Below are 72,089 nucleotides of genomic sequence, written 5' to 3'. Positions count from 1 at the left end.
TGCATCTCATGGGGCTCAAATCTAGAAGTCAGCAGGTCTGTGTTCCCACCTGGAGATTCTATGGGAGAATCCACTTCTTGCCTTTTCTAGCTTCGAGAGGCCGTTCATAATCTCTTGGCTCATGGTGCCTTTCCTCCACCTTCAAAGCCATCAGTGGCGGGTTCAGTCCTCCTCACATCTGACTTTGCTTCTGGTCATCACCATCTCTCTCTCTGACCCTGACTTTTCTGCCTCCCTTTCCACTTATAAAGACCCTTAAGAGTACAGGATTTCAAACTTCAGAAATAGCAAGTGTTGACTGCCTTGCTGTGGAGCAAGCACAGTACTGAAAATGGTACAATTGAAAAATGGGTTCTGCAATACAACTGGATGCATATAATTATATATGCATATGAAGTGTCTGATCACAGGAAGTTTTTCTGCCATTTAATTCTGAAAAATACAGGGGACTCTTTCTACTCCAGGTACTTTTAAATAAGACTTTCTACTAAGTGTCAAGTAATAGAAATGTCCACATTTACTTGACACACAAGTGTCAAGTAAAATAAATGTCCACAGCAATGGCAAACAATGGCAGTTTTTCAAGATTGCTTTTGGGCATAGTAGACAGAATTGCAGCTTTGTCATAATGAGGCTAGAGAGTGTGATAATATCTAAAATTAAGTGCTTTGCAGCCATCCTCATTTATTTATTGCCTGGCTCTGACTTCAAAAATGTTAAATGTCAACTTCTCACTGCAGAGCAAAATACATCTTAAATTTAGAGTTCTCAGATATAGCTGAACAAAGAGCCAAAGGACACATAAAATTGTTGAAATACTTGATTGTACATTCTTTATAGGCAAGTTAGTTAAATATATCCTAGGCGTTTTCAAAATAACGTTGTCTTTAAATATCTAAAATTTCAAGTAAAAGGTAACAAAGAAATGTTAACAAGAAAGATGACAAATAGCACATGTTTCATTCCAGATAATATGTGTAATTCAAAAGGAAGGGAATTTTGTTTTGCTTTTAAAAAAGACAAATTTTAAAATTATATTTCAAAGAATCTCACTTGGAAAAAAATTTATTTTATTTTGCTCTCTCAAAGCATTTTATTTTATTTATTTTTTTAATGGAGAATTTTTTTTTTCTTCTTTATTTTCTTTTAAATGTTACATTTAAAAAAATGTGAGGTCCCCATATACACCCTACTCCACCCATCTCAAAGCATTTTAGAACACCTATTTTGGAATTTTCTTTTGTTCCAGAATCATATTCTTTGGAATTGTTTTGGTGACTTAGTGATAGAAAGTATTTGTATTTGTGGATTTATTTGAGTTTAGGGTACAAAATGCATTAAATAAATGTACTTCCAAATTCCTCATTAGTTTTAATGAATCACAAGTCCCCACCGAAGGGCTCTTGTGTCCTTCATTAACTCATTTCACAGGTGACTTGTCCAAACTTAACAATTCCTTGAGTGCCTATAGCAGTTAGGGTTCTTTGGTTACAAGATACAGAAATTGACTCTAAGCAAAACCAAAATGATCGCAATGATATTGGGTAGCTCATTTCATCAAAGGATTAGTTGAATAATCAGGTCTCAATAATTTAAGCAGCAGAGACAGCAGTTTCACTAAAGTCCTGTCATCAAAGCAATTCAGTCCCAAACATTTTATGTCCTGAAACTTAACTCAAGCTTCATAGTCTCAGCAAAGAGTTCAAGAGGCCAAGCTTAGATTACATGTGTGCTCTTGGATGGGAGAGAGTTAGTTGCATGGCCAATCTATTTACAAAATTTCAACAGTAGGATTGACTAGATGGAAGGTCCTGGTACAGATACCATCTGGGTAAGTCAGACAAAGTTTACTTTAAAAAAATGAAGTTAGCATAGTGAGAATACTCAGCAAAGGGATCAACAATATTTTCCAAAGACAAGTTTAAACTTCTGGACCCAAATTCTCAACAGATAGTGTCTTGAGTTAGTGAGGGTCACATCAGACCTTCTGAAAGCTTCTGAAAGGGATGCATCCCTCAGACCCACCCTTACACAGCAGAGACAAAAAATGTGAGATACAGACTTGTCTAGTTATATGTTGGAAGCCACTACACCTTGGCCAGCTGTACCCCATCTTAGTAATACTCTACACACTTCCATTGCTGAGTTTAACATATACTACTGTATGCCTGGACAAGCTTTTCGTCTGTTGATTAGCTCCCAAGCTAATATGGCTTCAGCCAAGAACAAAGCCGTGGGACCAGAACAAAGGGCAATTCCTTATCTGTCTCTGGGAGTTGGGCCAAAGGACCCTTGGCTCAGCTAAAGGCCCATCCTTCAGCTGGCCACTTGGATTGGCATCCCCACTGAGGTGGCCCGGTGTGGGAGGGGTGTGGGCAGTGTATCGTAGGGGATAGTTTGCCATGGGGAAAGAGGGATGTTTTAACCAAAAGAAGGACGGGCCAAGGTAATGGCCTGAACTACGACCAGTGAATAGCTAGCTCTGGGACCTCCAACAAGTACTTCCCGCTGTCTCAAGCATGAGAGGATGGCTATTGAAGCCACCCAGCCGCCCCACGTCCTAGAGCACGCTCTCCCTAGGGTCCTCAACAAGTGCCCCCCGCAATTACGCCCCGGCAGGAAAACTGGGCAAGAAACTTGCCTCAGAAGCTTCCAAATAACTGATCAAAACAGCATTGCTGGTGCTTTCCCATGATTTCCAAGGCCTTCCCTCAGCCCGGTTGCTGTGGTTTATTTTCTCCTGGATCTCAGACTGCTATCTCCAGCTGAAGCAGCTCTGCTATCAACACTGCCCCCACCGACAGACACCTTTCCCACCAGGCATCTACAGATAAAAACCACCAGGAAGTGGCTGCTAAAGAACGTCAACAATCTTATTGAATAGACTTACTGTGTCTCCTTTAGTTCCTTACCCTAATTTTTTGGTCACCACTGCCTTCCTTACATTTGTACTATTAACCTCAATTCTCATCCACCTCTGGGTTTACTATATTATTCAGTCCCTAGATTATTCTCTAGCTTTCTTTCAATTGACATTTACATCCTAGACTAGTCTTTTCCACCACAATCTCATTTCTAAACCAGCCTCATTAGTTCTATTCATTACAGTGTTACCATCAACTCTCTCCATTTCCACACTTTTACAGTCATTAGTTAAAACTTGTACATACATTAAGCTTTAGTACACCTTCTCAGCCCTCCTCTTATCTCCAAATAACCTTTATTCTAGGTTTTAACTGCATGTGTTTATTCTTCGTATTTAGTTCATATTAGTGAGACCATGCAGTATTTGTCCTTTTATGTCTGACTTATTTCACTTAACATAACGTCTTCAAGGTTCATCCACGTTATCATATGTGTCCCAATTTCATAAAATTGATTTTTTAAAGGTGAAAAAAAATGAGGATTTAAAAAATTTGATGACTCAGCTGAAAAGGCACACAAAATCCCAGACAGAATGAGTACAATTATATCCCAGACACACATCATGGTGAAACTAGCAGAACAAGTAAAAGATCCCAAAGAAACAGAAAAGATAATAAAACATTATAAAAGGTAATAATTGAACAATAGACTCTCAGTAGAATTTTCAGTCATTTCAGTAGAAGTAAAAAGTCAGTGATAAAATAATGGCAAAATATCATTTAAAAGAAACATTTGAATTTTATACTAACATAACTAAATCATCAAGTAATAATGAAGGTAAACTAAAGACTGTTTCAGACAAAAAAATTCAAATGGCAGAAAAAGAAGCTTAAAACAGGCTAAATGAAATTTGTAAAAGGAACTAATGCATTGATTTAAAAATGTATCAATAACCACAATAAATGCCAGCCTGATGTTTTCAAAAGACTTGCATAAACTTGAGAGCACCGTTTGTAAGCAGTAGAATGGGCAATTATATTTTATGAAAATACTAAAGGCAATTTAGCTATACTAATATCAGAAAAAAACACTTTAAAATAAATATATGTACACATATTGCCCACTTTAAATGTACTTAGGTTCCTGTTATGAAAATTTGAAAATAAATTTTTGAAAAATGAAATTGCTATACAGCAATGCAAAAGTAATATTGTTTTAAATTTATAAATTGGAAAAGAATTCACAAAGAAGAGCTATTGATAGGTATGACCCAATGGCAGCATGGAATGTTTATAGAGCTTTTGAACATAAAGAGTCAGATGGATTTGGCTCTTACTTGACTGTATATAATTTGGGAACAAGTATGATTTTATTATAATACAGGACAATTCCTGAGTTTGAAGTTGATTATGTCAAGTTGGCACATCCCTCTCGTCTCCATGGAAATTATCCAAAAGCATCAAAGTAATGAGAAACAAAATATAAAAACTATTATTTTTTTGGTGAAATTAGGAGACCAATAAAATGCCAGGTCATGAAATAGTAGAGGGGCTATGAAAAGCAGTGCGGATTAGTCCTGGGATGAGCGTAGAAGACGTGGAAAGAAAACCACAACTATAATCTCATAAAGCCAGCAAATTACACTTCTCAAAGTGAGGGACGCACCATGAAGTACAAAACTGAAATTCCTTGTTTGCAATAGTGGGAAGAGTGTGCATGCACCAATAGTATAAACCCTCACGGAAGAAGCAGTCTGTCTTTGTAGCAATGGGAGGGAATAGAGATTTGGCATTGCGAGAAAAAACCCACAGCCACTTTTTCCTACTGGCTCATGGGAATTTAAGTTAGAAAACCTACAAACAAAACTCTGGGGCATAAGAAAAATTCCATCCAGGCAGGAACATGGATTTGGTTCTCTCCCCCAACATAGCCATCTGTTTCAAAGATGAGTAAACAAAAGAAACCATAGAGGGAGAAGGGGGGTCAAGAAGAAGAAACACAGCAACTGGCATTCAGCACTCACAAAATAAAAATGTTTCCACAGAATGGGTTAAAAACAATAGCAGCAACAACTCAAAAAGTAATCAGTTCTATAAAGAAAAAACTTAAAGCAGAGATGAAGTAACTCAAGGAAAAAGATGGAGCAACAGGATCTCATAAAACATAAGCTGGAAGAACTCAGAAAACAAGTGACAGAAAAAGTCAAAACCATATGGAAATGAAAACAAAATTGGAAGAAACACATGGGAGAATAGATACTGTTGATGAAATACTTAGGGGCAAAGAGAGTATAAAGAATAATAGTAAGCAAAAGGTAAACAAAAATGAGCAAAATAAATAAAATGTTAAAAAAAGATTAAAGAGAACGATAGGGAAAATAAGCAATGGAATTTCAACACAAGGATAATTTGGAGTCTTCAAAACAATAAACTACCCCTAAAATACTAGGAGTTAGAACTTATTATCAGACAAAGTTGAATTCAGGTTAAAAAGTAATAAACAGGGAGCCAACGTGGCTCAGTGGTTGAGTGCCAGCTTCACAAAGGATGGCAGTTTATGAAGATAAGGGGCATAATTCCAACATAGATCTAATTGTTATGAATAGCTACGTACCAAGGAGTAGAGCATTAACATTCAACATTATAGGAGATACAAAGAAATCAAGTAAGTGGATTGACGAATTTTAGTTGCCTCTTTCAGTTCATGACAAAACAATTGGACAAAAAATAGGCTGCAGATTGGTAGCACTAGGCCCCATCCCTAGCCCCCATAACAGCCAGCACTTGCAGAAGCTGCAAGTTGATTATTACCCTGCCTCACAGTGGAAGGGTGACCAGCCATTTACTCAGAAGGTGTCACATGTCGTGACATAGAACAGACCCCATCCTGAGCCTACATGTCCACATGCAGTTCATTTACTTACAAGAATACAGAGAAGCCATGTGACCCCACCAGCCCCTCCTGCACCCCTAGAAGTCACTGCCCCTAGCCCACCACCCCCTAGCCATCCCTATAGGCCCTTGAGTCTCACCCAAGCCAAAACCCACTCACACTGACTAAGCATGTTCCCGCCTCTAGAAGTACTGTATAAATTCATGACTGCCTCTGCCAGGGGTGGACGGAAGTTTCTTTTCAGACCCCTGCCATGCTGGCAGGGAGGCTGAAGTTCATTCTTCAGACACCTTCTTTGGGGAGAGCTTCCCAATAAATCCTTGCCTGCAATCGCTGGTCTCTGTGTCCCAATTGTCTCACTCCAACATCTAACACAGATGAGATAAATAATGAATTAAATAGATAAAATTTACATATTTCAAATATATGTCAAATGATTCCTAGGGGGAGAAAAGGGCAATGGTCTTTTTTATTATTATTATTTGTTTGCTTATTGTTCTTTATTTTTTTATTTTTTCTTATTTCTCCCCCCTCCCTCCATTGTCTGCTCTCTATGTCCATTCGCTGTGTGTTCTTCTGTGTCTGCTTGTACTCTCATTAGGTGGCTCCGGGAACACACCCTGGGACCTTCTGGAGCAGGAGAGAGGTGATCATTCTCTTGTGTCACCTCAGCTCCCTGGTTCGCTGCATCTCATATTGTCTCTTCTGTGTCTCTTTTTGTTGCATCATCTTGCAGCGTCAGCTCTCTGTGTGGGCAGCACCACTCCTGCGCACTGTGCTCTCCTGCATGGGGCTGCACACCTTGCGTGGGGGCCACTCCTTGCACGGGGGGTACCCCTGTGCGGGGCAGCACTCCTTGCATGTGGCAGCACTCCATGTGCGCCAGGTCACCACATGGGCCAGGAGGCCCTGGGTATCGAGCCCTGGACCTCCTATATGGTAGGTGGATGCTCTATCAGTTTAGCCACATCTGCTTCCCATGTTGTTTGTTTTTTTGTTTTAAGGAGGCACTGGGAACTGAGTCCAGGACCTCCCATGTAGAAAGCAGGCACTCACCCACTTGAGCCACATCTGCCTCTCTCAATAGTCTTTCCCCCTGCCCACAATAGTGTTTTAACAAGTGCTCAGGGAACATTCATAAAAATTGGATATAACTGTACAAATTGTCTCTGATCACAATGCAAAAATATCTACCAACAGAAAATTTTAAATTGTGGTAAAATATATATAAAATAAAATTTGCCATCTTAATGATTTTTAAGTATACAATTCAGTGACATTAACTATATATAGAATATTGTGCTACCATCACCATAATCCATTACTAAAACGTTGTTATTACCCCAGACAGAAACTCTGTACCTCCCTCCCCCTATTAAGCAATAAATCCCCATTTCCCCTGCCTTCAAGCCCTAGTTACCTGTACTCTTCTTTCTGTCTCTGTGAATTTGTTTATTGTGTGTATTTCATATAAATGGAATTATACAATATATCCTTTTGTATCAGGCCTATTTTACTTAGCATACTGTTTTTAAGGTTCAACCATGCAGTAGCATGTATTAGTCAGAGTTCTCTAGGGAAACAGAATGAACAGGAGAGATCTGTCAATAGTAAGAGATTTTATGAGTCTCTCACATGACTGTGGGGATGCACAAGTCCAGGTTCCACAGGCAGGCTGCAAACCAGGGCTCCAATAAAAGTCCAATTAAGCTCCTCGATGAGTTTCCAGGAGACGTTGGCTGTCCAAAGATGAGCTGGGAAATTCTCTCTGAATGTTGAAATCACTTTCCCTTTTAAGGCATTCAACTAATTGGATAAAGCGTCACTCATTGCTGATGGCAATCTCCCTGATTGATGCAGATGTAATCAGCTGTTTATGCAGTAAAGTCACTAGTGACTAAAGTCCATAAAAGTCCTTACAATTAGCCCAGTGCTTACTTGATGAAACAACTGGGCACAATTACCTGGCTGAGTTGACACATTAGATAATTCCAATATCTTAAATTGTTCCAGCTGGATATCACCAAGATGGTTGAGTAAGATGCTCCAAGGGGGTTCATTCCCCCAGAAATTTTAAACAAGCAAAATCAGGGAGAATCATCTTTCTCAGAGCTCAATAAAACAGCTAACGGGTTGCAGTAACAGGGCATGTGCCAAGCAAGAAAATAGGCAATTTAAAAATGGTCGGAAAACTTCACAACACTGTTTCTGGTCTTTCCCTAAGTCCCTCTGGCTCAGTGTGGAATCAGCCTGTGCTCCTAGTATGGGTCCCTGGACCTGGTTCCAGAGGAGGGCGAGTGACCCATATGCATATACGAGGGTGCATGTACATCTATAACAGTCTGTCAGGTGACAGCCTGAAGGACTGAGACAGATGCTTACTGCAGAATAATATCCCACAACTTGCTCAGCACATAGACGCAGCCCACAGGGCAGCTAGTATGCTGTAAGAAAACAGTCAAACTGCAGCTTCCTAAGGCAAAGGATTACTGGCTTTAAGATACACAATATGGCAGCTGGGACTGGGATGAAAGACTATTTCCTGTAGGAAAATGAGACATTCAGATAAGTGTCCCAGAGGAATTCCTCAAGGCCACACATGCATATCCAGGACAAGATCATGCTCATAAAAGACCAGGAGGACCCTTCACTTTTGTCTTGGGTGGTTCTTAGAAAGATTATTAGGATGGTTAAGCTCTGAAGGAAAGTACTCACAGAGGTCCATCTGCAAGGAGTAGAGAATATATTTGCTTTATTCTTTTTTAAAAAAATTGTTAGCTCCTAGCATTCAAGGAAATCTCAGTCATTATACTAGCTGGACAGGAGCTTAAGGAACAGACACCTCTGTGACTATATTCTAGAGATAACATTAAAATATTAAAATGACCAGTGTACAACAAAAGATTACAAGGGATATAAAGAAACAGAAAATGCTGGGCCATGCAAAGGTGCAAGATAAAGTATTAGAAACCATCAACAAGGAAGACCAGGCTTTGAGTATACCAGACAAGAATTTTTTTAAAGATTGTATTAAATATGCTCAAAGAACTAAAGGAAAACATGGAAAAAGAACTAAAAGAAATAAAAATGTGATAGATTAGAAAAAGAGAGAGGGAGTGAAGGTGGCTCAAGCCATTTGGTGGCTCCCTCCTACATGGGAGGCCCTGGGTCCAGTTCCCGGTGCCTCCTAAAAAGAAGATGAGCACACAACAAACAGACACAGACAGCAGACAGTGAACAGGCATGAAACAATAGGGGGTGGGGGATAAAGAAAAAATAAACCTTTTAAAAGAAAGGAGAATTTCAATAAAGAGAGAAACATAAAAAGGAACCAAACAAAAATACAGTAATTGAAATAAATAAAAAAAATTCCCTAGAGCTGGCAGAAGAATTTAGCAAACTTGAAGATATGACAAACCATGGAAGAAAGAAGCCCATGGGATGACATATCTAAAGTGCTGAAAGAAAAAAATTGGCAATCAAGTATTCTACATCCAGCAAAACTGTCTTTTAAAAATGAGGGAGAGGGAAATGGATGTGGCTCAACCAATTGGGCCTGTCTACCATACAAGAGGTCCAGGGTTTGATGCCCAGGGCCTCCTGGTGAGGGCGAGGTGGCCCACATGGTGAGCTGGCCCACGTGGGAATGCGGCCCAGCACAGGAGAGCCGCCTTGCATGGGAATGCCGCCTCATGTGGGAAAAGCCACCTGTGCAGGAGTGCCAGCTGACACGGAGAGCTATGCAGCAAGATGATGCAACAAGAGACACAGAGGAGAGAAAATATGAAGATGTAGCAGAACAGGGGAGCTGAGGTGGCACAAGAGAATAATCATCTCTGTACTACTCTGGAAGGCCCCAGGATTGGTTCCCAGAGCCACCTAATGAGAATACAAGCAGACACAGAAGAACACAGAGAATAGAAAATGGGGGGAATGGGACAGGTGGGGTAAATAAATAAATAAATAAATCCTTAAAAAAATGAGGGAGAGATTAAGGTATTCCCTGGTAAACAAAAGTTGAGGGAATTCATTGCCAGTAGTCCAACACTGCAAGAAACACTGAAAGGAGTTCCTCAGGTGGAAAGGAAAGGACTGTACACAGTAGATCAAAGGCATGTGAAGAAATAAAGAGCTCTGGTAGAGATAACTACATGGGTAAGAATAAATGCCAGTATTTTGCATTTTTGTTATGTAAATCCAGTTTTTCACTTCCTACAGGATCTAAAGTGCAAATGCTTAAAAAGTATTAAGTTTATGGTTTTGAACACACAATGTATAAAGATGTAATTTGTGACAAGACTACATAAAAGTGGGGGCACAGAGGGCTACAGGAATTCAGTTTGTATTTACTATTGAAGTTAAATTAGTATCAAAACAAACATAATTGTTTTAGGATGTTAAATTTAAGCCCAAAGAAAAATCTGAAAAATACACACCAAAGGAAATGAGAAGGGATTGTAAAGATTTATTCCAACAGACACATTAAATACAAAAGAAGCCAGTAATGGAAGAATTGAGAGGTATAAGACTTAGAAAAACCAAATAGCAGAATGGCAGAAATAAGTCCTGTGTTATCTAAGCATTAATGTCTATTGGGTGTGACCCACTTTTGCACATCACAAAATCTTGCCTTCCAATGAGGAAGATAATGAATATGTAAAGTTTCTCTGGGAACAGAGGAAAGAATACAGGTGTACCAAGGAATGACCCAGCTCAAAAGGAAAGTATTTATTGAACCTTACCTGGTGACCTACTTCCAAACTGAAAGACAGGAAAATAAATTCAAATAGAGTCAAGACAGGAATTCAGATAAATATATCATATATTAATCCAACTTGGAATGGTGTTAGCAATTGTTTGCCTTGAATATAAACATCTTGATTTATGTCATCCATCAATTTATCCATGTGTGTATTCTAACTACAACTATAGCTCTATAGATATAGCTATATCTATGACAGCCTTTTTCTTTTCCTATCCAAAATGTATCTTTCATCAGTAATTCTTTGATGGTTCTTACTAGGGATGACAAAACATGAGATGTACTCTCACTTTTCTTATACTGCACGAGGACATGCTCACGATCTAGTGGCAATTCTGAGGCACCCCCACATCCATATCCAGAGTGATCGTAGCCTCTGGCTTGACTACTGTAGTGCTATTTTACAAAGCCATTGTAAGATGCAGTAGCCCACCCAAACACACGAAGAAAGCACCTGAAAAAAACAAGGACAGTAGTTGTTTGGGTCCTTCCTTGAATGCTGGGCTTTCCATATAAAAACAACAATATTCAAAGAATAACAAAATTTTATGTATATCTTTAGTTTGAAGTCAACGCCACACTTAAATATTTTCTATTATCACAAAATAATGAAGGGAAGTAAGGAAAACTAGGGGAAGAAACTACCCTGATGGATCAAAGACCTGATGGCTCATATCCATCAGGTCTCAATCAGAAGGCACTTCCCAGAGAGGCCCTCCTTGACCACGCTGATGAAGTAGTTTCCACCCAACTGTATCAGATTTCCCCTGAACCTTAGGGCTCTGCAAGACGTCACTAGGAGTTCCACAAGAGACCACAACTAGAAATAAATAACATTTTGAACTTTGCACCCTGGGCAATACTAGCACTCACAAGAATGGACAAGTAACTGAGCAGCCTATTAGCAAGTGGACTTTCAGCATTGTACGGCAGGGCAAGTGTTCATTAAAGTTCATTTTCATTTTTAGTTTCTGACACTATATAAAGAAGGCCATCGATTATTTGATAATTGTTAAATGCTAATGCAGGGGGCTTTTGAGGAGAGGGGAAGAAGGTAGAATTTTACATCAACATCTCATCCTGAATTACCTTCCTTCCTACTATCTCCCCTTACATGTCACCGACTGATTTAAAACAGCAGTGAACAAGTTCTACCCAGTTAGAAAATTGGAGGCAAATTTCATTTTAAAGAAGGAATTTTAATGCATTTTGACTCAGTTGCCCACCCTTGTTTTCCTGTTGTAAATATTGCAAAAATGTGGATTGCATAGAATAGGAATGAATTGCATTGTTACTTTTTTTTTTTTTTTTGCATTGTTACATTTTGATTTCTTTTTTCCTTTCCTTACTTTTTATTGTTTTCAGTTTTCTTGTTTGGTTATTTATTACACCCTTCTGATTTATGTTTATTATATTAGCATTTGGTTTTACAAAAAAAGGCTGATCATCCAATGGCGCACTGTTTTAAGAAGAGCTCAGAGATGAAAGAGGAACAATTTTCCAGTTCTTTGCACAAAACTACTCAGCATAATGTGACTTATCTGTGTCAACTTAAATAAAACCTTTTCAATTTCTCACATAGCATCTTATTCTAGCATTTTACTAACTATAATTTTACACACTGGTCTTATCAGGTTCTTACTAATGGTTACTTTTCCTTTTCTGAGCAATAAATTTAGCTACTAAATAAATTGCTTCTTAAGAAGGAAGGTAACTTTTTAATTCATTTTTAATTTTTGTTGTTTTTCTTTTTCCTTTTGAAATGTAACTTTTTTTCAATAAAAGTTTTGCTTGGTTTGTTTTGATTTTCCAGTAGCTGTTTAAAAGTGTGAGCACCTACTTGTCAAATAGCTGTGAATTGCAATCAAATTTTTTAGTCATTGCTGCATTTTCAGTTGTTAGATGACAAAATGAAATAGGCCAATTTAGACGACTACTTTATGTAAAACCCATTAAGTACCTTTCATTGTTACTTTTTTTATATCCTTCATTATATTATTAGTGCAGTGAAGTAACATCATCCATAGATACAGGCTCAGAATGTTCAAAAAAGAAAATAAACCCAAATCACAATAAAAACAGCTTTTCATTCCAGGTTGATCACTCAATTTATAATGCAGTAGCATGGGTAAGATTTGTAAATGATGGCGAAATCTTAAGACAACTTTGTTCTGCTACAAATATCCACCCCAAACAAGCAAAGGCCAAGGTATATTTATTATTCTGCCTTCCTACCCGGAAACGAAAATTGTCTTATAGGAACCGTGTTCAATCTGTACTGATGACTGTCCGTGACTGGATGGCTCCAAGGGAATTTTCATCCCTCTTATAAGAAAATCGTGGGAATGTCACAGCATATTGCTTTCTTTACAGAGAGGTGCTAAAGTAAAAAATTCTCAAAGATGAAATGACAAAAAATTCTGGATGATTCTATAAAAATGGTTAACTGTACTAAACAAAGTCCAGCTCACTTGAGCATATTTTAAAAACTGAAAACATGGACAAAGACACATAAATCTCCTAAAACATAGAGAAATATAGTGGCTGAGCAGAGGACGAGTTCTCAGCCAGGGTATTTGGGCTAGAAGGTGACCTGTAGCAGTACTTTCAAGAAAATAGTAAACCAGATTTTTCTGAGTACTTTGAAGATAATGAATCAGAAACTAACCTATTTAACAGACATTTGCCATTACACGAACTAGTTGAACAAGTGGTTACAAAGCCCTGAAAAAAATATTTTGACTTCCAGTAATAGGATTCTTGGATTTAAAAGGAAACTAAATTTTTTGAAAAAGAAAATCTTAAAATGTGTCCACTACTTTTGGGCCTAAGAGTGATGAAAGATATTAGCAAGTGTCAAGTTTATTGTAAACCGTCTGCAAGAGCTGAAGAACAAAATCAAACACTATTTTCCCTGCCTTTCAGTACCATTGAATAACTGGGTGAGGGACGTTTTCTCTGAATTTTTTACTCAGCTTGAAAACTTGACTTTGAGTGAAGAGGAAGAATTTGGCAAACTGCAGTCTGAAAGCACACTTAAGATGAGATTTACTGATCTGCCCTTAGACAAGTTCAGAATTTCTGTGAAAGATTATCCTGCCATTCAAAGGGAAACAATGAACATTTCACTGCAATGTTCAACTTTGTACACATATGACCAAGCTTTTACTTACTTAACAAGTAAGTAAACAAGCACAGAAATTGTTGTTTCAATTGGAAATAAAATCTGTGGGTGCTTATTTATTTCAAATTCAACCCAGGATTGGGTATATAGGTAGCCAAAAATAAGTATGGGTTTCCTATGAAGAAGGTAAATTTTATTCTCTATTTTAGTTTCAAAAATTTGTATGCATTAACACACCTATAAAAGAGATCAAGAAATCAACACTTCCACCATAATTTTGAAGCTGCTGAGCTTATATGTGAGTCTGATCATGACACCCAAGTAGAAAAAAATGTAATCTTCTAACATTATCAATAAATTTTCATGCTATAAATAACATTAATAAATAGATATACAACCTTAATTTAAGTTTAATCTTCTGATGCTATTTTTTAAAAACTGAATTCCAATTTTGACTTAAGCCAATTATTGACTTTATTATGTTTGCCTTATGAGTTTTCAAATTTATGAATAGGAAAACGATTAATTTCAAGAAAGGAAAGCTATATTTAATTGCTCTTTTATTGCTATATTTAATTGCTTGGCTGAAGTTATTTTTAGTTTCAAGTGGGGGAGAAAACCTAATCTTGCACATATCCTATATTATATAGCATATATCATATCTTATTACTCTCTTACATAGTAGAAATTTGACTTTTAGGCGAACAAGTGTAAGGTTAAAAAAACAACATAAGAAACTTGGAAGAAAATCGGATTTCTTCCATCTACACTCCTGGTATCCTTTCCCATCCTTAATATCCTTTGTGGGGAAGGGAAACACACAGTCCAGCAAATGGAGCATAGGTGTCCAGCCCATAGCGTTTCCTAGGCAGGTTTGGGCTTAAGTGGCGTGTCCAAAGCAAGGAACCTAGAGCCACCAGAGGGCAGCATTCATTAGGGCGCTGATTTCTTAGGAAATAAACGCCAAAAAAAAAAAAAAAAAAAAAAAAGAAAGAAAGAAAGAAAGAAAGAAAGAGAGAGAGAAAAAAAGGAAAAAGCAGATAAAATCTTATTCAACAAATATGTACTGGGCACCTTCAATGTGCCAAGCACAGAAGGAGTTTACATTTACTGGTCACGTGAGAACAGTTATCAAAAGCAAAGATGCCTACTTCCAATTTTGCCTATAATTTACCCATGTCAGCCTTTTAATAAACATAGTATTTTCTCTTCTTGCTCACTTCCAGCCCCTTTTCCTGTTAATAGTCTCACATTTGACGCATGGTAGTTCAGGTGAGGCTCTGATAATTTCCAAAGTGGAACAAGGAAACTGTCATATTGCTATTTTTCTTTCTCAAAATTATAGACATCATATCAGTTTTTTCAGTACCAATGCATCGTAGAAATTTCTTAGTATTAAAGAAATTATCTTATCTGGAGCAGATGTGGCTCAAGCTTTTGAGTGCCCTCCTCCCACATGGGAAGTCCTGAGTTTGGTTCCTAGTGGCTTCTGAAAAAGCAAAAACAAACAAGTAAAACAAATGGTGAAACCAACTCAGGGAAGCTGATGTGGTTGAGCACCAGCTTCCCACATAGGAGGTCCCGGGTTCAATCCCTGGCCCCTGGTTCCTCAAAAACAAATAAACAAAAAAGATCTTATCAATGGTGAACATTCCCTGAAGCTCTTAAATGCCATTTGATTTAACAGAGCTTTACATTTATAATTACAATCAATATACAGTTAGTATATGCTTAATTTTATATTTAAAGTGCCCACTAGCAAAACAAAGAGAACAATCTGTACAAACACTAAGGATTTTATAAGTCAGTCATTTCAAAGCATCAGGGTGAGAACTGTTTTTCCTTTCACTATTTTATTATGGAGTATATCAAACATTAGAGAAGTAGACAAAATACTATAATGAATCTCCATATAATTATCACCCAGTTTAACAACTACTAACTCATTGGTAATCTTATTTCATTTATATCTTCATCTACTTCCCTGCCTCCTACAATACTGTGAAATAAATCACATCATTTTGTCCGTAAGTATTTCAAATGTCTTCCTAAAAGATAAATATTTTTTAAATGGTTTGAATTTCTCAATGTTTTATTAGGAAATTTTTTTTAGCTAAATTTATGGTAGCATCACATTCATAACTAATTTTGTTATATAATTTGGTAGAAAGCATTTTATTAATAAACAAATTTTAAATTAAATATTTTTAAAGGCTTTTTCAATGTCTGATTACTTCAAGAATGCAAACCCTGAAGGGGAAAATTGCCAACCTTTAGCTATGAACAAAAATTAAAATGACTGGATCAAAGGTGACCACACTTAAAGTATTTGGCAACTGGGCAGGGAATTAAAGACCAGCTCCACGGGTCTCCACTTCAGTGAATGGAAGACTCAAGCGGAGCTTGTTTGAAAAGCAGATTCCAGGGCCCAGAAACACACATTTCTAATAATGTTGAAGGTAATTTGATGGAGGGGAACCAAGATCCCATTTTGGGAAACACCAACTAAAAGTCCTGTTTGCAACTTTGAACTGACTTGGGCCAGGCTTTGCACACTTAAACTTTTTGTCTTTTAATACTCCCTTCAGTGAAATTTTTCATGTTAATGGCCAAATAAATAAATATACTATAATCCAGGATTATTCCACTTTAAATGATGTATGTTTTCCCTAAAAATGTACATGATAATTTGTTTTATTGTCTCACTTGCAAGTGTGATTAGTTTTCATGACTTTTAGGGAGTTTTGATAACTTCATTGGTTTCCAAAAGCAAAATCTCACTAAATCAGGATGACACTGGTTTGAGCAATTTAGAAGGAAACAGTGTACATTCACTACTACTGAGGATAAGAAAAAAGGTAAGAAAATATCCATTTTGATAATATTCATGTTTTTTGTTTTTTTAAACTCTTTTTTGTACATTTAATAATTGAAAATATAAACAATTAAAAACTAAAAAGAGGGAAGCAGACTTGGTTCAACGGATAGAGCGTCCGCCTACCACATGGGAGGTCTACGGTTCAAACCCAGGACTTCCTTGACCCGTGTGGAGCTGGCCCACGCGCAGTTCTGATGCGCGTAAGGAGTGCCCTGCCATGCCGGGGTGTCCCCGCGTAGGGGAGCCCCATGTGCAAGGAGTGCACCCCATAAGGAGAGCGACCCAGCATGAAAGAAAGTGCAGCCTGCCCAGGAATAGCGTCACACACACGGAGAGCTGACGCAGCAAGATGACGCAACAAAGAGAGACACAGATTCCCGGTGCTGCTGACAAGAATACAAGCAGACACAGAGGAACACACAGCTAACGGACACAGAGAACAGACAACTGGGGGCAGGGAGGGGGGCAGGAAGGGGAGAGAAATAAATAAAAATAAATAAATCTTAAAAAAAAACTAAAAAGAAAACACAGTTGAATAAAAACATATATTTGTCAACTAAATGTACTGTATACCAATAATTTTTTAAAAATCATACACTATGTTACCCAATATATTTGGTTCATAGTAATGCAATCATACAGTATTTGTCCTTTTGTGTGTGGCTTGCATCGCTCACCATAATGTCCTCCAGGTTCATCCATGTTGTCATATGTTTTAGGACTTCATTTCTTCTTACATCTGCATAATATTCTATCGTGTAAATAGACCACAGTTTGTTTATCCATTCTTCTGTTGATGGATACCTGGGTTGTTTCCACCTTTTGGCAATTGTCAACAATGTTGCTATGAACATTCATGTAGGGATGTCTGTTCATGTCACTGCTCTCAGTTCTTCCGGGTATATTATATTCAGTAGTGGTATTGCAGGGTCTATATTCAACTTCTTTAGGAACTGCCAAACAGTCCTCCATAGTGGCTGTGCCATTCTGCATTCCCACCAGCAGTGGATAAGTGTTCCCATCTGTCCAAATCCTCTCCAACACTTGTAGTTCTCTGTCTTTTAATAGTGGCCATTCTGATAGGTAAGAAATGATATCTCATTGTAGTTTTGATTCGCAGTTCCCTAATCATTGGTAATGTTGAACTTATCTTCATGTTTGGGTTTTTTTTTTTTTTTTGTGCCATTTGTATTTCTTCTTTGGACAAATGTCTATTCAGGTCATTGGCCCATTTTTAAATTGGGTCTTTTGTCTTTTTTAAATTTAAATTAATTTTTTTAAATTTCTCTCCCCTTCCCCCCGCCCCCCCACCCCAGTTTTCTGTTCTCTGTGTCCATTTGCTGTGTGTTCTTCTTTTTGTCCGCTTCTGTTGTTGTCAGCGGCATGGGAATCTGTGTTTCTTTTTGTTGTGTCATCTTGCTGCGTCAGCTCTCCATGTGTGTGGCGCCATTCCTGGACAGGCTGCACTTTCTTTCATGCTGGGTGGCTCTCCTTATGGGGTACACTCCTTGCACGTGGGGCTCTCCTGCACATGGGGCTCCCCTATGCGGGGGACACCCCTGCGTGGCACGGCACTCCTTGCACGGATCAGCACTGCGCATGGGCCAGCTCCACAAGGGTCAAGGAGGTCCGGGGTTTGAACCGTGGACCTCCCATGTGGTAGGTGGATGCCCTATCCACTGGGCCAAGTCCGCTTCCCTCTTTTGTCTTTTTATTGTTGAGTTGTAACATCTCTTTATATATCCTGGATATTAAACCCTTATTGGACATGTGATTTCCAAACATTTTCTCCCATTGAGTCAGTTGCCTTTCCTCACTTTTGACAAACTCTATGAGGTACAAAAGTGTTTAATTTTGAGGAGGTCCCATTTATCTATTTTTTCCTTTTGTTGCACATGCTTTGAGTGTAAGGGTCAAGAGACCACTACCTACTACAAGGTCTTGAAGATGTTTCCCTATGCTTTCTTCTAGTAATTTTATGGTCCTGACTTTTATATTTAGGTCTTTGATCCATTTTGAGTTGATTCTTGTATATAGAGTGAGGTAGGGGTCCTTTTTCATTCTTTAGGTTATAGATATCCAGTTGTTCCAGCACCATTTGTTGAAAAGAATGTTTTGACCTGTTAACATTACCTTGGTAGGTTTGTCAAAAACCAGCTGACTGTATAAATGAGGGTTTTTTTAATGAATTCTCAATTTTATTCCACTGACTGATGTGAATATCTTTATGCCAGTACCATGCTGTTTTGACCATTATAGCTTTGTAATATGTTTCAGGGTCAGGCAGTGAAATTCCTCCCATATTGCTCTTCTTTTTTAGACTGCTTTTGGCTATTTGGGTGCACTTTCCCTTCCACATGAATTTGGTATTGCCTATTCTAATTCTGTAAAGTAAGCTGTTGGGATTTTGATTGGTATTGCATTGCATCTATAAATCAGTTTATTTTTTTTTAAGATTTATTTTATTTCTCTCCCATCTCCTCCCACCCTCCCCCCCGTTGTCTGCTCTGTGTCCATTAGCTGTGTATTCTTCTTTGTCCGTTTGTATTATCAGGCGGCACTGGGAAACTGCATCTCTTTTTTGTTGCGTCATCTTGCTGTGTCAGCTCTCCGTGTGTGTGGTGCCACCCCTGGGTGGCTGCACTTTTTTCTCGAGGGGAGGCTCTCTTTGCGGGGTGCACACCTTGTGCATGTGGGGGTGCCTTTGCATGGCAAAGCACTCCTTGTGCACGGCAGCACTGCGCATGGGCCAGCTCACCACATGGGTCAGGAGGCCCTGGGGATCGAACCCTGGACCCTCCATCTGGTAGACAGATGCTCTTATCAGTTGAGCCATGTCCGCTTCCCTATAAATCAGCTTAGGTAAGACTGACATCTTCACAATATTTATTTTTCCAATCCATGAACACAGAATGTCTTTCCATTTGTTACGGTCTTTTAAAATTTCTTTTAGAATTGTTTTGTAGTTTTCTGCATATAAGTCCTGTACTTCTTTGGTTAAATTAACTCCTAGATATTCGAGTCTTTTTTTGTTATTGAAAAAGGAACTTTCCCTGATTTCCTTTTTTAGTACTAGTGTACAAAAACATTATTGATTTTTGTGTGTTGATCTTGTATCGTGCCACTTTGCTGAATTAATTTATTAGCTCAAATAGCTTTGTTGTGGATATTTCAGGATTTTCTAAGTACAGGATCATCTCATCTGCAAACAGTAAGAGTTTTACTTCCTCTTTTCATATTTGGATGGTGTATTAGTCAGCCAAAGGTGTGCTGATGCAAAATACCAGAAATCTGCTGGCCATTATAAAGGGTATTTATTTGTGGTAGGAGATGGCTGCTGATGTCTGTGAGGGTTCAGGTTTCCTGGGTTCCTCTGGGCTCATTGTTTCTGTTTCCTTCACAAGGTCAGCTGTAGACTATCAGGTGAATTGTTCTGTCTCTGTCCATGGGGTTTCTGTCGTGTCTAAGGAGCTGTCTCTGTTCCTCTGTGTTCCTCTCCTGGCTCTTCCTGGGGCTTGCTTCTCTTTCCTCTGTGCGATTACTTCCTGGGGCCACAGCTTAAGACTTCAGCATCAAACTCCAACATCAAAAGCCCCAACTCTGTCCTTTGCCATGCCTTTTATGCCCTAATGACATGGCCCAATCAAAGCCCTAATCATAACTTAATCGTACCCAGGTACAGAACAGATTTCATAACCATACCAAACTGCTACAGATGCCTTTAATTTTTTTCTAGTCTAACTGCTGTAGCTAGAACTTCTAGTACAATACTGAATAAAAATGGCGACAGTGGGCATCTTTGTCTTGTTCCTGATCTTAGAGGGAAAGCTTTCAACGTTTCCCAATTGAGTTTTTCATATATGCCTTTATCAGATTGAAGAATTTCCCTTCTATTACTATCTTTTGAAGTGTTCCTATCAAAAAAGGATGCTGAATTTTGTCAAATGCCTTTTCTGCACTGATTGAGATGATAATGTGTTTTTTTTCCCTTCAATTTGTTAATGTGGTGTATTAAGTTGATCGATTTTCTTATGTTGAACCAGCCTTGCATACCAGGAATAAATCCCACTTGGTCATGATGTATAAGTCATTTGATATGCTGTGGATTCACTTTGCAAGTATTTTATTGAGGATTTTCATATCCATGTTTATTAGAGAGATTGGTCTGTAATTTTCTTTTCTTATAGTATCTTTATCTGGCTTTGGTATTAGGGTGATATTGACTTAATAAAATGTGTTGGGTGACTTTCCCTTCTCTTCAATTTTTCGGAAGAGTTTAAATAAGATGGGAGTTAATTCTTTTTGAAATGCTTGGTAGAATTCACCTGTGAAGCCATCTGGTCCTGGACTTTACTTTAATGGGAGATTTTTGATGATGGATTCAATATCCTTAAATGTGATTGCTTTGATAAGTTCTTGTATTTCTTGTAGCATAAGTGTAGGTTGTGCATTTCTAGGAATTTGTCCATTTCATCTAGGTTGACTAGTGTGTAGGCATTCTGTTTCTCATAATATCCTCTTATGATTCTTTTTATTTCTGTGGGGTCAGTTATAACTTCCGCCCTTTCATTTCTGATTGTATTTATTTGCATCGTCTTTTTGTCTAGCTAGGGGGTTGTCAATTTTATTGATCTTCTCAAAGAACCAGCTTTTGGTTTTGTTGATTTCCTCTATTGTTTTTTCTGTTCTCAATTTCATTTATTTCTTCTCTACTCTTTATTATTCCTTTCCTTCTGCTTGCTTTGGGATTGATTTGCTGTTCTTTTTCTAGTTTCTCTAATTGCTCAGTTAAATCTTTTGAATTTAGCTCTTCTTTTTTAATACAGGCATTTAGGGCTATAAATTCCCCTCCCAAGATTGCCTTTGCTGTGTTTCATAAGTTTTTTTTTTTTTTTAACAGATTTATTTTTTCTCTCCCCATTCCCACCCCCCATTGTCTGCTCTCTGTATCCATTTGCTGTGCATTCTTCTGTGTCCACTTGCATTCTTGTCAGGTGGCACTGGGAATCTGTGTCTCTTTTTGTTGCGTCATCTTGCTGCGTCAGCTCTCCATGTGTGCAGCACCATTCCTGGGTGTGCAGGGAAGCTCTCCTTGAGGGATGCACTCCTTGTGTGTGGGGCACTCCTACGTGGGGGCACCCCTGAATGCCAGGGCACTCCTTGCACAGAGCAGCACTGTGCATGGGTCAGCTCACCACACCAGCCAGGAGGCCCTGGGTACCACACCCTGGACCTCCTATATGATAGGCGGATGGTCTATCAGTTGAGCCATATCCACTTCCCTGTATTGCATAGGTTTTGATATGCTGTGTTCTCATTTTCATTTGTCTCAATATATTTTTACTGATTTCAGTTGCAATTTCTTCTTTGACCCACTGATTATTTAGGAGTGTGTTCTTCAGTCTCCACATCTTTGCGAATTTACTTTTTTCCTATTATTGATGTTCAGTTTTATTCCATTATGACCTTAGAAGGTGCTTTGTATAAATTCAATTTTTAAATATTTTTTGAGTACTGCATTGTGTCCTAACATGTAGTCTATCCTGGAGAAAGACCCACGGGCACTTGAAAAGAAAGTAGAACCCACTGAGTTTGGATGTAGTATTCTATATATGTCTGTTAGGTCTAACTTGTTTATTATATTGTTCAAGTTCTCTGTTTCCTTATTGATCTTCTGTTTAGTTGTTCTATCTAATGATGTGAGTTATGTGTTGAAGTCTCCAACAATTATTGTAGAGATGTCTATTTCACCCTTCATTTTTCCCAGAGTTTGTCTCATTTATTTTGGGGGACCCTGCTTAGATGCATAGATATTTATGACAGTTTTATCTTCCTGGTGGATTGTGCCTTTTATTAATATATAATGGCCTTCTGAATCTCTTAACTTTTTGCATTTAAATTCTGTTTTGGGCAGATGATGGCTTTTTCTCACAGTGGCCTGCGGATGCATCTGCAGGCACTGCCGATAATGCCATGGGTCAGCTGATGCCAGAGAGGGCAGGGCTTGGGGGGGTGGGGGAAATAAAGTCTGTTTTGTCTGATATTAGTATAGCTAACCCTGCTGTCTTCTGGTTATTATTTGCATGAAGTATCTTTTTCCAACTTTTCACTTTCAGCCAGTCTGTATCCCTGGGTCTAAGGTGAGTTTCTGGTAAGCAGCATATGGATGGCTCATGTTTTTTTATCCATTTTGTCAGCCTCCATCTTTTGATTTGGGAGTTTAATCCATTCATATTCAATGATACTACGGTAAATGCACTATTTACTTCCTCCATTTTTTTCTTTGGTTTTCATGTGTCATATTTTTGCCTGTCTTTTTACTCTTTGGTTATCCTTTCTGCTATTCTGTCTTCTATACTTTCCTGCAAATCTGTCTCTCCTGTCTTTTTCTTTCAGGTTCTAAGTCTTCCTTTAATATTTCCTGCAAATGTGTATTCTTTTTTGCAAAGTCTCTTAGTTTCTGTTTGTTTGTGAATATTTTATACTCATCTTCATATTTGAAGGACAATTTTGCTGGATAAAGAATTCTTGGCTAGCAGTTTTTCTCTTTCAGTATCCTAATTATATCACACAGTCTTCTCACCTCCATGGTTTCTGAAGAGAAATCTACGCTAAGTCTTACTCCACGTCCCTTGTATGTGATAGTTTGCTTCTCCCTTGCTGCTCTGAGAATTTTCTCTTTATCTTTGACATTTGACATTCTGAGTAGTATGTGTCTTGGAGTAGGTCTATTTGAAATTATTCTGATTGGGGTAAGGTGTGCTTCTTCTTGGACATGTAAGTTCTTTTGTGAGAGGTGGGACATTTTCAGCTATGATTTCCTTTTCTCTTCTCTTCTCCCTCTGAAACTCTCATTACACATATGTTGTTGCTTTTTGTGTTGCCATTCAACTCTCTGAGACCCTGCTCAATTTTTTCCATTCTTTTTTCTCTTCAATTTTAGCTGTTTCATCTTCAGTATCACTTATTCTTTCTTCTGTCATTTTGAGTCTGCTGCTGTATGGCTCAAATTTTTTTTTTTAAGATTTATTTTATTTCTCCCCCATTCTCCCCCTCCCCATCCCCACTGTTGTCTGCTCTCTGTGTCCATTCACTGTGTGTTCTTCTGTTTCTGCTTGTATTCTCATTTGGAGGTTCTGGGAACCAATCCTGGGTCCTTCCAGAGTGGGAGAGAGGTGATTACTCTCTTGTGCCACCTCAGCTCCCCTGCTTTTTTTATTCTCTCTCCTCTGTCTCTTGTTGCATCATCTTGCTGTGCCAGCTCTCTGTGTAGGCTGGCTTTCCTGTGCGGGGAAGTTTTCCTATGCAGCACAGCATTTCCATGCAGGGCGACACTCCGCATCGGCCAGTTAATCATGTGGGCCAGCTTGCCCTCACCAGAAGGCCCTGGGCATTGAACCCTGGAAATCCTATATGGTAGTCGGGAGCCCAATTGGTTGAGCCACATCTGTTTCCCTCAAATGTGTGCTCTTATTTATTTATTATTATTTGAACTACTTATTTGTTAACTTTTTAAAAAGATACATATACCACAAAAAATGTTACATTAAAAAATATAAGAAGTTCTCATAAACCCCACACTCCACCCCACCCGATCCTCCCATATCAACAACCTTTCATCATTGTGGCACATTCATTGCATTTGGTGAATACATTTTGGAGCACTGCTGCATCGCATGGATTATAGTTTACATTGCAGCTTACACTCTCCCTCGGTCCATTCAGTGGGTTATGGCAGGGTATATAATGTCCAGCATCTGACCTGACCCTGCAATATCACTTATGACAACTCCAAGTCCAGAAAATGCCCCCACATCACACCTCTTCTTCCCTCTCCCTGCTCAGCAACTGCTGTGGCCACTGTCTCCATATCAGTGATACAATTTCTTCCATTGCTAGAGTCACAATCATTCTATAGTGGAATACCAGTAAGTCCACTCTAATCCATATTTTATTCCTCCATCCTGTGGACCCTGGAATGGTGATATCCACTTCACCTCTAAATTGAGAGGGAGCTTAGGTCCCACATGGCCGATGGATGTGATTTTCCTGCTTGCAGTTGCAGGCACTCTCAGTTTTTGATCTCACCTATTGTGTTTTTCATTCCCATGAGCTCTGTTACTTTTCTGTTCAGGATTTCAAATTCTTCTTTGCACTCACTCAATGTCTCCTGGATGTCATTTATCTCTTTGACTGTATTGTCTTTCAATTCATTAATTTGATTTTGGAAATGTGTGCACATCTTGCTGATTCTCTCAAATTCTGCATCTCTTCTGGAGCTTTTTCTTTCTTTCTTTTTTTTTTTTTGAGACTAGTTCTTCCCCCCAACCCCCACAGTCTCTTTATTTTTTAAATGTTACATTCAAAAAATATAAGAGGTTGCCACATATCCCCCCTCACACCACTCCTCCCACATCAACCACATCTTTCATCATTGTCTTCTGGGGCTTTGATATATTCCTTTTTTTGGGCCATATGTTCTATTTTCTTAGTATGACTTGTAACTTTTCCTGATATCTAGGCATCTGATTAGGATGTAGTTTACTCAGATGCTCAATTTCTTTATCTTTTGTAGAGATTTAGTGGCAGGAGGCTTGTGTTATCACTGCTTTGATTCTTGGCTTGACTTGGATTGTTAGGATTGTCCTGCTGGTTGCTCAAAACTGGGCACTGGACCAGTAATTGGTTGTAGTGTTGCTTTTTAGGGCCTTGGGGAGGAGGCTATAGAGGCCAGAAAAAGTGCTGTCAAAGAGCGCCATCTGCTGGCAGACCAAAGAAGTGCATGCAAGAAAATTAATAAGTAGGAGAGACTTTTTCTCTTTACTTTTGGTTTTCAAGTTTAACCTGTTGCAACTATATGTGATTTTCATTAATTTATCCTGCTTGGGCTTCACTGAACTTCTTGAGTCTGATAATTTATGTTTTTCAACAAATTTGGGGAAATTTCAGCTATTATTTCTTCAAATATATTTTTTTCTGTACCATTCTTTTTTTGTCTTCTGGAATCATATAATATATGATCTTTTGGTAAAGTCCCTTAGGACCCTGAGGCTCTATTCATTAATGTTTTACTTTTGAATATTTTTCCTCTCCAACATTCAAACTGGATACTTTCCATTAATCTACCTTTAAGTTCACAGACTTTCTTCTTATTTCCACTCTGCTCTTAAGTCTGTCCAGTGAAATTTTACTTCAGCTATTGGACTTTTCAGTTATTTTGGTTCTTTATTATGGTTTCTTATTCACTTCTGAGACTTCCTATCTTTTCAGTCATTAAAAGTAATTTTCCTCTAAGCCCTCGAGCAGGACTAAGCTGCTTTAAAATCTTTCTCTAATTCCAATATCTGGTTTATCTTGAGGCCAGTCTCGATTGATTGACATTTTTTCTTGAGGTACTGGGGGCCAAGGATTGAACTCGAATCTTGTTTGTGGGAAGCAGACACTCAACCACTGAGCCACTTCAGCTTCCCTGAATTGGTTTTATCATTTGTGTTGCTTGCTGTTTCTTTTCAGGAGGCACTGGGAATTGAACCCAGGACCTCCCACGTGGGAGGCACTCAACTGCTTAAGCCACATCCTCTCCCCCTACTGATTGACTTTTCAGCCACATTTTCCTATTTCTCCATATGCCAAGTAGTTTTAGATTCTATCATTGATTTAAAGAATTATGTACTTTAGTGATAATTGATTCTGTATGTTTCTCTGAAGGGTTATCTTTTTTTTTAAAATGGGCAACTAGCTGGCTGAACTTAAACTCCAACTCAGTTTAGATCTAAAGGAACTAAAAGAACTGCCTGGAGTCTGTCCTGCACATGTGTAGTTTAGAGGTTAGCCAGAGATTTGGGCAGGTCCCACACAGACTTTATGGCTTCCTCTCTGTGGTTCTGGTAACTTCTCCTCCACTTTCCATTGCTGTGGTTACCCCAAACCCCAGCATCTGGTTCTTCAATTCAGTAAGTTGGTAGTTTCTACCTAGATTTTTTTTTTTAGGAAAGTTTTTCAATATTTATTTTACTTATCTCCTCCAATACTGCCTTGTTGTTTGCCCTTGCTACCTACTCTCTGTGTCTGTTCATTGTGAGTTCTCTGTGTCTGCTTGTCTTATTTTTAGGAGGCACCAGGAACCAAACCTGGTACCTCCCATGTGGGAGGGAGGCACCCAATCACTTGAGCCACCTCTGCTTCCTTCTTGTTGTATCTCTGTGTCTCTTCATTGCGTAATCTTGTTGCATCAGCTCGCTGCACCAGCCCATCACATCAGCTTGCTTTCTTGCTCATCTCTTTAGGAGGAATCAGGAACTGAACCTCAGACCTCCCATGTAGTAGGCAGGCACCCAACTGCTTGAACCACATTCACTTCCCTCTACCTAGGTTTCTGTCACTCCACATGGTCCTGATTAAGACTTCCTAAGGTTAAAAGCCAAGATAAGAGGAAACTCACAAAGTGCCATTTCCTTTTTTCAAGTGGTGACCTCCCTCCAGAATTTGCCTTCTTTTGTTTGCTCTCCAATTCTTTTTAGTAGTTTTAAAAATATTCTTCTCAGAATGTATAGTCATTCATGGGAAGGTTGATTTGATAGAAGCTATTTGGCCATTAGCAAAAGCAGGACCTTCCAAGTTTATTCTTAATCTTTGGATGCAAGCAGTTTGCGTTAACTAAATAACTGAATAAACTGCCAGATATGAATTCTAGATAACAGGAATTGGCATGGAGCATTTGGAATGATAATACATGAGACTATCAATGCACAGCTGAAATTTATAACTGGAGAGCTCAAAAAAGTTTTATAAAATAACACATTTCATTTTAGTACAAATGTTTTTTATCTTCAAGTTTAAATTTATGAAGACATTCAGCTATGTCTGTCAGTCTACACCTAAAATTGCTACTAAAAATAAGTCATGTCTTGCATTAGGAATACCAAGTTTGAAAAAATACTTTTTGAGCCAACCCTATTATATAAATAAATGGCTAGTTTATTTTCATATCAAAATTCCATAAAAATTACATTCCTCCCTCCTTGGTTCTACCTGTAGCCACGATGAATGTTAAAATTTAAGTATGACACATCCTTATCAAAGAAAAAGGTGCAAAGCCTATTAACAGCTTTAAAAGTGGAACTGCAAAGAGTGTGATCATACAATTATATACTCATTCCCAAACTGTAAATATTGCCATAATTTAAGTTTTGATTCAGTTGCAAGAAATAACATTACACAGTAAGGATTAAAAAATACACCTAAAGCTCTTCCCACTTTGGTCTCTTACACTATAATGGATTCCAAAGTGTTGATTAGAATTTTAGTTTACTTCACACACCAGCAGTGTCTATATTAACTAAAGTCTTACATACATCAACATATTGAAGATGCCATCATAAAGTTCAAGAGTCTGAAATTACTTGAGTGTACCACAAGGCCTAAGTACTCACCCTCCCCTCTCTTCCCTTAAAGTATGAGCCTGCTTCAATCTTTGAATACAATCAAGACTTTTATATCTTTCTCTGAATGAGTTCCAATTAACTGTGAGAAAGGGGACGGAAAAAAGGGCTGGTAACTGCTCACATTTCGTAACAAGAATGATTCTGTCCCATAGAAAGTGAAATGCTATTTCATTCTGCTTCTTCCCATGCTGTTCTTATACTCTTTATCCTCCTTTTCTTAGTGCCATTCAAACACTCAAATCTGATTTTATTTATCTCTTACAAAAAAGGGCAGTTTCTGACATTGAGGTTGAATTTTCTTGGCAAACCTCTACAAAACATCAGCATCAAATATGTAAATAGATTTTGCTTAGCAGATATTTCAAAATTACTCCCACAATGTCAAGGGGATGAGAGTAGGAAGGCTCTATTGAGAGTACTTCCTGGATTAGATCTTTGGAAAGTTTATGCCTAATCATCTCATGCATTCCTCAAATCTGAGCATGAATTTGTCCTGAGTTAAAGTCTCCAACACAAAATGAAAGTGTTATTCCTGCTTCTTTTCTTCTACGCTGAACTCAACAAGACATGCTTCATTTCTTGTACTGCAAGGATATTCCTTGGTATCACAAGTTCCTTCCTGCCATCTGATCTTCTGGCAATGTGTTCCTTCATCACTAGGACTTTCTCGTATCCTTGGCCCTCTAGGATGTTTTTGATTTGAGGGTTCAGAACTTTCCTGAAGTACAATATTTTAAGATGTGGACCTGACTCAGTTCCCAATCCTGGAAGCTGGAGGGAGTTTTTAAGGTGGCAGTGGCACAGAGGTCTCTTGAATATACAGTCATTTCTCAAGACAGCCAGCATGCAAGAAATGACTGAGGTATGTTCACAGAAGATTTCAGGTCCTGATAACAGATGGCACAAATATTGTGTTTCTCCAGCTACTCTTTCATAGCCACGGGTAATGATTTAATCTTATTCAGTGTCCCTGAGGGAAGAAAACTCTTCTACCCCAGCTGGGCCCGAAGTCACAGATCACAGTAGGAATGGATAAAGATGATCATTAAGCTCATCGCTATCCATTCTCCAAATTGGTCCTCAAGACTCTATAGGCCACCACACAGAAGGACACAAGAAACTGCAGCCAGTGGTTAAGTGCCATCCACACAGCAGACATCCATTTTTTCCACTAGCTCTTTCCTGACTTTCCCAACCATAAATAAGACATAAATAAAAAGTGTTTCTAGAATGTGGGGAGAGGTAAAGATGCTGCTGGAGATAATAAGAAACCAAAAATCCAAGTGGAAAAATTGGCAAATCATATAAGCCATATAAGCAAGGGATACCAGTAAATATAAACAAAGGCTCACAGCATGGAGGTTTTTTCATAAAATCTTATCTCTAGATGTTCCCAGAGCCAAAACAGTAGGACCTGTGGATGTAGGACAGACATTACCACAGTGAAAATAATGAGCAGGAATGTCTGGTAAATAACCTATAGTTCTGTCAGACCAGTCTGCACTACCAGGATTAAAGTTGTTTTAGCCAAAGGGGTGCTGCTGCAAGGTACCAGAAATCTGTTGGCTTTTATAAAGGGTATTTATTTGGGGTAAAAGCTTACAGTTACAAGGCCCTACAGAGTCCAACTCAAGGTTAGTTCCTTACCAAAGTCTGTTGTCACGTGTTGAAGCAAGAGGGAGGGCAACATCTGTGAGGCTTCAGCTTTCCTCTTTCCTTGTAAGGCTCCGTGGACTCACCTTCTTCGGATCTCAGCTGTAGGCTGGAGGACTTGTGTCTTTCTGGGCCTATTTAGCTGCTTAGGTCTCTTTAGTTGCAGTCTATCAGGTGAATGGCTTCTCTCTCTTCCTGGGGCCTCTCTGTGTTTATGGAGCTGTCTCTCTTCCTCTGTGTTCTTCTCCTGTGTATCTACTTCTGTGTGTCTCCTTGATTGAGTGTCCATTTATATAGCCCACTAAAGGGGCGGGGACTCAAACTGAGTTACACTCTACTGACATGGTCAAATCAAAGACCTAAGCTTAACATAATTTAATCAAAGACATCCCAGCTGAATCTAATACAATAAAAGGGTATCATGCCTAGAGGAACAGACCAGTTTACAAACAATCTCTCTTTCTGGAATTCATAAATAATCCCAAACTGTCACAACAGTGTCTCTCCCTCTGTCATGCCTTGATTCATGGCACGTGGAAGCTCACTAACTCTGCAAGTAAAACTTGCAGTGTCAGAACACTCAAGGCAACAAAAGAAACCATGAAGATCAAATCCAAAAGGGAATACAGAGTGCAGCAACATACCCGTCAGACAATGGAAAAGAAGCCTCTCACATGATGCAGGCTGATCTCTAGTACTGAATAGGAGTAAATCTAAAGAACAAATAAGACATGTCAGAAAATCATGAAAAGAACTGGGACTATCTACCAGCTGATTCCCAGGACATTCTTAAGGCTAAAAGGCCATATACTTCCACTACCTGAACCAATTATCAATATGTGGACTTAGCAAAATTATAAGGTACTAAGAAACTAGATCCAAGAAAATAGAGAACTTGTAGTGCAGTGTGGCAGTTTGAGATGATAAATTCCAAAGAGATTGTTTGTAAACTGGTCTGTTCCTCTGGGTGTGATCCCCTTTGATTGTATTAGATTCAGCTCAGATGTCTTTGATTAGATTATGTTAAGATTAGGGCTTTGATTCCACCATGTAAGTAGGGTGTAACTCAGGGTTGCCTCCCTGTCCCCTTGGTGGGCTATACAAACAGACACTCATTCAAGAAGACACAGAAGAAGGGAGAACTTGGTCATTTCACTCCTGCCATGTGACAGAAAAGAGAAAGCTCAAACAGCTAAGGCCCCATGGAGAGATGGGTCAGTCGCCTGATAGTTTGCAGCTGAAGAGAACAGAGCACTTAAGCAGCTAAGGCCCAAGAGACCAGGCAGAGACTGCTCACCATCTTGTTTCAACACATGGCAACAGACTTTGATGAGAAACCAACCTTGAGTTGGACTCTTTAGGTCCTTGTAGCTAAGCTTTTTACCCCAAATAAATACCCTCTATAAAAGACAACAGATTTCTGATACTTTGCATCAGCACCCCTTTGGCTGATTTATTATTATTATACAGTAAAACTCACAGCAAATTTATTGATAACAATAGTCTCCAAAGAAATAGGCAGAATCTTGCTGGCAGAGAAAGTACGTGAGCTGAGAAAAAGTCAAATGTTGTTTTATGACACAGGAGTGCACACCATTAACAGACCTGTTAAGGCTGTGGTGCACTGATTCATGGAGAGAAGTTCTAAATACATTGGTCCTTCATAGATGCGCTCCAGTTCACTCTTAACATAGTTCCTGGAGAACTCATGTCCAGCATATAGTAGAGACCTCAAAAAATATAAATAAAGCTGAAACAGATGCTGCTGAGGCAAGGTTCATAGCACAGCACTTATATAACCTATATAAAACATATTAAGACCAAATACATATATTGGAAAAGAGGGCTGTTACTGAGGCTAGTGCTTTGAATCTGTTGGGGAAAAAAAGCTGACATCCCATATGAACTAAGGACATCTAGTTAAGGATGGCTGGTGCCCTTTGCAGCCATTTTTTTTCCTTTAAGCAGATTTTGGGGTAGTCTCCATTCCTGTGGCAGTGGGCGAGCTCCTAGGGCTCTTGGCTCTCTACCCACTCTCCCGTGCTCCTTGGAGGCTGTGAGGCTGACAGCATGGCTCTTGTGCCAGGTGATGACTGCCGCATCTTGGGAGGTGGTGGCTGTAGCAGCTCCAGTGGCCCTACCTGGGTGGTAACCTCACAACTCATGTCAGTATCCATGGCCTCCTACCCAATTTAGTGACATTTTGATTCCATACAATGATATAGTCCAACTTGAATTGGATTTAGAATATACCAGATGAAACTCAGGAAAAAAATGTTTTTTTCCTTGGAGATTTGCCAGGACTCACAATACTCATAGCTAAAATGTATTAATATTAGGGCAAAGGTTACAGAGCAAAACCAGCAGTAAAAAGACAGGTACTGGAGGAGTCCAATGAAGTCCAGAACAGGCTTCTTTTTAAAAAGATTTTATTTATTCCGCACCTTGCCCCCAACTTTGTTGTTCTGTGCCCACTGTCTGCTCTCTGTGTCTGTTCATTGTATGCTTGCTTCTTTTTAGGAGGCACCAGGAACCAAACCCGGGACCTTCCATGTGGTAGGCAGGTGCCCAACTGCCCGAGCCACATCTGCTTCCCCAGAACAGGTTTCTGATGTCTTTTATCTGAAATCACACAGGCGTGCTCTCTCTCTCTAGCAGCAACATACAGGTACATGTGAAGTATCTCTGCCCATGGAAATCCATTTGAATCTCAGGTCTATGGCTTTCATGGGGGACTGCTCACATAGGCATTTACTGTTATGCATCCAGTCATGGCAAAAATCAGGGTTCCAACAATGAAACCAGGTCCACATCCACCTTGATTGTGCAGAGCAACCTGCCAAGCCAGAGTGGCATGGTTCATTGTTCTAGGTGTGTATATAACAAAGTCATCATCACTAATACAAAGAACACTACAGGAAGAGGATTTGGTTCAACTGATAGAGCGTCTGCCTACCACATGGGAGGTCCAGGGTTCAAACCCAGGGCCTCCTTGACCCATGTGGAGCTGGCTCACACACAGTGCTGATGTGTGCAAGGAGTGCCGTGCCACGTAGGGGTGTCCCCCGCGTAGGGGAGCCCCACGCGCAAGGAGTGCGCCCTGTAAGAAGAGCCACCCCATGCAAAAAAAGTGCAGCCTGTTCAGGAGTGGCACTGCACACACGGAGGGCTGACACAGCAAGATGACACAACAAAAAGAGACACAGATTCCCAGAGCCGCTGACAAGAATAGAAGTGGACACAGAAGAACACACAGTGAATGGACAGAGAGAACAGACAACTGCGGGGGGGCGAGGGGCAGAAGGGGAGAGAAATAAATAAATAAAAATCTTAAAAAACAAACAAACAAACAAACAAAAACACTACAAAGGCCCTATTCCTAGGAGCTAGCCATGGGTCAATCAAAGTTCTCTTAGGGACATGCAAGTACTAAGCAAACTGACATGCTGTGTTAATTAACTCTTTCCTCACATGGTCTGTATATCCTTGCTGTCACTGATTACTAATTCCTGGCTTACTAACAGGAATAATACAATGCTAATTAAGTTCTGATATTTCCTCTAGTCTCTCCACTCTTCCCAACACATAATTTCTATATCTAGCTATTCTTTACAAATAGGCTACCTATACATGAAAGCAGTACTTTATGCTGTTCAGAAGAGAAGGGCTAAAATGGACAGAGCCCAAAGATGTAAAAACTACAGCATTTATTATCCTTGTATGATTTAAATTTTATCTTTTGCCCACAAACCTGTTTTCCCTCCTGGATTCTGTATTTCACACAGTCTTGCCATGATGTACCTGTAGTCCAGGTCAAAAACCTAGATGACATCTCTTCTTCATCCCCTAAATACACAAACCCAGATGATATTGGCTCCTAAAATTTTGCTGAATCCATTTCCTTCTTTCCATATGACCTCATTTCCCTGTTAACTGCTCCTTTTTTGTGTTTCCTTCCTTCTTCTCCCAGGCCATTATTCATTGCAGCAGAGTTGTCACTCTCATTCTGTCCTAGAAAGCAACACATCGCACACTGAAGAATAATTTTCTGAATAAGATCTGATATAATGAGATATTGTAATAACTCAGGTCACCATTTTCTATTGTTTTCCTTTGTGTTATATACTAATTTCTATTTTATTGGGAAATAAATTAATCTCTCAAATTGAAAATTAATTTTCCATCTATTTCTTCAATTTCAATGGAAATAGCAAAAAATAAAAGCTGCTTCCTGTGTCTCACTTTTCCGCTCCCCTCCTCTCCCCCTCTTTCTCCCCCTGCCCTCCTCCTCCCTGCTGTTTTTGCTGTCTGTATCCATTCACTGTGTGATCTTCTGTATCTATTTCTCTTTTTGTCTTCTCTTCTTATCTTTCTCCTTTAGGATTCACCAGGATTCGATCCTGGGGACATCTGATGTGGAGAGAGGTTACCTGTCAATTGCACCACTCCAGTTCCTGGTCTCTGCTGTGCTTCACCTTGACTCTCCCCTTCAGCTCTCTTTTGTTGTGTCATCGTCTTGCTGCATGACTCACTTGCGTGGGCACTGGCTCACTGCATGGACACTTGGCTCACCATGTGGGTACTGGTTTGTCGTGCAGGCACACTTTCTCTTCCTCTTTTTCACCTCCTCTTTTTCAGGTATAGAACCTGGGTCCTCCCATAAGGTAGGTGGAGGCCTTATCACTTGAGTCACATCCACTTCCCCGGTGCCTCATTTTTCAGTTGCTTTATGACATCTGGACTCTTCTCTCAGTCTTTTTCCTTTCTCAACTGCTATGTTCCGATTGTTCTTCTTTAGATACTTCTGCTAAATTTCATCCCTATAGAAAACAGTACAAGCTCGATAAGAAATTACAGGAAGAATATCTGTGTAGTCATATTTCACAGGTCTTTTTTGAGATCATAAGCAGAAGTTATAGATGGCATTAATAAATAACATCTACATATGACCTTTAAAACATCTGATTCATAAAAATGATTTAAAAATTTATTCACCTGAAGCTAAAGAACTCAACTAAGATCCGCAAAACTTAAGAAAGGTTTTGACAACATATTGAGGGCTATATAAACTGGATGAGAAAAAGGCTACATAGAATGTATTAGTCAGGGTCATCCAGAGAAATAGAACCAAAAGATATATATTTGAAAATAATAATGGATTTATTATAGGAATTGGCTCACACAACTCTGCGGATTAGCAAGGCCAAATTCCTTAAGGCAGGTCATAAGTTGGAAACTGTGATGGAGATGACATTGAACTTCCCAGGAAAAGCAGGCTAGCTGAAGCAAAGATAGAAATTCTTTTCTTTGACTCCTGAAAATCTTCAGTTCTCATTTTAAGATCTTAAGATGATTGGATGGTAGACTCCTCTCATTGCTAAAGGCAATCTCATTTATTGATTGTAGATGTAATTAGCCAGAGATACAATCAACAGACTGAAATTTTAAGTCTATCTACAAAATACCTTGAAGTATTAATCAGGCCATGCTTGATTGACTAAACAACTGAACACCATAACCTAGCCAAACTGACACATAAAATTAACCATCACAAAATTATACCTAGACTGCAGTTAGATGATAAAGAACACTACCTATGTTTTATCAAGTAAAACAAAACAATTGAGGGTACTCTAGAAAAAGAAAATAAGACAAATTATTTGTATAAAAAGAATATTTTAATTTTCAAAACTCGTGTCCTCTTATAGAGTTCACATATTTAATTTATATGATGCAGCAAAATAAGATTTAAACACAAGTTTTCATAAATGCAAATATTGTATAAAGCAAGATATATAGGTTCCCATGTATAATAGTTACAGTGCTGAACCTCAACTTATGGAAATAAATTAGATAAGGAATTTTAAGATAAAAATTTTTAAGATAAATCAATATGCCTGCTTAAATTAACATGCCTGCTTAAATTAACCATGCCAAGAACAATTAATGTCACAAAAGCTCCAATAAAGCTTCATTAAATAATCAGTCATTTAAAAGAAAAGAAGATTTAGCAAAAAAGCACCCAGCTAATAGCATTAGTTTTTGTTTTTGTAGGTACTGGAGATTGAACCCAGGACCTTGTACAGGGAAGCAGGTGCTCAACCACTGTCAATGGGAAGCAGGTGCTCAATCACTGAGCTACATCTACTCCCCAGTGAGAGTTGGTTTTTTCGTGTGTTTGTTTTTAGGAGGTTCCTGGGATCAAACCTGAGACTTTTACATGGGAAACAGGTGCTCAACCACTGGAGCTATATCCGCTCCCAGTTATTATTATTTTTTAAAGATCATGCTTCTCTCAGCTAGAGCTAAGATATAAGCAATTTGTGCTTGAAAATAATAGTCTGTAGATACATGATTTCTAGCACTTCTAATTTTATGATTAGAGGTGATTTTTAAAAATACACTACAAGACTTCACAGAAAAAGTTATTTCATAATAAGTTCTTAATTTTTTTTCTATGGGAATTTTTCTCTTCTTCAGTAATCATTATCAACCAGGAAATAAGATGAAATACTACTTAGTTTTACTCTTAAATTTTTAGGTATATCACAAATTGCTATGTGACCTTGGGAAAATTACTTAATTCCTCTTATCGCCTGTAAAATAAGTTAGTCTAGAAGTTATCTGTAACAGCCTCTTCCCCATCCTTATATGCCTGATGGTCATGGTAAAACCTGCTGTCTTCTCTATTTTCCTTTGGGAAAATCAATGATCTGAGATCACTTTCAGCTATAAAGTCTCTCAATCTATAGTGACCAGGAAATAAAAACCACCACCTGAAATCGTGCAGCCTTTAGACGCATTTTTTTCCTTTTCTTTTCCTTCATCTAACTCCTATTTATTGAGCACTGTGCAGGGAGGATTCTGATACCAACAGGTGTGGTTCCTGGATAAAAACATCTTTAGTGAGGTACTTAGTAAAAAACAAACAAACAACATACAGTTTAAAGAAAGCATGAAGTCTATATTACTACAGTTTCCAAAGATTTCTTCCACACTATTTCCATTTGGTGAAATTAATAGGAAAATAGCTGTACAACAAATTAACAGTAGCATATGACAAGGATTCAAGCCTTTGTATCAAATCTTCCATTAAGGCTAACAGTTTGAAACTTCAGTTTACAAGGTAAGACAGCTCACTGTACCAGTTTGATATGGTTATGAATTCCAAAAATAGATATTGGATTATATTTGTAATCTGGTCTATACCTAGACATGATTAAGTTATGATTAGGGCTTTGATTGGGCCACGTTATTAGGGCATGGCAAAGGACAGAGTTGAGGGTTTTTGATGTTGGAATTTGATGCTGAGGCCTTAAGCTGGAGTCCTGGGAAGTAAGCTGACAGAGGAAAGAGAAGCCAGCCCCAGGAAGAGAGGAACCCTGAGCCCAGGAAGAAGCAAGCCCTGGGAAGAAAGGAATCTTGAACCCATAGAGAAGCAAGACCCTGGAAGAGAACAACCCAGGAAGCCTGAACCCTGGCAGATGTTGCCAACCATCTTGCTCCAACACGTGAAAATAAACTCTGGTGAGGGAAGTAACTTATGCTTTATGGCCTGGTATCTGTAAGCTCCTATCCCAAATAAATACTCTTTATAAAAGCCTACCAATTTCTGGTATTTGCATCAGCACCTCTTTGGCTGACTAGTATACCCACTAAGATAAAGGGATATCTACAAGGACAGGATAGATTGGTATCTCTATCATACTTTTGGATCTATTACATGATTTGTATAGGTTGAACAATTTATATCTACTGTATCAGCTATTTAATTTTGGACACACTTTTAAGTTTCACCTGCAAAATTAGACCAGAATTTCAATTTTGAATATATAGTAGAAATTTCTCCTCCCTTAATTTTAAACCCTTTCCCATTTTTAGGAAACATAATTGCATAATTCAAACTCCTTCAATACTGTGATCTAGTTTCCCCTCTTGATGTTATAAAAGGCTCATGTAACTATAGTAACGGTCTAGAGAAAACTGAATGCCTTTTTGATCAGCAATATGCAAAGTATACCGTATGTGTTATTTTTCTCTCTGGGATAACCAAAGTGGATAATATGTGTTTGTTCTTCTTCATGGTTATGGAGATATATTATTCAAAATTTCTTCCTGACTACAGTCCCAGTCATTCACAGTCCCGTCGTTAAAATGTTTTAGTATTATCTTTTGCTGCTAGTAGTCATTCTATAACCCAAAGTAATAGAATTGATTGTATACATCAATTTTAAATCTGGGTTCGCTGCCACTTTAACTACAAGTAGAGACTGACATTGCTCAGATTTCTAATACTTAGAGAATCTGGTATTTTCTAAACTTGTCCTTTGATCTTTTTTTAAAAAAAGATTTATTATTTTATTTATTTCTCTCCCCTTCCCCCTCCCCCAGTTGTCTGCTCTCTGTGTCCATTCGCCGTGTGTTCTTCTGTGACCGCTTCTATCCTTATCAGCAGCACGGGAATCTTTGTTTCTTTCTGTTGCGTCATCTTGCTTTGTCAGCTCTCCTGCATGCAGCGCCATTCTTCGGCAGGCTGCACTTTTTTCACACTGGGCGACTCTCCATAAGGGGTGCACCCCTTGCGCGTGGGGCTCCCTTATACGGTGACACCCCTGCGTGGCACGGCACTCCTTGCGCACATCAGCACTATGCATGGGCCAGCTCCACACGGGTCAAGGAGGCCTGGGGTTTGAATTGCGGAACTCCCATGTGGTAGGCAGATGCCTTAACCACTGGGCTAAGTCCGTTTCTCTGTCCTTTGGTCTTAAGCGCTTTCTTAAAGCAAAATAATTGCTAAAATAGATTAACATGTCACCAGAAAATAGAATGAGGGTAGAGGATGGAAAGCTGAGGATTAATCTGTGCAAAATTGGTAAAAAGGTTCTTCGTAAATCTTTGGAAATGAATAGAAATGGTGAAAGCATATCATAGTGTTTGTAACAGCTATTATATGGGTATGACAGTGATTGAAAGCAAAAGTCTAAGGGCATGTACATTACTAGAAGGAAAGCTAAAATATGTTAACATGGGACTATAACCTCATGTGAAATACCTATGAGTGACATTGCATATATGGCTGTTTTTACAAAATATAAATACAAATAAACTAGAGAAAGAGAAACAGAATAACAGCTATGTACAGACAGGGGAAGTAATAGATTGAGAGGTGATAAGTTATTGTTAGTTTGTTTTTTGTTTATTATTATTGGAGTAATGAAAATGCTTTAATAATGATTGAAGTGATGAATGTACAACTATGTGATTACATCAGATACCATTACACTCTGGATAGATTTATGCTTTATTATGATGTATCAATACAATTGATTAGTTTAAAACAGATTTACATCTATGAGAAGAATTTCTCCAATTTGTACAGATTTTAATATTTTTTCATTTTATCTCTATTTTCCACTTTTTCTACAATTAGTGTCTAGTATTTATGTAACAAAGCAATTCATGCTTTAAAACAGCTCAGTGGAAATGAAGAGCATTAATTAGGTGGGTTGTGTTTTTTTTCAGTTGTCTGTTACACTGATGACTTGATTTAAAGTTTTGGGTTTTTTCCCAGAATAATTTAAAGTGCTTCACTGGACCTTTTAGGGCAAATTATACTCTAAATTAATATAAATTCCTAGACTTTTAAGGATTTATTTGCATTAGGCACAATTATATTTCTACATTAGGCCATCAGTTGATGACCTTTTAATATGAGGATTTCCTTTAAAGTGATTAATTTTCTTGAATTCCCTTACAAAGGTGCTTTTCAATCATCCAAACATCTTCCTTAGAAAAGCACTGCTTTCTGCTTCCCTGAATCACATAGGGAATTAACTGCCTCTAGCTGGTTTCAAAAAAATCTCATTGACCAAATGCAATGTGTGTAAATTATTTGGATCCCTTTGAACAAACCAAATGTGAACTGTCTGAATATTAAATGATACTAAGACTTTTTTTTTAACTTGGGATAATAGTATTGTGATATGTTTAAAAAATTTATCTCTAACTGTTCATATTTAAAGTATTTACAAATACAGGCCCTATGTTGATCACTGTTCAAGCTGGGTATGTGGTATATCAGGATTTACTGTACTATTATCTCTACTTTTGTGTATGTTTGAAATTTTCCATAGTGATAAGCTATAAAATAACTAAAAGGAGAGAAAAGAAAAGGTTTTAAAATTTAATTGGCCTGACTCAAGCAGAAGCTGAATTTTCTTAGGAGATATCACAGTAAATATTTTGGGAATCTTTCAGAGTTACCTGCTAATTTGTTTTTGATCAGAGTTTGAAGTTGTTGCTCTGGCCTCTCATAGTATAAGGGCTACAGATATAGTGCTGGAGGCAAAAACATTTCCTACCAGGGATAACCTCTTAAAAGGTTAGAGTCTTAGAGGCCAAAAGCTAATTAAAGACTGACTGAGAAGTAATCCCATACAGGTCTGTCTAGTAATTTGGAAACATCATTACTTATCTTTTTAAGAGTTGCTTTATGGTGGAAAGTGCAATGAAGAGCAAATAAGGTGCCTCTTTGCTTTAGTCATGGAAGTAAGCATCACCAATTACTTCTGTTTAGAGAATTGGGACTTTTTAATTTTGCATTTAACAAAGAATAAGGAAACCCATCAGAAGAGACCCCAAATTTCCAGTTAAGTGACTGAGAGAAAAGGGCCATTAATAAGTAACCAAGGTCAAGAGTTGGGTTTCAGGAGTACGGTGATTTTTTTCTTTTTCTCCCTGTGTAAGTATTCTCCCCACACAGGCTGTTTTCATAAGTACAGCAGGAATAAGCCTCTGTTTAACCTTTATAAATTAATACAGCAAGAAGCGCACACATCTGAAATAATTTACGTACATTTATACTACCGTATTAGAGTGTGCATTACGTTTAGACCAATACAAGCTGAAAAACAATTATTTGAGCTTCCTATCAGCCTGTAGAAAAGACTTTTGAAAGGTGAATTTTGAAAGGTTCTATAAAGGGACTCCTAGCCCATGCTCAACCTTTTCTCTCATTTTGCTCTAGGTATTCAGCATCATTGCCTATTCTCATTTCTCGTTTCTTAACCACTTGCCATATCTGCCGGCAGATCACTTGTCAGACTGAATAAAATCCATAGGTAGCCCTCTAATTTAAAAAACAACAAAGCATCATGCACTATTTGGGGTCCTTCAGGAAATCCTAGTGTGATGCAAATCTGTGAGGAAACAAAAATAGGTAAAAACCAACAAAATTAAATTTTTACCAACAACTGGTTTTTGTCAACAGCTGGCTGGAAAGATTTAAAGATGACAACAATAAAATCTCAAGACTGACTCCAGAAACACAATACACTGTATTGCGTGAGTGAACGGTTACTCTGCAAGTGGCTGAAACCTCAAAGTGTCACATGATAGTAACAAACAATTTCCGAGGCCTCTGCAATATTTTCGTTGGTCCCAAGACCTCGAATTCCCTGGCGTGCTTTATTTTTATTTGAAATTTAAAGTTTCCTCTAGATTTCGCGGCATTTTAGGATCTGGTTACTTAGTATTAACAGCTGTTTCAAAAGTACTCTAGCTCATAATACAGGTGTACTACCAGCTGCAAACAAACTGAACATAAGAAAATCCAAACTTACCACCCACTCACATTTTCTCAAAGGCACACTCACAATAGGGTTTGTTTACATGGGCATTCCATTAAAATTCCCGTGTATTCGATCTATTTACACCCATTTCTTTCAAAAATACGTTATATGCGCCGAGAGTACATTTTTAACTAAAATGAGCTCCTCTGCTTGGCAGTTCATGGAAACATACAGTGTATAGAAATTAAACCGTTGGAGTCGACTTCACAGCTAAGGCTGTGAACATGATTCCTGATTAAGGTTTTTATCCCCATCTCCGTTCCTCCCTCCCCAGTGTTTGTCAGTCCTTGGGGAAAGTGGGTAAAAAGGGACGGCAAGGTGGTGGCGTGCCCTTCACTCCGCCAGTTTGCCCACGCCGACGTTTAATGCTTAAACGTTCTGAACCGAAAATTGTTTTGTTTTTTTTTTCTTTAAGGTTGCCTGTGGAACAAACACGTTTCCGGGACAGACGCGATGCTGCATCCCTCAACAGCGGGTTCCCGGAGAGCGGGAGGGACGACTCCCGCAAAGCACCCGGGCTCCGGCAGACCCGCCGCGTCTAGGAACGGCGGAAGCACGCCTGAGGCCGGGAGTGAGATTCAAAAATCGCGCGGACACAAGTCGCAGGGGGTCGAGGGGGCACCGCCTACCTCCCGATTAGCCCGGTTTGCTCGGTGAGCCCGAGGGCCGCGGCGGGAGGAGGTGGCGAACGCCGACCGAGCGCTGAGGCAGCGGCCCCTCGCAAGGCGCCCGCGCTCCGGCCGCGGCGCGAGAGCCCAGCCGCCACGCATGCCGGGAGCCGCGCGCTGCACGCTGGGCCGCGTAGTTCCCGCCCGCCTCACTCCGGGTGGTATCGAGAAGCGACCGCCCGCTGCTCCTTTCAAGTCTCCGGAGGGACGGCGCGACAACCACCAGATGGGAAGCAAGTCGGTAGCGCCGGGTCGAATGAGCTGGACCAAGTTCTCCCCTTCCTGTGGCAAGGACGGAAGGGAGAAGTCAGCCACTTGGCCCCTCAGGTCCCATTCAGACGTGGAGCCGAGTGGCGGGCTTGACAGTGCTTCCCCTTTAAGAAGGGGCGGGGCGCAGCCTGCCGTTTGGCCGTCCTCCGCGCCCTCCCCCCCGCCCCCCGCCCAGAGTTGACAGACCAATCGCCCGGGTGGCCGGGGGAAGGCGGGAGAATGCGAACCCTTCGGTAGGGCGGTAGGGGCGGGTCCCCGGCCTTATTAGGAGTGCGTCCTGCGCAGGCGCAGAGGCGGCCGCAGGAGGAGGGGCGGGAGCAGTCCAGAGAGAGACTCTCCGACAGCACGGAGGGGGATTGGGCGAGAGGGGGGCAGCGAGAGGCTTGTCATGGGGATCCGAGCCACGAGACGGCCTCGGTAGCATCTGGGGACTCGGACGGGAACAGGAAGTGTCAACGCCCGGGACCCCGGCGCCAGCTCCGCCGGGGGGATCCCCGCTGCTCTCGTCCTGGGGAGGGAGAGGAGAAAGGAGGGGGCCCCGGCCTCGCCCCGCCCCTGGGCTTGTTACCGCGGGGGCGGGGAGTGAGGGCTTCTTTTGGGGGGAGTGAAGATCGGGGGACTCGGCTGTGCCCTCTGGAGCGGCCGCCGGGGTCCCCGCGGTGCCGGGCTGCGGAGCGCCGGAGCGGCGGCGGCCGGGGCTGTTGCAAGTGTGGTTGCTGGATGCGGAGGCGGCGGCGGCGGCGGCGGCGAGGGGCGGCGGCGGCAGGATGTTAGGGCAGCAGCAGCAGCTGTACTCGTCGGCCGCGCTCCTGACCGGGGAGCGGAGCCGGCTGCTCACCTGCTACGTGCAGGACTACCTCGAGTGTGTGGAGTCGCTGCCCCACGACATGCAGAGGAACGTGTCTGTTCTGCGAGAGCTGGACAACAAATATCAAGGTAGGGGGCCCCGAGGCTGCCGGGGGGCGTCCTCCTCCCCGAGCCCGGCCCGCCGGACCCCCGGCAGCGGTTTCGTGGAGCCCGCCCGGGGAAGTACCACTTTCCGCTCCTCCTGTGACAGACTCCCCGGGAGCTCACGCGGGGGCTGTGTGGGGGCGGGGCAGCGGGGCCGCGGGACGGGTTCCTGGCCCTGGCCTGGCCGGCCGCGATCGGCGAGCACTTCGGCGGGGTGTCCAGGCGGGGCTTGCCGCTCGCCAGCCCCCACTGCACACCGGGCGGCTGCAGCTGCCGGGGAAGGCAATCAGCCATTTTCAGCAGCCCGCATTCGTCCTGGCGCCGGTCCGCCCCGCGCCGCCGACCCTCCTGCCCCGGCCAGCGAGTGTGCAGCCGGGCGGGGGTCTCGGGCGAGGCGGCGGATCGCGGCCGGCCTCCCGCCGGTCTGCGGGGCCCGGCTCCCCGCCCCCCCGGCGCCCACCCCCTGAGAGCAGATGCATTGGAACGTGCGGGGGGAGGGGGCGAGAGGGCCGGGGAGGCGGACTCCAGGGCGCTCCCTCCCGCCGCTCGCGGCTCCCGGCTCCGGGCTGGAGGCGTCCGCTCCCCTCGCCCGCCGCGGAGAGAGTTCCGGGCCGCAGCCTGCTCGCAGCTCCTCCAGTCCAAAGGCTCCGAGGGGAGGGGTCCCCCGCGGGGCCGGGGAGAGGGGCGTGTGTGGGGCGAGGAGGGCCCCCGTCCCCGGGGGCGGGGCCGGGGCGTGACGCGCAGGGAACGCGAGGGAGCGGGCGCGCGCTCCGCGGGCCGCGAAGATGGCTGGTGGCCGGGGGCTGGGGCGGAGCGGGCCGCTGCGGAGCGGGCCGAGGCCCCGCGGGCCGTTAGTTCAGCCCGAGCGGAGTGGTGTTGGATTGGGGACCTGTCTGTTAGGGTTGGGCGACTTCTTTCCCAACTACTGAATCACCACAGGGACACAATCGCTGCTGACTCTAGCGCCGCGTAGCTTGCGGGCTTTGCGTCATATCCGGGCACCAGCAGGAAGTGGGTTTGTTGACTGGGCAACCGCCTGGCGTCCCTTCATCCCTCGGTCCCTCTTCTGCCAAGTTTACGTGATGAGGCGAAAACCACCCAATGTGGTCAGACCCAAGAAGCTAGGACGGAATTATCCTTTCTCGTTGAGAGTAGCGTTTATCATCCACTCTTGGTTGACCTTTCGTCTGCTACTAGGAGAGAAGTTTAAAAGGGGAGTCGTTACGTCCCTAAGTTAACCCGGATCCAGGAAAAGACCTTAGACAGAATATGGAAACAGCAAAACGGAGTTTAAAGATAACTTCTTGCATGCATTCGGTGTTCTAGACAGGTCACTGAACTCCTGAGTTAGTCTGGAAGGATCAACCTCTCCGGTGACAGTTCCTGGCCTGTGGCATTTAACTGTATGACTTTGAATCCATATTTTATTTCTGCCCTTTGAGCCTATATTGTCAAAAGGATTAATCTTTGTTAATGGAGAAGGAAATTAATACTAATTGCTTATTATGTCACAGTCTCTGCTCCAAGGCCAGAACATCTCTCACTTAATGCTTGCAATAACCCTGTGAAGTAAAATGGGATTTTTCTCATTTTACAGATGATAAAATTTACAAAATGTTAAGAGTAACTTACCCCGTTATTTAGGTGAGCAGTATTTGATCCTGGATACTATTTCAGGTGCACATTTTCTTTTAACCATCTAAACTTTTTTTTTCTCTTTATATGAAAGCCCTCTAAGAGTATTTTCTACACACATGGAGCACGTACAGGAATGGTAACCCAATATAATACATATGTATTTAAAATTTTGTATTGAACATTTTTAGTTTTCAAGTAATAATAATGCTGCAGTTTGTAAAGCTTGCAGCTCTTTACATTTCTTCACAAAAGTGATTTTACTTTTGAAGTTGGGAATTACACTATAATTCTCTGACAGAGATCTGTATCCTTGACCATCTAAAATGGTAGCTCTGGCAACGTGAGAAACAAATAGGCTTTACCAGATGGACAGATTATAATAATCCTCAGCTCCATTAAAATTGTTCATTCAAGTTACTAATTTCATGATTACTATAAAAACAATGCTCTAACTTTCACTTTATGCCCTTGCTTACTAAGCTCACCTTTCAGTTTTATGTTTATTAAATTTATGTACTTTTATGCTCATGGTTCAGATTTCATAGGTTTTTTTCATCACTTGCTCAATAAATTAAGTATATATAAACACATGTTATATATATATGCATTTTATAGGCAAAGAAATTTCTCATGTATCTGAATCACTTTCAGAAATTACTGAACAACCACCATACTGCATAATTAAGGTACCTTAAAAATTGGAATTTAGATCTCATGTGCTGGTATGATATGTAATGTAATTAGTTACTGCCTGTTATTAACCTCATATTCTACATGAGGTTGATTTAAAAAAAATTTTTTTTTCCTCAAATGTCTGAGAAAATACGTAATTTCCTTATTTTACCTGGAGGAAAATTAGGTTCTTAAAAAATCCACTTAGGTGTTGAGGTGGGCACATGGGACAGAAAGGAGCTTTGTTCAAAAATAGTGAATTAGGGTATAAGTACACTAAACTCTATGGTGGCACTTCGTCATGTGTCCCAGGTTAAACAGTTGTCCATCAAATATGTGTATCTGGGGAAGTGGACTTGGCCCAATGGATAGGGCCTCCGCCTACCACAAGGGAGGTCAAAACCCCAAGCCTCCTTGACCCGTGTGGAGCTGGCCCATGCTGCAGTGCTGATGCACGCAGGGAGTGCTGTGCCACGCAGGGGTGTCCCCCGCGTAGGGGAGCCCCACGCAAGGAGTGCGCCCCGAAAGGAGAGCCGCCCAGCGTGAAAGAAAGTGCAGCCTGCCTAAGGATGGCACTGCACACAGGAGAGCTGACACAGCAAGATGACACAACAAAAAAAGAAACACAGATTCTGGTTGCTGCTGATAAGGATAGAAGCAGTCACAGAAGAACACACTGCGAATGGACACAGAGAGTAGACAACTAGGGGCGGGGAAGGGGAGAGAGAGAAAAAAAAAGTGTACCTGTAATTTCCAGGAGGAGCTACTCATAAGAGTTGGATTTAATATTTGCCTCACTTGCAGGCAGCCCCAATGTATGTATTTTACTTGTCTAACATTTCTGTTCTCATTTTTAGAGTAGTAATACTGAAATATAAAACAGGTAGGCCCATGTGGAATGATAAATTAGAATTAAATTTTTTTCTCCTGGTTTTCATAAGACAGAACTCTTAGATGGCATTATATCTCATAAAGGATAAGAAATAGAGCAAATTTGAATAAAACAAATCTTAAGAAAAATTTTGGTCCCATCTGAAACTTCTATTTCCACATTTTTTAAGTAACTTCTAGTGACTTAGCTATTTTTATTTTATTTAAATAAGTGTTCCACATGCTATAGAATCCCTAAATCAGCAATCCAAACAGCCTAGAACCAATTGCTGATTTGTCTGTAACGGCAGAGTGATCCAATGACTTTACTGCAATTTTGTTAGTGGTTTGGTCAGTTGATGGGAGAATCTAAACCTACTCTGGTTACGGTTTGGTTTTTAGAATTTCCCATGTCATGCTGAAATAAAAGAGCCATTAAAACTGATATGATGGCAGGCTAACAGTTGCTTATATCTGTGTTGTTTAATATCGAGGGATATATCATGAAATAAAGGCATAGTATCTTTATGCAGTCCTGTAGCAAGCCATTGAACTGTAAATCCTAGACACAGATGGACAGTAATCTGTAGCTTAGTCCTGGAACCTCTTCAAGTTTTACAGCTGGGGTTTGGAATGTAAATTTTATGTATAGAATTGTTTTGAGGTTCAAACAAAGTATAGATGATACAGCTCAGAATTAGTTCCAAAGGGGAATACAGTGTTCCTGCCTATGTAATATACTTTTGATTATTAATTAGACACATATCTCTTAACCTTCTTAATATAGATTAATGGGTATTAGAGTTTTGTGTTCTTTGTTTTCTTTAGTTTATTTGTAAATATAATTTCATACCGAGTACACGGTCTTGTATGAGAGATGTTTTTAGTGAATACTTACTATAGAGAAGTGTGGTTTTATGGTTTAAGTTCTAACTTCACCAATTCTATTAAAAATAACTTGAAAAATGTTATATGTGTTAGCATAATAGCATTCTGATTTTTCTTTTCCTTTTTTAGAAACATTAAAGGAAATTGATGATGTCTATGAAAAATATAAGAAAGAAGATGATTCAAACCAGAAAAAACGCCTACAGCAGCATCTTCAGAGAGCATTAATCAACAGTCAAGAATTGGGAGATGAAAAAATTCAGATTGTCACTCAAATGCTTGAATTGGTGGAAAATCGGGCCAGACAAATGGAGTTACATTCACAGTGTTTCCAAGATTCTGCTGAAAGTGAAAGAGCCTCAGATAAAGCAAAGATGGATTCCTGCCAACCAGAACGATCTTCGAGAAGACCCCGCAGACAGCGAACCAGTGAAAGCCGTGATTTATGTCACATGACAAATGGGATTGAAGACTGTGATGATCAGCCACCTAAAGAAAAGAAATCCAAATCAGCCAAGAAAAAGAAACGCTCCAAGGCCAAGCAGGAGAGGGAAGCTTCACCTGTTGAGTTTGCAATAGATCCCAATGAACCTACATACTGTTTATGTAACCAAGTGTCTTACGGGGAGATGATAGGATGTGACAATGAACAGTGTCCAATCGAATGGTTTCACTTCTCATGTGTTTCACTTACCTATAAACCAAAGGGGAAATGGTATTGCCCAAAGTGCAGGGGAGATAATGAGAAAACAATGGACAAAAATACTGAAAAGACAAAAAAAGATAGAAGATCGAGGTAGTAAAGGCCATCCACATTTTAAAGGGTTATTTGTCTTTTATATAATTCGTTTACTTTCAGAAAATGTTTTAGGGTAAATGCATAAGACTATGCAATAATTTTTAATCATTAGTATTAATAGTGTATTAAAAGTTGTTGTACTTTGTCTGTGACCTTAATTTTCTGCACTGAATTACCAAATATTTTAAACCAGGTAGTCTTCAGATCACCTGATAAAAGGAACAGGGAATAGGGAGAGGGTGGTGTGAGCATTATAGAAACTTGACAAACCATGCCTATTTCATTTTCACTTAAAACTGCAATATTGTGTTTTAGATAAACACCAAAGTTTTGCTAGCATTTCAGTTGTACGTGCTTTAAAAATTTAGATACAGTTGGATTTCTCTGTAAACATCAAATTATCTTGGGTAATTTAAAAAATGAACACTATACCATATAGAGTTTCTTTCTCCCCAGCCTCATTTATATATACACGTGTTCATCTCTAGTCTTCCAAGAATTTAAGGAACTAGAGATAAAAATAATTTGGGATTCCATGTGGAATAATGTGCTCTTTATTAGAGTATTTGCTGCTGTATTTTCCTTAGTAGCATTTTGATACACTGTCAGTAGCCCATTTGTAAAATGCCTTGCTGCTGCTGCTTCATAGATACATTTAACTAGTGCTTAAAAATGGAGGTTTTTTTGTTTTGTTTTGTTTTGTTTTAATTGGGATAGATGAGAGTAGTCAGAATACCAAAAATGCTGCCATTGGCTTATATTGGCACTATTTGGGGTATGCAGTATCATAGTTAAAGGATGAGCAGTTTTAAAAATGCATCTTAATATTTTCCATGTGACCCAGTGTTGAGATACCTAACAACGGGCCTAGAAATGGGAAAAGGGCATATATACTAGTCTTTAAATACTGCCTTCATATCAACAATTGTTTTAAATAGTTTTGCTAATGGTGATAGTTCATTTCTGTCCCAATCAGTGATTATACATTATTTTAAATATTAGTGTATTTACCTTCTTAACTTTCTGGTATTGGTGCTGTTTGATGTTTTCACCTTGAATGAACTAATTTCATTATAACAATGCAATTGATAATGTATTTGTAAATTGAATTTTCCAAGATTCTAATATTTTAAGGGTCAGCATCTTGATGGATATATGTCCATGTGGTTAGAGAATTTGCTTTTGGGGGGAGGGCAGCGGATTGGCCAATCCTTTAAATCTATGTGTAAAATATGTCTTATTACTTATTTCTTCCTAATCTGATAATCCTGATTCTTTTTTGATTAACATGTGAAAAATCCTGTCTGCGTGTTTGGAAAAAAAAATATTTTTTTCTCTTCGAGCTCTCCTGTGTGACTTTTAGGCATGTAATTTCAGCTCTTCTGGGTATCAGCTCACTCACCTGTAAAATAAGGTTGGTTTTTATCACCAAGATTCTTTTTAAATCCATAGTTTTTAAGAATTGTAGTAAGAATTGTAGCATTTAATAATGAAATGACTTGTTTTTCTTTAATTTTGTCCTTATTCTGAAGTATGAAGACAAAAGTTTAAAGGTAACCATAGGGAGGGAGTAAATGCACACTATTTGATTCACTTCTGTCCTGAGGATATTTTGATAACTGGAGCCAGCTGATTATATTACTTCTTGAGTGAGGAATATTAGACAGCATGATTAAGATTCAGAATTTATTTTATTACAACTTAATTGGCTCATAAAGAAATACTTTTCTGTCTTACATATAACATTTTGTTTCAGCAAACATCCTTGTTACCCAGAATAGAGCTCCGGACCTGACACCATTAAATATATCAGTATATCCAAATCCCTCAAAAACTTTCAGATGTAACATAGGGAGGAGTCCATTCTTCTTAAATTTGCCTCAGTTTACAGATAAAATATATACTTCCAAGTAGAAGTGCCCACGTTTGTATTAGCATAGGAAAACAAACCTGAAATGTCTTGCAGGATGAGCTCTTTGTAAGACCTATTGTTTGAAGCAGTATTATTTTTACGAATTTCTTTTTGTTTTATATACTTCATAGGAGATAGAAGTATTAGGTTTGCATGACATTATGACTGGAATTTTTTTTAAAGTATTGTAGATTTTATATACTCTTTCATATCATGGTTACCAACTCATTACCAGTGGTTTCCATACTTAACCTCATGTTGGAATTACCTTAGGAGCTTCAAAAAATACTGATGTCTATGCATCACTCCCAGAAATTGTGATTTAATTCATTTGGAATGTTGCCTAAGCTTCAAGAGTTTTTAAGATCCCCAGGTTATTCTATTTAGAACCAATGCTGTATTTCAAAAATATGAACCTAATGAAAGCTGCTGGTAGGTTCTTTGCATTCAGGTTTGTGTGACTCAAATATATACTATATATGTACTGAGATAGAGATGAGATTTTACCTTCCGCTCCCAACTGTTCACCATCATGTAGCCGTGTTCATTTGTACAAGTACTTAGGTGCTTCTCATATGCCAGCCACTGTTCTAAGCAGTGGTGTTATAAAAAGAAAAAAATCTCTCTTCATTGACTACACTTTCTATTGGGAATGTCCAATAGCTACCATGTCAGGTATGGTAAGTGGTAAAAGGAAAGTGAAACAGAGTAAGCAGATAGAAAATGAATGGAAAGGAGGATAAGTCTTAATTACGGTGATTGAAGATCTCTCTCAGGAAGTGATCCTAGAGCAGGGACCAAAAAGAAATAAGGAAGTGAGGCAGGCAAAGATTTGGGGGAGTAGTAAAAAAGCTTGGCAATTTGACTAGAGCAGAGTGTTTTAACTGAGAGTAGAAGGAACTAGAAAATACATACTTTTGGGAAGCCCTGGTAAAAATTTGGGAGGCAATTGAAGGGTCTTGAGCCATGGTCTGATTTCTGTTTTTAAAAGATCATTCAGTGCTGTGGAGAGAATTTATTCTTGGGAGCTTAAGTGAAAATAGGGAGATTGACTCAGAAGCCTTGATGGCAAAAACGTTGGTGGCTTAGAGTAGAGTGGTAGCAGCAGAATTGTTGGTAAGTGGTGGGACTCTGCCTATATTTTGAAGGAAAAATTAAAGTTTCTGTTTGGTACTTAGATTTGAAATACCTGATAGATTTCGAGTGAATGCAGTGTAGAGTCCTGCATAAGACTGAAACTGGGGAGAGAACAGGAAATAAGCCATTGAAAGTCAGCCTATGAATCAAGTTAAAAGTCCTATGACTGAAATTATTCAGGTAATTCAATCAGTACTTCTCAAATTTTCATATGCATTGAATCACCTGGTGATTTTGTTAAAATGCAAATTATGCTTCAGTGGGGCCTGAGACTGCATTTCTAACAGGCTTCTCAGTGATGCTGCTGCTGGCTCAGACCCACATTTTTTGTAGCCACCCTGCAGATCCAAACCCAGGACGGGGGTTGGGGGGAGGCCTGGGGTAAGCCAACATTTACAAAGGGGAGGAGCTCTCTGAGAGAAAGCTGAAAAGAGTGGTACCCCAAAAGCAAAGGGGAAACGTGTTTAAACAGGAAGAGACTGATCACCTCAAGTACTGTTCAACTGAAATGATTAACCATTAGATTGGGGTAGTTGAGTTTGACAAGCCTCAAGTTTGGGGGTTGGAATGTATTGTGAGCAGACTTAAGTGGAGGCATCAACCAGAGACAACTCAGGTTTTGATGTAAACAGGAACAAATGACATGTAGCTGAGGAGGAGGTGAGCTAGGGGAGGATTTTAACTTTTAGGGAGATAGTATAGTGTGGTTGCATATTGACTGGAATATAGCAGAAAGTATGAACGGTGTAAGGGTAGACGAAATTACTGCAGGTATGAGGTGTGAGGGTGCACAAGGGGATTAATCTCAAATATACAGGGGGCAGTTCATTACCCTTGTCAATAGAGGAGACAATATTTTTGTTCACTTATTCAAATATTTATTGAGCACCCCTTTGAAAGGTGCTGTTTTAGATATTGGGGATATAGCAGAGATCAAAACAAGACATCTGTAACCTCATGGTGCTTAGATTCTGGAGGAAATGGGTGTAGATGCAGATAGATTGCTACGTTTGCTCTTGGGAAATGAGGTCCTCATAGCTTCCACTTTCCCAGTGAAGAGCTGAGAAGGGGGCAGGGATGTTGGTGGTTTGGAGGAATTGGTGAGAGACGTGTGTGAAAGAGTGGGAAAGTGAATGGACCAGGAACGCCATGCAGAGCAATGGGGCAGCTGGAACTTTTGGTCATAATTTCAGATGAGAGCAAAGAACTCATTCTGTTGCCTGGATGTAGGTGCCAAAAAGAACTGGGAGAGAAACACACGAAGTAAGTTAAAATGTCAACATCTCTCTACAGTAAGCCCAAAGGATTGCAGCTCCCTAGTCCTTTTATATACACAGCAGGGGCTGTCTCTAAGGACTCTGACCTGGCCCCCTCCTGAAATGCAGAGGAGCAAGTCTTTAAGGAGCGGTTAATATAAAAATGCTAGCTAGATCTTGAGTTCTTTCTGAATCAAGTCTGTAAAGTTTGAAGTCATCTTTGAAAATATATTTTAAGTAACATTACCTTAATTACCTTTACTATGGTTGCGTAAATTCTACACATCAGAGAAATGAAAGCTCCTTTTCCATAACCTCTTTCAGTGTGTGGGAAGTGCTCAGTCAGGGTTCCAGATAGGGACTGATCTATGATCCCTTGTCCTCCTTGGCCTGCAGTTTGTGCATCTGTAAAACGAGTGAAGACACAGTTATCCTAAAACTGTGTTTACTCTTCATGCCCCTTACCATTAGTTGTAAGAAGGAGTTCTCATGGTCATAAATTCACTAAAGGGATAGTTTAGAAAATAATAGCATTTAGTTCATGTTTGTGACAACTAGAGTCTTTAAAGGAGAGTTTCTCAACATCAGGCTCTGTAGAACTATCTTGATGGGTGTTTCCATTTCCATTTCCACATATTCTACTTTAACTTTTCCTTTTTTTTAAGGAGATACCAGGAATTGAACCCGGGACCTCGCATATGGAAAGCAGGCACTCAATCACTAAGCTATACCTACTCCCCATCTACTTTAACTTTTATACTTCAAAGTATTACTTCCATAATACTTTTCTTTAAATTGATTCATTCTTTGATGTAAACTTATTTTAAAAATGAAACTTATTACTTTGGTAAGTGGAAAAGTAGTCTCACCCTCTGAAAATAGAAGATTACCTTAAAATACAATGAAAACAAGGCAGTGTTACTACATTCTAGGTCAGTAGTATTACCTGTGAAAACCCTAAGCCAAAGCCCACCCTTCCTTTATTAAAAGAGGTGATTATTAAGTAAAATGAGGCAAAGCGAAGGACATGGAAGGGCCAGAGTAAGTCTTTGCATGATGCAGTCAAAAGAAATTGACAGCAAATTTTTATGAGTGCTAATTTACCATCTCTGAGAAACACTTTAAGCAACAGAAGGTTAACCACTGCAGTTTCTTAACTATCAGTATAAAACAAATCTTAACATTTCTTCATTTAAAGGCATTAATCTAGTTATATGCTGATAGATATTGACTCTTAAAAAAAAGCTTCTGTAAACCTCCTAAGGTATCAACTAGCATTGTCTCCATCAGTATTAGAGTAACTCACATTATCCTGACCCCACCAGAGTTTCTAGTCTGGTCTGTTTTCCATTCTGAGAATAAGTAAACTTTACTTCCTAACCAATGTCTCCCCTGGGCCAGCCTTGTCATACCACTGCTTTTGGACCCAGCATTTCAGACCCCCCCAAAAATTCTCAGGATTATCCTCGGTTGTTGGCTAGTGGACTCTTGATTTAGTAATCTCCATTATAAGAAAAACAAACTTTCTCTCCAATTTTTTAGTTGGATAACAATAACATACCCAAGTCTGTCATAAATGCTGAAGGAATGAGATTTTTGGTATAGTAATTATTTGCATAACTGCACCTATATGCACTAAAGCAATTTTACAAATTTTAATTGTATTGTATGAAAGTTTTCCTGCCTTCTTAAATATGTCCTTAAATTCTTGGCATATAGTAGGACATAAATATTTAATGTATTTCAACTTTGACTCAGCACCATGTTATTACATAGTGATATCCTTAAATCTTAGTCCAATTTGGAGGACTAACATTTACCTCTGTACTTGTCTCAGTATGGTTTTAAAAATTAGTTTGGCTCTTTCAAAATTTCTTCATTTTTCCTTGCTTCTAAAACTAATTAGTAGCTTGTATCCTTCTTTTAATTCATTGTGTATTGAAAAGCATTTGGTCAAATTTGTGTTTAGATTAAGAACAAAATAGATTCTCAGAGAGGACCTAGTACTTGAGCTTTGATATATGGTTCTGGTTTTTGAATATGTGGATTTCTTTTTCTTCTCCATTCTTGACTGTTCAGATAGCAGTGTTTTGCTACATACTTGCTTTGAACAGCAAGATCTAATTACTTCGTTTGATCAGAACCTCTAATTTGGGAAGTGGACTTGGCCCAATGGATAGGGCGTCCATCTACCACATGGGAGGTCCACGGTTCAAACCCCGGGCCTCCTTGACCTGTGTGTAGCTGGCCCATGTGCAGTGCTGATGCGCGCAAGGAGTGCCCTGACACACAGGGGTGTCCTCCGCGTAGGGGAGCCCCTCGCACAAGGAGTGAACCCCGTAAGGAGAGCCGTCCAGCGTGAAAGAAAGTGCAGCCTGCCCAGGAATGGCGCCGCACACACGGAGAGCTGACACAGCAAGATGACGCAACAAAAAGAAACATGGATTCCAGTGCTGCTGACAACAACAGAAGCGGACAAAAACAAGAACACGCAGCAAATGGACACAGAGAACAGACAACTGGGGCGGGGGACAAGGGGAGAGAAATTTAAAAAAAAACAAAAACCTCTAATTTATTTATTATAAAATTCTAACCTTAGAAACTTCCCACACAGAAACAAGGGTATTGGGCCAGCTGGCTAGCTTTCTCTCCAGGTGTTCAGGTTTTCGAGAATAAAATGGAATCCACTAAATGGGAAGTAATGATTTTGATATAGGTAGAAGAACCAGCTGTTGTATTTGCCAAGGATGTAAAAAAGCTGGATATAGCAATTCCAAATTTTCTTTAAGACTAACTTTTATTGCTCTTTTGTACCTTTTAAGACAACCTTCCCAAAATATTAGAAATGTTCTTTTATAATCTTTAGCATGTTTTGCTTTTTATTTGCAAACATTCATTTCCCATCAGTTTGAAAAAAAGTAAATTCTTATAGTTTAAGAAAAGTAATTCTAAAGCACTGTAGTAAAATAGTGACTGAACAGTTATTTATTTCTAACTTCAATTTCTTTACAATGGCTTTGGCTTGGACTTTGGGGTGTTTGAGCATTGCATAGAATTTTTCTACCATAATTTAATATTACCTCAGGAAAATTCTGACCAGGATTTAAGGTATAATTTGGTGGAATAGACAATCCAGTACTTTCCTAATCACACAGTGGAAATAAGGAGATTTTTCCATGGCTAGTTGAGAGAACAAAAAGAGATAGAGGATCTAAATCATTTTTCTTTCTACTTAAGTCTTCATTGTGTTATAACTAATCTGATTTCATTATATTTCTCTTTCCAATGATAGATTAAAAACTTTATCTGGAACTAAAAGATTAAGCAACTTTTAAAATACACTTTAAAGATCTCAAAATAAAACTTTTCATTCTTTTAAGTGAAGAGAGTGAGTTTAGGATCTTGGAAAAGTATTTTGTAGGAGTTTCGGGGTGTGTGAAAGTTTGCAGTACCTGCTTAAATACTTTGACAAGTGGCTAATCCTGTGAATTGCAAATAGTAGCTAAAGAAAGATTTTTATACTGTTTTACATCCAGGATTAGATACACATTTTTAAAAAATCCAGATGTTTAAATCTTTGTTTTAATTATTAAGCTCCACTGAGGTCTGTCCTACTGAGAGGGCAAGGGAAGCAAATATGCTTGGAAAAGGAACATTAGAGCATTTGTAAATAATCCCCACACATAAAACGAATCTCATTTGTTTCCTTGAAGTATTTTCTCATTTTAGATCTACGTCATCCTGGCTTTTGTCATTAATATGACAGTTCAAAGACAATTTAAGTAGAACGTGAAAAAGTAGTTTGAAAAGCATGCTATATAGAACTAGAAGGGACTTTGTATGGTAACTAGGCAACCCTCTTTCTTGGTGTGAGATTATATTCCAAACCAGTGTTTTCCAAAGTGTTCTGTGGATCTGAATGCTAACCAGTGAAGAAAGCTGGGGTTCTTTGCATACTGTATCCTCTCTCTTAGCAGACCAGAAGATACATATTAAAGATTCTGAGGGATCTTGCCACATTTCCCTCTATAATATCTACTCATATCCTAGGAAGTAGAATCCTTTCAAACAGAGTTTGAGATTATTACCCTAAACTACACTATGAAAGGGTGGAGCATATTCAAATACATTGGATAATCCTGCTGTATAAGAAGTTAACTCTCCAGCTCTTGCCTTCCTAGATCTCCAGTACTATTTGGTCTTAATGCTATTCGTACGATGTTTAAATATATCAGGATGGAATAGGGACGGATAGTTTCTTTCCATTTGTTAGAGGAAGTGTATGTGTTTAACATCTTCCAAAACAAATCTCTTGCAACAAATAGCAATGAATCGCATGTCAAATATTGATTGAGTTATGATGCCTATTAGCAAAAGCTTGAAAATAATTTAACTTTTCAGTTTCTTCACTGATAGAATTGGCCTAGATTTCATAGGCACACATGGAATGTAACCTTCCTATTGATCAGAGAAACTCAAGAAGAGATAATTGTTAATATCTTGTGCCCATTTTGGGAAAGCATAAACTACAGGAGGCAAATGATAATGGGGATCTAATTTCAAGTCACATTTTAATATTATCCTATAGGTAGAGCTATTGTGGGAAATGACCTTTGGAAAACACTCTTGTGCTCCCAGCGGCCTCTGAGGTTTATTAGGAGTTAAAGCCATGATGCTTCTTTGGCTCTAGAAAGTGTAAAGATCAACCAAACTGTTTTCCTTGGAGATTCTTGTCATTATTTCAAAGTAACTTATATGATTTCTTTCAATTAAATGTGTTTACTGAAAAGTCAAAATTATTAACCATGCAATACTCAAAAATATCTATGAAAGAGGGGGGAAATACTATCTGTAGGCAGAACTGAAACCTGAATCGTATATGAAGCACAGGACCTCCAGAGAAAAGGCGTAGCTGATGGCTTTGAAAGTTTTCCAACCAAGAATTATAACTCCAGATGGGGTCTCAGACAGGGTTTAAAATATGCCATTTTTAGTACAGTTAGTGAAAGAGGAGATCTTTTCGTTTGTTTTTAAGATTTATTTTTTATTTATTTTTCTCCATGTCCATTCGCTGTGTGTTTTTCTTTGTTCACTTGCATTCTTGTCAGCAGCACCGGGAGTCTGTGTCCCTTTTTGTTGCGTCATCTTGCTGCCTCAGCTCTGTGTGTGCGGCGCCACTCCTGGGCAGGCTGCACTTTTTTCACATGGAGCAGCTCTCCTTGAGGGGTGCACTTCTCGTGCGTGGGGCTCCCCTACGCGGGGGACACCCCTGTGTGGCAGGGCACTCCTCGCGCGCATCAGTACTGCCTGTAGGCCAGCTCACCACATAGGTCAGGAGGCCCTGGGTTTGAACCCTGGGCTTCCTATGTGGTAGGGGAATGCTCTATCAGTTGAGCCAAATCTGCTTCCCTAGTTTGTTTCATCTCTTAATTAGTTGGGATCCTCAGGAAGATCAATTGATCTGTGTTTTATTTTCCATGCCTATGAAAGATTCGATAATTAAGTCCATTCCCAGTGCTAGCAAATTAAGTTAAAGCAGTAGCTGATGCTTTGGTGTAGACTGGGAGGTAACAGGCTCCCTGCCAGTCTCCATAAATCTGTTAGGTGTGTAAAGCTATTTTGAAAATAGTTTGTCATTTTTTTTCTGATAAGAATAAAGTATCAAGTCCAAGTGAGGATGATGTACAAAGGGAGAATTTCTCTTCTCTCTTTCCATCAACATCCTCTTATATTCCAAAACAATAAAATAAAAGGCAAAGCACTCACCCTGACGCCTTCTTACAGTGATGCACTACCTCATGTTTCTTCTTTTCCTTCTCCTCTTCATTCTCCTCCTCTCCTCCCTTCTCCTCCTCCTTTTACTTCTTCTAAATTAAAGAAGTTGTGGATTTGCAGAAAAATCATGCATAAAATGCAGGGTTCCCATATACCAACCTATTATAATATTAACATCTTATATTAGTGTGGTAACTTTGTTACAATTGATGAAAGCACATTTTTATAATTGTACTATTAACTATAGTCCACAGTTTACCTTAGGGTTCACTGTTTGTGTTGTATAGTCCCGTGGGTTTTTGCTTTTCTTAATTTTTAAAATTTGTTTTATTTTTGTCCCATGAGTTTTTAAAGTTCTTTTTATTCTAGTAACATGTATACCACCTAAAACTTCCTCCTTTTAACCACATTCAAATCATAATTCGATGCTGTTAATTATGTTTACAATGGTGTACTACTATCACTACCATCCATTTCCAAAACTTTTCCATCATCCTAAATAGAAACTCTGTATGATTTATTGCCTTAAGTTTTACAGACCATTGGGCATTATAAATTCTAAATGAAAAAGAACTCGCTTTTTGCTCCCACTGCTTTGTTAGGGTTATGTACAACTTGAATGACTTGAACAACATGCTAGGTTAGAGAACAACCCATCTAATTCCTTCCAGTTTTAAAAGCTTCTGGGAGCCACGAGGATCATTTTAAATGCAGATATTGGAAAACTTACTTTACTCAAAGCACTATAAAATTTACCCCCTCATTTTTCCCATGTCAAATACAGTTTTATTTATTTTTAACAATTATTAAATTTTATTATGCTAAATCAATTGCAAATTAATAATTTTATTACTAATTCAATTTAGAAGAAAGTTTTTAACATCAAGATTTTGAATATTTTTGTTGCTAAGTACAATAGTGTAACCAATAAACAACTTTAAAGAACAAATTTACATGATGTTAGGATGCTATTCTGTGGGGAAAGTGGGATGGAAATACAATTTCAGTATGGGACTAAAACCACCATGGAAAAATACAGTGTTAAGCTTCTGTTTGTTTGCACATTTTCAAAATGTATGCTATGATATTTCAACTCTGTTGAACGTATTTCAGTCACACAATAGTTTAATTTTAAAATGTCAATAGAGACAATATGCCTTAAATTATACTTTTTGCAATCATTTAAGCTAGAGAAAAAGCATTTTTAAAAAACATTTATTTATTTATTTATTTATTTATTTCTCTCCCTTTTCCCCCCCACCTGGTTGTCCCTTCTCTGTGTCCATTTGCTGCATCTTCCTCTCTGTCCGCTTCTGTTGTTGTCAGAGGCATGGGAATCCGTGTTTCTTTTTGTTGCGTCATCTTGCTGTGTCAGCTCTCCGTGTGGGCGGCGCCATTCCTGGGCAGGCTGTGCTTTCTTTTGCGCTGGGCGGCTCTCCTTACGGGGCGCACTCCTTGTGTGTGGGGCTCCCCTATGTGGGGGACACCCCTGCGTGGCAGGGCACTCCTTGCGCGCATCAGCACTGTGCATGGGCCAGCTCCACACGGGTCAAGGAGGCCCGGGGTTTGAACTGCGGACCTCCCATGTGGTAGACGGACGCCCTAACCACTGGGCCAAGTCCGCCGCCTAAAGCATTTTAGCAGTCTACTTGTACATGTGAGAGGGTACATAGTTTTTCAAAAAATATTTTAGGAGCTGTGTGAGCACAAACGTTAGAGACCATTGACAGAGATAACCTGCTCAGTACACTGTCTTAACCCTCTCTACAAAGGCTCTATTGCTCCTCAGCCACCCACTTCCATGATGTTACCTTAGACGCTGCCACTACCAAATTTTTAACCCCTGCCAAAAACTGAAAAACAAAAAACAGAAAACAAAACTTCAAGTTTCTTACCCTCGGATCTCCAATTCCTATTTTTAAAATTGACTCTCTTTTCCTCTGATGTGAACAATACGATCACAATCCTTTTATTCTCTTAGGTAGACTTTTGTCTCTTTACCTGGCTCAGATTCCATGGCTCGTCATGCTCGTCACCCCCTAGCATACTTTGTCAACTCCTTTGCTTCTCATTCTCCCAACCCTGTTTAAATCCGGTCAGCCTGTTCTCTATCTGTAGCCGGATGGCTCGAAAGTGTGCTGACTCCACCGGGCTGACTGCTTTTCATTTGATTCCTAACAAACCTCAAGTAGTCCCTGAAGGTTGCCTGACAACCCTCCTACAATTTCTTAGTCAGTTTTTCTCTTCACTCTCAGAGCACTATCCCACTTTCTCTCCAAATCTCTTGTACCCCTCCTTCCTCCTCATTCTCAAGCTGATGAACTCCTTATTTTACTAAACACAAGAACAACAACAAAAACATAGTAACCAGAGGTCTTCATGTGCTTTTTCTACCAAAGTTACCATAGTTATTGCCTTCCAGCTTGTTATGATAGATGACTGTCTGTTCTAAAGGTCAAGCACTGAACTTATGTGCAGGGAGATTCACTCTTGCAACTATTCTCTTTCCGAAGTATCTGGGTGGACTCTTCTATTGTTATATAATGTTATATTTCCTATCTTAAGAGCAGGGAAGAAAACTTTGGGAAAGTTTGTGGAGTAGGGATCTCCAGTCCTTCTACCAAAACAGCTATTAAACAGACAGAAGCTGTCTGAAACAACTGTTTTGAAACTCCAGAGGCTAGATGAACACCGCCCAGCCTCCGGGGAAGAGCAGGGGAAGAGATGGATAAAACACAGTACAGACCTACAAACTGCTCTCTCCTCCCGGTGCCTACAGCACCCGTCCCCCACTCACGCGGCAGGCGCCCCAGGATCCAGTCGCCGGCTAGCTGCTGGTGACAAGAACAGGGCTTTGCGTGTCCGATCACCCATCACAGCTTTTTCTTAGCGAGTTCTGTTGCTGAGCACCAGCTCTGATGGCAGCAGTTGTCTCCACCCTTTGGGCAAAGGTGGCAGCAGCCACTGTTCCAGCCCTCCCTGACCAGGGCGGAGGTGGTGGGGATTTAAAGGCACAGGCTTGCTCAGGGCTGCAGGGGAAAGCTACCTGGAGAGCTACATTTGCTGGGCAGTCCAGGAGAGCTCGGTTTTGGGGAGCCATTGGAGAAGTTTTTGGCACCCTTCCTGACCCCTCCACAGGGCACTTGGGAGCTGGTCTGCACCCTCCTCATGAGTCCCTGGAAGGTTTTAGTTGGGAAAGACTGGACTGGGAAAGTCCTCCCTGGGATGGCCCTCGTTCCAGAATTTACCCTCCAGGCAACAAAAGAAGTCTTCAAAACTGTCGAGACAGACAGGTGGGGACAGAGTCATCAGATACCTGGGAGAAGGAGGTTTGTCCCCTGGGAAGCTGAGGGAACAGCTAAACTCCTGTAAACAGGGAACTCCAAAACAACAAACAAGTGAAAATTCAGGAAGAGGCAGAGGCTCCCAAAGACAGGGACACGCCCACACAGTGCATTTGTCTTGGGCAGGCCTCCCTGATAATGGGGCTAACGCTCAAGAAGATCTCTGTCTTATCCCCAGCTGTTCACAAAACCAGGAAACAGACATGCCAGGGAGTAAATCCCAGAGTTAACCTTTAAAATATTAAAGTGGACAGTGTGCAACAAAAGAATACAAAACAAAGAAACAGGAAATGATGGCCCATCCAAAGGAAGAGAATAAAAATACAGAAAAGACAATGGAGAAGGTGAAAATGTGGACACGGAACAAAACCTTTAAGGAAATGATCTTAAAAGTGCTTAGGGAGATTAAGGAGGCTACAGAGAAAGAACTACAGGTGACCAGGAAAACAATGAATGAACAATATGACAGTCTAATTAAAGAGGTAGAAGTTTTAAAAAGGAATCAGACAAAACTAATGAAGTTGAAGACCACAATCACTGAAATGAAAAATACCCAGGAGGGTTTCAAGAGTAGAATGGAGCTGGTAGAAGAAAGTCAGTAACTTGAAGACAAGACACTTGAAGTGCGTCAGGAGGAGGAATAGGAAAAAAAAAACGTTAAAGCAAAAATAGCCCAAGACAGCTATGGGACACTACCAAGCACACCACTATAAGGAGTCCCAGAAGGAGAAGAAAGAGAGCAAGGGGCAAAAGGAATAGTCAAAGAAATAATGACAGAGAACTTCTAAAACTTAGCAAAAGACATGAACAAGAAGCACAGAGAACACAGCACACGATAAACATGAGGAAAAATACATTCTGTCATATACTGATTACCCTGTCAAATGCACAAGACAAGGAGAGAGTTCTGAAAATTGTAAGAGAAAAAAGGAATGTGTCATGTGTAAGGGAGTTTAAGGGAGTCCCAATTAGATCGAGTGCCTATTTTCCATCAGAACCATGGAAGTAAAAAGGGAGTGGGTTGAAATACTTAAAGTGCTGAAGAAAAACAACTGCCAGACAAGAATTTGATATCTAGTGACACTTTCTTTCAAAAATAAGTGCGAGATTCGGACATTCTCAGATAAACAAAAGCTGAGGTAGTATATCACCACTAGATCTGTCCTACAAGCAATGCTAAAGGGAGTTCTTTAGACTGAAATGAAAGGACACTTGACAGTGATTCAAAGACGCATAAAGAAATAAAGACCTGTGGTGAAGGTAACCAGTTGGGTAATTATAAATGCCAGTATTATTGTATTGTTTGGTATGTAACTCCACTTATTACTTCCTATAGATGATAAAATGCAACTTCATGAAAAGTAATGATAAATCTAGGTTTTTAGACATTCAGTATACAAAGATATATATGTGGTAACAAGTGCAAGGGGACAGAGGGGTTTAGGATGTAAAGGATTTGTACACAGAAAACTGCAAAACATTGCTCAAAGAAGGAAGACCTAAATAAATGGAAAGATATTCTGTGTTCATAGATTGGAAGACTGCATATCATTAAGATGGTATAGATACAATACCATATCAGCCAAAATTCCAATAACCTCCTTTTCAGAAATGGAAAAGCCAATCATCAAATTTATATGGAAGGGAAAGGGGCCCTGAATAGCTAAAATCATACCAAAAAAGAAGAATGAAATTGGAGGACTCATACTTCCAATCTTAAAACTTATTACAGAGCCATAGTAATCAAAACAGCATGGCACTGGGTAGAAAGACAGACTTATAAACCAATGGAAAAGAGATGAGAACTTAGAATTCAACCCTTACATTTATGGCACTAATTTTTGACAAAGTGGCAACGACTACACAATTAGGAAAGAATAGTCTCTTCAACAAATGGTGCTGGGAAAACTGGATCCATTTGCAAAAAGAAGAAGGAGGATCCCTACCTCACATCATACGCAAAAATCAACTCAAAATGATCAAAAACCTAAATACAAGAGCTAGAGCTATCATATTTCTAGAAGAAAACACAGGAAAGCATCTTCAGGACATTGTGGAAGGCAATGGTTTCTTAGACTTTATACTCAAAGCAAAAGCAACAAGAGAAAAATTAGATAAATGGGACCTCATCAAAATAAAAACTTTTGTTCCTCAAAGGACTTTATCATGAAAATAAAGACAACCCATACAATGGGAGAAAATATTTGGAAACCACATATCCAATGGAGGATTAGTATCCAGTATATATAAACAAATCCTTAAACTTAACAACAAAAAGACAAACAGCCCAATTAAAAACTGGGCAAAAGACTTGAACAGACATATCTCCAAAGAAGATATATAATTGACCAGAAAGCACATAAAAAGATGCTCAATATTATTAGCCATAAGGTAACTGCAAATCAAAACCGCAATGAGATACCATTTCACACTCATTAGAATGGCTGTTATTAAAAAAATGGAAAATGAGTATTGGAGAGGATGCAGAGAAATAGGACATTCACTGATTACTGGTGGCAATGCAAAATGGTGTGGCCACTATGGAAGACAGTCTGGTAGTTCCTCAGTAAGCTAAGTATAAAACTACCACATGGCCTCACAATCCTACTAGAAGGTATAATATATACTCCAAAGAACTGAAAGTAAGGGCTCAAATGTATATTTGTATACCAATGTTCATAGCAGCATTATTCACAATTTCCAAAAAATGAAAGCAACCCAAGTGTCCATCAAATGATGAATGGATAAATAAAATGTGGTATACACATAAAATGGGATATTATTCAGCCATAAAAAGAATGAAGTCTTTATACATGTGACAACATGGGAAAACTTTGAAGATAGCATGTTGAGTGACTTACGCTAGACACAAAAGGGCAAATATTGTATGCTCTCAGTGGTTTGAAGCAATTAGAATAAGCAAATTCACAAAGTCAGAATCTAGAAGACAGGTTACCAGGGGATGGGGGGGGGGGGGGGGAAGGGGCGGATAAGGAGTGGGAAGTTAAGGCTTAAAATGTACAGAGTTTCTGTTTGGAATGATGGAAATGTTTTGGTAATGTTTGGTGGTAATGGTAGCACAACATTGTGAATACAATCAACAGTACTGAAGTATATATCTCAATATGATTAAAGAGGAAATGTTAGATTGTATATATGGTAACAGAATAAAAATTTTTTTTAAAATTCCATGAAACTACACTACACTGTGAACCCTACATTAAACCATGGACTTTAATTTTTTTTTTAATTTTTAAAAAAATATTTATTTCTCTTCCCTCCCCCCCCCAACCCTTCCCCCTGTTGTCTGCTCTCTGTGTCCATTTTGCTGTGTGTTCTTCTTGTCCGCTTCTGTTGTCAGCGGCATGGGAATCTGTGTTTTTTTTTGCTGCGTCATCTTGTTGTGTCAGCTCTCCTTGTGTGTGGCACCACTCCTGGGCAGGCTGCACTTTCTTTTGCACTGGGCGGCTCTCCTTACGGGGCACAGTCCTTGCACGTGGGGCTCTCCTACACGGCGACACCCCTGCGTGGCAGGGCACTCCTTGCGCGCATCAGCACTGCGCATGGGCCAGCTGCACACGGGTCAAGGAGGCCCGGGGTTTGAACCATGGACCTCCCATGTGGTAGACGGACGCCCTAAGCACTGGGCCAAGTCCTTTTCCCCATGGACTTTAATTAATAGTACAATAAAAATATGTGCTATCATCAATTGTAACAAATGTTCCATGCAAGGTTGATGGTGGGGTAGTATATAGGAATCCTATAATTTATTCGTGATTGTTCTGTAAACCCACAATTTCTCTAATAAAGGAGTAAAAGCAAGAAAGAAAAGACAATGACCAAACAAAAACTGTTTGCCACACCTTACCAACTAACATCCCATATTCACTTTTGTGGAGAAAGTCCCCAATAAAGGGTCGTCTATTTTTCTTGTCTCCTCTTTCACTCCTTCCATTCTTTCCAGAAGTTACTCTAATTTGGCTTTGTATCTAGCATGCCAATGAAACTGTCTTCACATTATCAAATCAATATCAATTCTCGTCATTTCTTTTGACACAAATGACCACTCTTTCTTAAAAGACTTTATTCACTAGGCCTCTAGGGCACAAAGTACATTTACTTTAGAATCTCCAAAAGTTTCACAGACTATGTCTTCTCATTCTTCTTTGCTGAATCTGTCCCTCCTTCCTGTTCTTCAAATACCTTAGTGTCTTCCACAAAGGCTTCAGAAATCTTTTTCATCTGTTTTCACTCCCTAAGTGATCTCAGCCTGTCTCATGGCTTAAACACCTGATATACTTTGGTGACTCCTAAATACATATTGACTCAGTCTTCCTATGTACTCTTATATCCAACTGCCCTCTCAACACTTCCCTTTGTACAGCTAATGGGACACCACAAGTTTAACAGGTGAGCTCCTTGTTTTTATAACCTCTCCCGGCCATGAACCTACTCTCTTCTAGTCTTTCTTTTTACAGTATACAAATTCCATCTTTTAGTTGTTCTGGACAAAATCTTGGACTCATCTTTGATTCTTCTTTCCCTTTCATACCCTATAACCAATTCATCTGGAAATTTTGTCATTTGACCTTCAAAATATATTCAGAAACCTGCTGCTCAGTTGCTCCTTGCCTTGTCTAGGCCACTATCTCCTCTGTCAGAACTATTGTAATTGCTTTCTAACCAATCTTCCTGCTTTCACCTTTGGACCTTATGTTTATTTTCCACACAGCAGTTAAAAATCTTCCAGTGGCCTACCATTTTAAAATAAAATCCAAAGTCTTTGCAATGGCCTAAATGGCCCCACTGGATCTGGCTCCCAGAAACCCCTGTGACTTTCCCCGCGGGCTCCTTTATCTTGTTCTGTCTCTGTCTCACTGACCTAGCTGTTACCTGAGTTTACCAGCTCATCTCTAGCTGCAGGGCTTTGGGAGACCTCTTCCCTCTTCCTGCAAGGCTCATCTCTCACATTTCCATTTCTCTTGTTCTCTCTTTCATATAACAACTCCAGAAACACCTGTTTTATTGTCCAGGATGTCCTAAGTTCCTGACCCATCACAACTCTTAAACGGTTCCATCTGGGTCAGGAGGAAGACCATAATCTGGGAAACTGTAAAAGATTGTTATCTGATCTTAACCTTCTCAAACAATTTTAATACCATTATGTCTGCTAATGTGATATAAATTCAAAGAAACCATTATTTTGTAGAAATTTGTGATAGTATATAAGGAGACACTTCAAATAGATAAAGAATACCAGTTAAAAGGGAGAGAGTTCCAATGATATGCTATCTATCTCTTTACCTTTTATTTTTCTTCATAGCATCTGGCTATTTGTCTCCTCCCACTAAAATGTAAACTTTCTGGGAGCAAGAAATAATGTCCATTTTGTCCACTCCTCTATTTTCCAGTGATACACAATATGCCATTTTCTTGGAATGAATGTTGTGAAACTTTTGTTAATCCAGTTCAGTGTCTTTGGTCCTTAAGCATATCATAAGAACAGTACATGTTCTGAGAATGAAGATGTTGATTGGACCAAGTGCTTGTACCTATTATTTTTTTTAAGCTTTATTTATTTATTCCCCTCCCCCCCCCCTTGTAGTTTTGTGCTTGCTGTCTGCTTTCTGTGTCCATTCTCTGTGTGTTTTTCTGTGTGTTCTTGTCTTCTCTTTAGGCAGCACTGGGAACCGATCCTGGGAGAGGTGCTCAATCTCTTGTGCCACTTCAGCTCCCTGGTTGGCTCTTATTGTCTCTCCTCTGTCTCTTTTTGTTGCATCATTTTGCTGCCCCAGCTCTGCATGGGCCAGCACTGCTGCATGGGCCAGCTGGCCTTCACCAGGAGGCCCCGGGAATGGAACCCCGGACATTCTATATGGTAGATGGGAGCCCAATCGCTTGGGCCACATCCACTTCCCTGTACATATTATTAAGTAATACTAACTGATTCTGGTAGGGAATCTACTTGGCAGGATATTATGGAAACATTTAGTGACTGTGTTATGTCTCTAAATTGAAAAACTGAACAAAAAAACCGAAAACCAAAAACCAAAACTATAATAAATTGAAAAACGGATGCATTTAGCTCAAATGGAGAAAAACCTAAGGATGTTTTTGGTTCCAAAATAAGAAGTCAAATTTGATGTTAAGTAAGGAAAATGAGAAATTAATTTTACAATGCTTAATTATTCAAGAAATATCACTTAGTGCTAGCCTGTTATGGAGTTATTACATGGGTAGTCACTGTCACAAACTATGTATTATCTATTGGACATTCTGGTCTGAATAAAACAACGTAGAGTTCTCTGAAGTTTTGCATGAACCTACTACGACCTCAAAAACAGATTTGCCAGAGTCTGGAGTGGTCCAAGCTAAACAAGCCTCGCTGCTTATCTAATGGGAAGAACGAAGAGTCAGCTGGTTAGACTTGATTTATTGTGTCGAATTGTGGAGAACCATTCTCTGCTATCAAATATCAAAACTGAATTACTCTAACTAGGGAGGACTTTTCCCAGGGGAAGTCTGCGTCAGGGTACAAATGCTTCCTTTTCCAAAGTCTTGTTTGCTCTTAAAGACGCTGAAGACCAAACAGAACGTGCAGGTTCATGGGCGTGTTCAAAACACCATGTGCCGGGAGGATGTTGACTGGGCACAGGCGTGTATGATTTGGGGCAAGAGGGGCCTAGGAAGAGCCAACACCTGGCAAGAAGCCGCCGCTGGCATACCTATGCAGGACAAGCTGGTTTTCTCACGACGACCTTCACTATGAGCTCTGATGAACTCTAATTCTTCTCAATACACAATGTTAAAGAACTGCTATCAATTGATCGAAGTTAGCACTGAAGATCGACCCCATCTATTTTTACAAGTCTAACGGAACTTTAAAATATTTTGACAGGCAGGAAATTCTGCTTTCTGATTGTAATTCTATGTACAAAGTTTTGCAAAAGATTAAAATAAGCACATTAAGTTATTATTGGTCAACTTGTCACAGACTCCGTTAAACAGGATCGACAAAGAGAACTTTTCTTTCTGTTTGCTAGATTTCAAAGGTTTTGTTTTTTTCTGTCTTTCTTAATATGTGCCTCTCGTGCGAAGTACCTCAAAACTTTCAGGCTACGTTGACTTGGGAAGGCAGAGACCAGTGCTTCTAGATTAAATCTCGTGTTGAGCATATAATATAGGTTTACCTCCAGCCAATTGCAAAGGGAAGGATGTGCTTGGCTTACCTACAGTCCTTACGCTGCCCTCATTAAGAGTTGTGACTCTTAAGACTTGGTGACGGTGGTGCTATGGCTTTATAAATACACTGACATTTTTTTGTACTTCTTTTAAAATGCCCCCATATTCTCCCTGACTTCTGTTGTACTTGGCAGTGTTGGTGAATTCTCTAAACTGTCTGGTTTTGCCTCATTGAAACCACACTCTCTTTTATTTGTTCTTTTTTTTAAATTTTTATTTAGAGAAGTTATGGGTTTACAGAACAATCATGCATAAAATATAGGATTCCCATATACAACCCTATCATTAACACCTTGCACTGGCGTTATGCATTTGTGACAATTAGTGAAAACTCATTTTTGTAATTGTACTATTGACTATAGTCCATAGTTTAACTTAAGGGTTCACTCGTTTTGTGCAGTTCCATGGATTAAAAAAATTTTATTTATTCTGGTATATACAACCTCACATTCCCCCTTTTAACCACATTCAAGTATATAATTCAGTGGCTTCATTTGCTTTTTACATCTTACCCCTTTTCTTATTTACATTCGTCCCTCGTCTTTCTTTGGCTTTGTTTTAGTTTCCTAGGCTGCTCAAGCAAATACCGTGAAATGGGTTGGCTTAAACAATGGCAACTTATTACCTTTTGGTTTTGAGGCCAAAAGAAGGTCCAAATCAAGGCATCATCAGAGCAGTGCTTTCTCCTTGGAGACTGCGGCCCTCTGGGCTGCCGCTGGCCATCCTTGGCTCCTCGGCACATGGCAACGCACACAGCAGTATCTTCTGGGCTCTCCCTTCTCTTCTGGGTTTCGTTGATTTCAGCTTCTTACTTCCTATGGCTTTCTCTCTCTTTATCTGAATTTCATTCTCTTGTAAAAGACTCCAATAATAGGCTTGAGACCCATCCCAATGAAGTGGGCCACACTTTAGCTGAGGGAATCTCATCAAATGGTCCTGCCTAACCATGGGTTCATACCATCGCAAGGAGGTGATTAGGTTTAAGAACACGTTTTTTTCTGGGGGTGTGTAGCTGTTTCATATTATTGATGAATTCCAAAAAGAAATATTGGATTATGTTTGTAAACCGGTCTTTTCCTCTGGGCATATGAGATTATATTGGATCTGGAGGTTTACTTGATTACTTGGTGGTTTGAAGCTGTATGTACCCTGTATTAGTTAGCCAAAGGGGTGCTGATGTGAAATACCAGAAATTGGTTCATTTTTATGAAGGGTATTTATTTGGGGTAGGAGCTTACAGATACCAGGCCATAAAGCGTAAGTCACTTCCCTCACCAAAGTCTATTTCCACGTGCTGGAGCAAGATGGCTGCTGACGTCTGTGAGGGTTCAGGCTTCCTGGGCCCTCTCTTCCTGGGGCTTGCTTCTCAATCCACTGTGTGCTTGCTTCCTGGGGCTCCAGCTTAAGGCTTCAGCATCAAACTCCAGCATCAAAACTCCAACATCAAAAACTCTCAACTCTGTCCTTTGCCATGCCTTTTATCTGCGAGTCCCCACCCACCAAGGGGTGGGTACTCAATGCCCTACTGACACAAGAATGTCATATGCCCAGAGGAAAAGACCAGTTTACAAACATAATCCAATATTTATTTTTGGAATTCATCAGCAATATCTTTTTTTTTAAAGATTTATTTTTTATTTATTTCTCTCCCCTTCCCCCCCGCCCCCCCCCCCCCCAGTTGTCTGCTCTCTGTGTCCATTCGCTGTGTGTTCTTCTGTGACCGCTTCTATCCTTATCAGCGGCACCAGGAATCTGTGTTTCTTTTTGTTGCATCATCTTGTTGTGTCAGCTCTCCGTGTGTGCAGCGCCATTCCTGGGCAGGCTGCACTTTCTTTCGCGCTGGGCAGCTCTCCTTACAGGGCGCACTCCTTGTGCATGGGGCTCCCCTACGCGGGAGACACCCCTGTGTGGCAGGGCACTCCATGCGTGCATCAGCACTGCTCATGGGCCAGCTCCACACGGGTCAGGGAGGCCCGGGCTTTGAACTGTGGACCTCCTATGTGGTAGGCAGATGCCCTAACCATTGGGCCAAGTCCACTTCCCATCATCAGTAATATCAAACTGCTACAATGCTCAACTCTTTTCCCTTCCTATGTTTGCAGTAATCAACTCATTCCTTACAGGTGACAGCTGTGCTTTTGTACTTTTAAGAGAAAAGGACTTTTAAAACAATCAGTTCTCAAAACATTTTAAATTCTCCAGAGGGAATTTTGGAGTCATCTACATGTAGATTCATTGCTCAGAGATCATTAAATGTTTCCATTTGAAATGGTTTGGGATGTTTACCCACCTATTAAAAAGGATCCCTGGAAGAGTAGATATTTACATGGTGCCAGAATATCACCCCACATGTTACTGATGAACTTCAAAGAGAAAATATACCAGCCAGTGGAGAGATCTGGCTCTCAGCCCCTTAACCAAACCGAGCATTGCTAAGAATGATTCAGTTCACTGTTAGGTGATTTGTCGTGTGATGCATTTTACTATATCCAACATCACCGATGAATACTTTTACCCAAAAGTTTGAGCTTAATTTAAATCAAAGCTCTCTAGATCTAACATCTACGTTTAGAAAGGAGAAAAGAACAAGTTAAATTACAACAGAAAGAATCAGACAAATCCAGAATGAAGGATAATTGTCCTGGACAATGTTTTCTCAAAAAAAAAAAAAAAAAAAAAAAAAAGGAAGGGGGGAATAGGAAAAATTCTAGGACATAACCAAATGCAGGGTGTGAAATTTACTTGGTTCCTGGCTCAACCAAAAACAGCTATAAAAGACATTCTTGGAACAAATGGGGAAATTTAACCATGATGGATATTATAGGATATTATGGAATTGTTACTTTTCTTAGCTGTCATCCTGTTATTGCGGTTATGAGGAGAACATCCTTACTCTTGAGAGGTGGATGCTGAAGTATTTAGGTGTGAAAGTTCAAGATGTCTGCCACTTATTTTCAAATGGTTTCAAAAACAACTACAACAACAAATATTAGTAAAATGTGCAGACACAAAATATGGCAATTATTGAATCTGGGTAGAGGATAAAAAGGTTCATTGTGCTAGCCTTTAAAAATTTCCAGTATATATGAAATATTTTGTAATAAAAAGTTGGGGGAGAAAAAGAAAACAAAAACAAAAACAAAAGCAATAAATAACCAAAACAATAAAAAAAAAAAGGAAGAAAAATTGGCAGAGAAAAATTTATAAAACAAATCAAAATTTCCTAAGGTGGCAGGGATAAGTGCAGCATTGTCAAATCTTCCTGCAAACTATGTATCTGTTTTTGCATGAGATTTTATCCATAAAGGACCACCAAAAAATGGTCTAATACTGCCCAGATACAGATGAGAGGATTCTAAGATCCTTTCTGTGCAAATACGTTCATTCCATGGAGTTAAAGGATCTTTCCCAATTGAGGC

The 72,089-nt window shown here is 39.7% G+C and overlaps 1 protein-coding gene, 2 long non-coding RNA genes, 1 other non-coding gene and 1 pseudogene across 5 annotated transcripts; 2 read left to right on the top strand and 3 right to left on the bottom strand.

Annotated features, from left to right (window-relative positions):
- The first annotated feature begins 22,430 nt into the window (after positions 1–22,430).
- LOC111761431 (small nucleolar RNA SNORD35) lies at positions 22,431–22,516 on the top strand. Its single transcript, XR_002794806.1, has one exon. It is a non-coding gene; the product is annotated as a small nucleolar RNA SNORD35 (small nucleolar RNA).
- A 5,403-nt stretch (positions 22,517–27,919) lies between these two features.
- LOC101447296 (RING finger protein 145 pseudogene) lies at positions 27,920–29,535 on the bottom strand (annotated as a pseudogene).
- Positions 29,536–31,042: 1,507 nt separating this feature from the next.
- Positions 31,043–42,330, bottom strand: LOC139438657 (uncharacterized). 2 transcript variants are annotated; one of them, XR_011648342.1, is made up of 4 exons: positions 41,878–42,330; positions 36,395–36,504; positions 34,049–34,438; positions 31,043–33,629 (listed from the first exon to the last, which is right to left on the bottom strand). It is a non-coding gene; the product is annotated as an uncharacterized lncRNA (long non-coding RNA). The 2 variants fall into 2 exon arrangements; XR_011648340.1 differs by lacking the exon at positions 36,395–36,504 and having other exon boundaries at positions 41,878–42,316.
- A 144-nt stretch (positions 42,331–42,474) lies between these two features.
- On the top strand, positions 42,475–49,346 carry ING2 (inhibitor of growth family member 2). The gene is made up of 2 exons (XM_004481738.5): positions 42,475–43,122; positions 47,335–49,346. The coding sequence occupies exons 1-2, from the start codon at positions 42,954–42,956 to the stop codon at positions 48,003–48,005; spliced, it is 840 nt and encodes a 279-aa protein (XP_004481795.1). The 5' UTR covers positions 42,475–42,953; the 3' UTR covers positions 48,006–49,346.
- A 3,117-nt stretch (positions 49,347–52,463) lies between these two features.
- On the bottom strand, positions 52,464–61,332 carry LOC131279775 (uncharacterized). The gene is made up of 3 exons (XR_009187229.2): positions 59,346–61,332; positions 58,076–58,243; positions 52,464–52,714 (listed from the first exon to the last, which is right to left on the bottom strand). It is a non-coding gene; the product is annotated as an uncharacterized lncRNA (long non-coding RNA).
- Positions 61,333–72,089: the final 10,757 nt, after the last annotated feature.

The sequence above is a fragment of the Dasypus novemcinctus genome, chromosome 1 (assembly GCF_030445035.2).
Source record: "Dasypus novemcinctus isolate mDasNov1 chromosome 1, mDasNov1.1.hap2, whole genome shotgun sequence".
Taxonomy (NCBI): Eukaryota; Metazoa; Chordata; class Mammalia; order Cingulata; family Dasypodidae; genus Dasypus; species Dasypus novemcinctus.
The sequence above is the reverse complement of the archived record's forward strand: the minus strand, read 5'-3'. Positions and strand labels throughout refer to the sequence as shown.

What these genes read in the sequence shown, in the direction of transcription:
- ING2 (XM_004481738.5), top strand. Translation starts at nt 42,954, where the DNA reads ATGTTAGGGCAGCAGCAGCAGCTGTACTCGTCGGCCGCGCTCCTGACC. An exon ending in GCTGGACAACAAATATCAAG is followed by an intron (nt 43,123 to 47,334) that starts GTAGGGGGCCCC and finishes TTCCTTTTTTAG; the next exon opens with AAACATTAAAGGAAATTGAT.